Here is a 72,089-nt window from a genome sequence, read left to right as displayed (position 1 = left end):
GCGAAAAAAATAACAAAAGAGGGAATTCTACCTTTACTGAAAATATTTGAGAAACAAACCGTCGCGAAAACACCACACGCTGATAAATTCAGGGATGGCGAGGTAGAAAGAATAAAAACAATAGAGAATTTTGATGTTCTTGCTAACTTTGCATATATATCATTTGTCCAGCGAAGAAACATACTGAAACCTGAATACGCTAATATATCGCTCCGAGTCGTGATAAATGGTACAAAATACTGTATTATGTTTATCGTAATATCAACAGGATTGATAATGAATATGTTAATTACTTTAATAAGGTAAAGAGAATTGAATCGGCTGCTCCAAAACCTCAACCTCCAAAATCTCAACCTGTGACACCTCAACCTATGGCGCTTCAACCTGTGCAACCACGTGTACCCGAACCACATGAGATATTTACCGAAGAAACTATTCAAGATATCAAAGACCCAAACAAATTAATCGATATAGCTAGGGATTTCGATAATCGAGAAAAATACATAAAACCTGAATTTGCCGAAATTAAATTCACAAAAGTGACATGGCAATCACAATTGTATGCTGCATCCAAGAGAATTACATCAATAAAACAAAACGATCCGGATTACATAAAATTCATTGATGCAGTATCTCAACCTGTACAACAACAAATTGATATTCCAGTTGATCAATCAACATTGCAGGGGATAAATCCCAAAGGATTTTTCTACGCTGCTGTCTTGAAGGAAATTGCCGATGTGAACAAATTACGTCGTATTGCTGCATTTGGATATGACGAAAAAGATAGATACTTACAAAAAAAATTTCAAGATAAAGTTACTGAGGTTGATTGGATTCCTGTTGTATTTTTCGCTGGAAAAGATGCCAAAATCGATCTATCCAATAAAGAATATATCAAATTCAGAGAAGGTGTATACACATACAGACAACCCTCATCGGCACAACCTGCACGACCACAATCACCCGAAGAGGAATTCCAGGATGTACCTGAGGAGGCTGATGTGCTAGGATCACTTCTCGGTGCTCCGAAGACAGGTAAAGGATATACCATCTGTCCCGATAGCGTTGTTAATGATGTATCTCGACTGGAGGTTCTTGTTGGTGGAAAACGGGCCGGGAATAACTCACGCGAAATAATAAACGAGGCATCAGATATCTGTCGAAGGTTATTTCAAGGAAAAATCATTGATGTATCTATCTATCGCGATCTCGTTGATGAACTCGTGGATGATTATCGCAGTGATTAAATAATCAGATTATAAAATAAAGATGATCGTTCATAAGAGTCATCAGAGAGCGACACAGGTTCGTATTATGAATTCAAGGTTACCCGTGTACAAACTCAAGTACGGATCGGGGATAGGTGATTCAATAATTAAATTTTTCACTCGAATAGCTCCTAAGGTCGGTCCACTGGCCAAGCAGCTATCGTCGAAAGCAATAGGTGTTGTTCGCGACAAAGTCATAGGTACCGTTGGTGATGCTACCAGCAGAGCATATGACGCCATTAAAGATAGAATCTTGCGATTGGTAAAGGGAAAACCGAAACCCAAAGATAGATTACCTATCACGACTGAGATGCCTGGCGACGTCAGCAAGATTATAAACGACGCAGCTAATAAAAAACTAACATCGTTGGTGCTAGAACAACCACAACAAGCGCTAGAACAAATGCACCAAATACAACAAATACAACAACCACAACAAGAAATCGGTACAAGTGCATTTGGAGGACGTCTTCGTTTTAGACGATAAAGATATTTTATAAAAGCATGTTCTCGCGCGCATCTAATGAAGCATTCAAGTTAGATGAACCAATAGAGAGAGACGACTCAGTGCGAGATTATCAATATTACTCATACGACGCGATAACACCAAATAGCCCTAGTAGAATAGAATTACAAGTGCAAGATACGACGAGATATTTTCTCCCGTGTGAGGCATATATCGAGGTTGTTGGCAAGATTGTGAAAAATGATAATACTAATTACGCCGCTGATATCAAGGTTGGATTAGTCAACAATGGTATTATGGCGCTATTCAAGAGTGCAGCGTACATGATCGATGGTAGAGAAATCGAATCAATTAACGACAACGTCGATGTGGCAACCACGATCATAGGGTTAGCGAGATATTCAGATGATTTCACTAGATCAGCCGGTCCTAGTATGATGTTTACTAAAGATAATACAGACGCCGCCGAAAATAAACAATTCAGTTTAGTGCAATTGCTGGCGCATGATAATGTTGTTGCCGATGCTGTACCCGGAGTAACGATAGATAAACCAACCGCTGCTTTTCCTGTTATTCATGATTCTATTGAGAATTACAATCTTGGATTTTTGGCTTGCACATCTATGTTGAAGGGTGATGATAACAAATTTTCATGTGCTATCCCGCTGTCACATATCTTTGTTTTTTGTAGAGACTTTAGAAAGGTCATATTCGGAGCTAAGCACACGGTTGTTTTCTATCGAAAAGGTGACAGCAAGGACGCTATCTGGAGGACTGGAGCTGACAACGGCAAGGTTGTATTAACCAAACTAACACTATGGATGCCCTCAATGACACCATCGATAGACGAGGAGAGAAATTTGTTATCGTTCATGGATCGAGGTGGGAAATTTGTCATGTCGTGGCTGACGACACTCACAGATAGCATTCAGAGCAATATTAGTGGCAATTTCATCTGGCACATAGCATCTCACCAAGGTGTATCCGCACCAAGACATATTTTCATAGCTCTTCAACAAGCTGGTCGAGTAGGTGATCAAACTCGAACTCATATGATCTTTGATCATTTTAATGCCAGCGATGTATCATTGAGGGTAAATGGACATCAAGAGCCGGTTGAAGAGATTCAACTAAATTACGGAGAAGGATCAGTGGCACGTGGTTATCATCGCCTCTGGAGTTACATGGGTCAAGATCAAAATATAGATACCGGATTACAAATATCTCAGTTAGATTTCATAAAATACTATCCAATCTATTATTTTTCGCTGGAACACATGGACTTGATAAAACAATCCGTCGTTGATATTCACTTCAAAATCAGAATAGCTAATCCGGGTCCTGTTGCATTTAGAGCCGTCGCTGTTATACTCAGCGATAGAACCATGATTCTCGAGGGTATTGAGGGCAAAATGAGAATCATAGATGCCCCTGTGGAAAAAATGTAATTTAGATTCAACACAGATTTATAAATGCCGTATGATCATGTTAGCGTGACTCTGACTCAGAGTCAGATAAAGAAACTACAATCAGATTTAGCGAGAAAATGCGGGACTAAATTGATATTGAAACACGATCAGATTCAGGGTGGCCCAAATAAACTATCCCTGACAAGAAGACAGCAACAACATTTCAATAAGGCCAAATTATCCAATACTGGAACGCAGGTTACTTTATCCCCGGCTGCGTTAAAGGATATGGTCAAAGTGGGTGGATTTTTCCCACTGTTAGCTGCAATAACGGCGTTGATAGCTGCTGCTGCACCAGCTATGGCGAAGGCAGCTGCGTTAGGTGCGGTCGGATATGCAGGCCATAAAATAGCACAAAAAGTCACCGGCGGGAGATACAGAAAAAAAAAGGACGAGGACTCCGATTACCGGGGACTCCTCCGTGGTATTACGGGCGGGGACCAATTCTACCAGGGACCCCAGCGGCGTGGAGAAGATAACACCGATGTCAAATTACGATCTAATTAATGCTGCAAAAAAACAAAAAATAAAATTTTTCAGAGGTGTGTTCATGCGAGATCAATTACCACCGCGCCCAAATAAACACGAGACAGGAATCATAAATCTCGATAACAACGCCGGACCAGGTACTCATTGGGTAGCATATGCTATTAATCCGCGTGAGGCTATTTACGCCGACTCATACGGATTAGCCCCGCCTGCAGAGTTCTTGAAATACGTGAATCAAATAAACATCCCAGCGTGGTATTCTACGCTACCGATAGAAACACTAGACGATCCTCCGATATGCGGTGATGAAGCAATAAATATCCTATCGGCGATATCTAGATAAAAAAAAACCGTATCATAAGGCCGTTCATGAATACACATCAAATAAATTGAATCAACGACAACAATATAATGGTTGACATTTACGGTAGATCTCTGCTAGCGAGAACAATGAAAAAGATACTAGAGCGAGAGAAATTTGATGTAGGAGATTTATCAAGATACGCAACAAAGGACGACGTTAACAATATTCTGTCATTGGCTGAGGCTGATCCTGGTGAGGTCGCTGTTTTTCAGGATGGTTATGGAAAAATAAAGACCAGTAACGTGAAGATAGGCGATATAATCAAACGAGACGAATACAACACTCACATAGTTGAGTTTAATGCCGTCAAAGAAGATACAAGAAAAAATACCAGTGCCGTCGAGAGAGATCGTGGAGATATCGAGTATATTGTCACTCGAGTTCTTCGAATGGCCAGCGTAGATGATATTGACAAAATAAATAAAAAACTCGCTGTTGTTAATACCTCAATCGAGGGTAAAATTGATTGTAACAAGATTCCACCAGCAATGAAAGATTCATTCATCAATCTAACTCCCACTGTTGCATCGGGAGTATTAAAATGGACAAGCACATCAAATACAATAAAATACACAGCACCTGTCACTGGCGCGTATAGAATAAATCATTTTTCCTCGGATAGATTTAGAATCACCTGTGAAAAATACAAATGGCGACATCACTCAGATAGATTCCTCGGTGCATTAAATGTTTTATTGGATAAAAATATCGAGGAGGTAATCAAATTTGAGTTCGCCGACGTTAACAAACCAATATCTATATGGTGGTTTATAGAATTTCTCGCTGAGATTCCTTCTTCATTTAGTTTTTGAATTACGACCATAGAGAGCAATCTGCAACGTGATAGAATTGTTAGTTGAAATACCTTAATTATAATATGGAATATAGATACAATCAGGCCCGTGCATGGCAGATGTCGCTGAAGAGTATCATCGACGTCTATCAGATAAAAATAAAAAAATACCAGCGCAGGCTGGTCATTATTGATGTTGCTGTTTATTCTGTCTCTGCGGTTGTTACCGGCACCGGAATAATCCTATCCGCGTTAACTGCAACAGCACCGGTTGTCATCACGATAATTGTTTCAACAACAACCGCACTGGCTGGTGTATTCGGTATTATAACAAAAAAAAATATCTTTGTGTACTAACACAAAATTAATTTCGTACAAAGACAAACTAAATATAGCAACAGCGGCGTATTCTAGATTATCTTTATTATTGTCAGAGAGTCTCAACGATGGCGCTATATCCGACGCAGAATTCGCGCTGATATCTGGGATTTACAATCAGACGATTAAACATATCAATATAAATAATGATGGAGTTGCTGCAACAGATCGCGACGAACACAACGGTGACAAAAACAACGATGATATCGGCTAGTTCAACCAAACCCGAATTCAGCATCGTTTTTCCTACTCCCATCTCCATCGACGAGATAGCATTAGCTCAGTTACGTGTTTATTATAGCTGGCCAAATATCAGATCAAGATCATTCGGTGGATTACAGTCAAACAATTCCTTCATTTTTTCTTATAAAAACAAACCCGATGGTACTCCCGATTGGACCGTGGTTGGATTGCAAGCGGGTAGATACCAGATCGATTAGATCAATGATTAGCTCGTGCATAGAATAAAAAATATAACAGGAGCTGATCCAGGAATAAAAATAATCGTGCACGAACCAACATCAACATCAATTATTGAGATTAACTCGAATTACTAGGTAGATATCTACGCGAGTTCGATAAGAACCGTATTAGGTTGGCCCGAGATCAAACCACCAGAACAACCAGCACCACCAGAGCCTAGGAGGGAAAATTTTGTCACGGACATGAAACTTCGTCATGGTGGTTACAAGGATCCGGCGGCTGATCTCAGGAGCGCAACATTGAGAAGCGAATTCATATTCAGAAAAAGAGATGACATGGGATTCACATTTGATATCAGAGACTGGTTCGATCACAACAGGGGGGCGACGATGACACAACGATTGTATTATCCACCTGGCGAATCCACCCGTGGTTTTGATTTATTAACTAGCCATTTAAAGGGGCTTTAGATCTCATAAAAGACTTTTTCATGAGTGTATCTCCGATATATCGGGTTCATGTGATTCGATTATTATTAGTATGGAAGTAATCAATCAGATAATATCGGATATGGAGTATATCCACTCATGATTGATTCAGGCAATAATCGACGATAAGACAGGCAATAAAGAAAAATTCATGAAGGTACATCGGATATACGAGGCTGATATACCAAATTACAAATTTCCGGGATGCAACGTAGATGAACTGAGAAAATCCCTCAATGATACTACTGATGAAGGATTTTCCCAATTGCACGCCGCATGGAGAAAAAAACTACCACCACCGTCTATTCTCAAACGAGATAACGCCGAGGATGGTACTGGACGACATCTCTCACCGGAGATAGTAACCACAACCATCGCGGTCAATCTCAATTGTGATATCGTCGAGAACAGCTACATCGCTGATGCATCCGCCTCTCATCAGGCGAAACAAGGATTTGTTTTGTATTCATTCTCACCTAAAGATCCACCTGGATTCTTGTTAGTACAAGAGCCGATTAACCCCGTTTATCTTAAATGTCCTAATAGATTATTACAGCGAGTAAATTTCTCTCTGACCGATCAATCGGGTCATTTGTTAAATACACGCGGAGAAACGCTTGGCATCAATCTGTTAATAAAATCATAATAAATAAAAAAACATTTTATTTTCTGTAGATATTTTATTTTCTGTAGATATTTCTATTTTTTCAGTGAAATCTGACTGTTTTGGGTGTTTTTTTGACTGTTTTGGTCTTTTTTTGACTGTTTTGGTCGTTTTTTTGATTATTTTACCTCGGATGAATTACCCAACTCGGTCGATTCTCTAAATGGTTTCAATTAGAAGATGATACAAGAACCGTCAAAATCAGGTAAAATCGACCAAAAACAACAAAAAGCCAACAAAAACCGAACAAAAAACGAGCAAAATAATCGAAAATTAATGGTTTTTCCCAATTCTTGTATTTCTTCTAATTGAAACCATTTAGAGAATCAGGCATCTTGCCCAACCAAACTGATGGCCAAATCACCCAAAATGGTCAAAAAAACACCCAAAATGGTCGATTTTTCATCCAAAACGGCCAAAATTCACTAAAAAATAACAGAAAAAAATATTCTACAGAAAATAAAATAATTCTACAGAAAATAAAATATTTCAAAGAGTATAATTAACGTTGACATGGATCGGGCCGGCTACAGAATAAATACTCATAATCATCGCTCCGGGTCACTTTATCACGAATCGGTTCATCCGGAATCACTTTATCACAAATTGATTCGTCCGGAATCGGTTTATCCGGAATTACTTTATCAAGAATAGGTATCTCGGGGTTACTTTCCATCAGTTTTCGCAATTGTCTCGCGCGTGTATCTATCATTTTTTTTGATTCGTATTCATCAGATAACGATGATCGAATCCGCTCAACAACACGCGCTAACGGAGCAAAATCTGCTAAATTAGCCCCGTCAATGTTGATGAGCGATTTGTACATAGCAGATTGTGTTTTTTTGATGAGTCGATATTCAGACGATAGTGTGTATCTACCCTCGTGTTTGTTTTGTAATATTGTATCAAAATCGGCGATGATTCTATCAGAATCCAAATCATCTGATAATTGTATTTTTTTATTTTTAACTCCTCAATCAATTTTATTATCTCGTTGATATTTTCCTGATTCATATTCATTAATGATTTTATTTATCTAATAAGAGTGGGAAGTAACTGAATTTAAGCCACACGCCAATCTTATAAGAAAATGTTGAGTTGATTATTCCCTCCGCAACATTTCGTACCGAAACAGTATTAATGCCGAAATATTTCGCAGCCAAATTCATGGATTGAAAATGAATTTCCTCGTTAGTTTCCATGTTGATTGATTTAACGGCTCTGGAAATTTTTCTTCCACAACCAGTATTTCCCTTCGTGGTGTTTTCACTCTGTGTTATTGCTTGTAGATTTTCTATGGAATTATTCAACATGTTTCCGTCAATATGATCTATCACCATACCATGTTCGATGAGTCCGTTGAAGCATTCGTACACGAATCGATGATTACCGCTAGCCTTAAACTGAAGATAACCAGAATTAATAATATTGCCGAGTGATTTTTTCGTTCTGACGTGTCTAACTGTACCATCAGCAGATGCTTCGTAGCTATCAATGATTGGATGCTTCATGAATATATCGCTCATTATATAGTATATATTTGTCTAATAGATAATTTGTCTGAGAACCTACTCAAATAATCTTCTTCACACTTGATAGCGATATTACTGTTGGGTGACTTTTTATCGTAATGTCGTTTTAACTCTCTGTATCTTTTTCCGTCGCATTCCAAACAAATTCTTGTCTTTCCCCGAATTCCGATGTTGCATTTGATGCATCTCGTAGGACCAACTCCACCGCGTTTCATGTAAGATAAATGTATCCCACAGTATTCTTTTCTACACAATCTATTACAACAAATAAACGAACCAACCATGAGCCATTTGCAATTATTCATCATTATTATTATTTAGATACTTGTTTAAAATATAACAAATGGTATTTGATCTTGACGAAATAGAGTATGGTATTCCTGAGTTAGATCAAGCTAAGAAAGAATTTTACGATGACGGCGCTGTACATGTATGGTCAACGTGGAAAGATGCTGATATCGATAACACGATGAACGATGCACGAGCTTAAAAAATAATTAGTTTACTCAGCGATAAATACATATTCAGAATAAAATTCATAGTGAATAACGAAAATGATATATGGATTACTCGTGATAAGCGTGATCCTGTAATTAACGGAAAAAAATCATTCACGGTTAGCAATAATTCTAAACCAGGATGACTCACAGGAATAGATAAACCATACTATGTACGAGCATATCCTGTAACGGCTGTTGCTTATGGTATTTACAAGCTAAATAAACCCGCCGTTGAGAATCTCAGTAAAATGAAAATGTCGGTGAAAATCAATTGTGTAGCCGAGCGTGTTATAGAACACTTCACAAACACAAAACGCGGTAACGGATTAACTGACCTAAGAAAACAAAAAATAAGTGACTGGGCGGAATCTGTTTCTGATGGTGCATCAATAAACGACGTTGCTGCGTTATCGGCGAAATTAAAATTCCCTATCACGGTGAAAACGATATCAGGAGAAATATTGTACTCGTCCGCGTATAGATCCAAGGGTGTTCCTATCGAAATAATTGATCATAATTCACATGCTTGGAGTAACGCAGTAACTATATTTCCTCGGAATCGTGTTATTACATTTTATTCTGAAAATGTATTTGATATTATTCACGAGATAAGCAAATCAGATCCTGTATCTGTTTGGTTATTTTCCAGTGATGATAGATACGATCAGTTTGTCAGGCCTAACGTGGATATGTATCGAAGTGAAAAATTACATGATTCTATGACCGAAATAGCAAAAAACTACTCGGTGAATGAAGAATTATTGGTTAATTGCTTTACAGTTCCATCTGTTGTTGCTCATGCAGCTCGAGAGAAAAATTCATGGAAGCCAACTAGAAAAAAATTCCTCGAAGATATTCAAAATAGCTGCGTTGAATACGGCCATGGTGGGTTATGGAAGACCGATTATAGTTTCATCGACATGATCTCATTTGACATGATAGCATGCTATCCTGGTAGTTTCCTCGGAATGGGGCGATGTAACAATTATTTCACTCAGTTTGGCCATCCCTGTGATGAGATGACTCGAGTATCGATTAATGGTCCATTACCTGATTTTCCCCTAACAGGATTCGCTAAAGTCACATCATTCGGATTCGCAGCGGGATTACACAAAATATGCTATGTTTGGTTTGGACGGCATTTATCAAAACAAAGATGGGTCCCGATAGTGTTATTGAGGTATATGCTGGATTCTGCTATGTTGACGTCATTGATAGTTAGTGAAGCGATTATTTCGTATCGAAAACAATTTAACGTCTGGCTACCCACCGAACACGATGACGCGAAGGATTTGGGTAGGAAGATTATTGGGAAATTTACTCAGTGTGGCGCATATGATCATCAGCGAGCTAATTGTAGATTAATCATGGACGAAGCCGAGTTGGATTTCATAATTGCTGATACAGCTGATAGAGGGATATGTTGCACTCGAGAGGATGTTTATATCGCTAATGGAACTAAATTGGGTACCGTCGTTAATTATCTCGATGGAGAATCACCCCAGTATGTTCATTTAAGATCATCGATGTTGGCGTATGCGAGTATAAATCTTTTGTCGATGATAAATAAATTTCCCGATGCCGCGGTTAGAGTAGCTACAGATTCATTCTATATTGATAAAAAATACCTGCCAGAGTTAGAAAAACTGACCGGAGATGGATCATGGGGTACATGGCGAGTGAAAGACGAGCATATTTTGTGGTATTGTGAAGACGCTGATGTAATTGATAAGGAAAAATATCACTCAGATAGTTTGTCAGAAACATCTATAGCACCATCTGTGTATGATCCTGCTGCAAGACACAAAATGATATACATAAATGGACCAGGCGGATCAGGAAAAACAACAAGAATGATTGAATTATTCAAGAATTCAGATATGATCGTGTTGACACCGACGCATCGATTAGCGCGGGGGATGAAGCAGCGAGGAGTAAATTCATGTACATATCACAGTTATTTCAAGTATAACGGCGGTACGTGGAGTCCGTCCAGGATGGGAGAAAAATACATAAATAAAAAATCATATGGGATGAAATTTGCACAGTATTCGCTGGTACATTGAAAATGTTTTTAGAGTGGTTATCGACGAAAAATGCCACAGTGATTATGTGCGGAGATCACGGACAACCTAATCCTATTGATGGGGAATCACCTCATGAATGGCTGAAAGATTTTGTTGATTATTACGAAGAGGTCGATACCGATTACAGATCTCTCGATGGCAGATTAAGTGAATTTAAGTAATTAATTCGATTAAAATCAAATAAAATTCAGTGTGATGTAATGAGAGAAGTAATTCAAGAAACATCCATGACAGATTTCCTATCGACGTGGACACCGAGTGATTTGATAGTTGCCAGTAGAAAGATAATCAGAGATATCCTTCAGCAAAAACTATTTAAGATACACCAAGAAAAATTCCCTCTGATGCCTGTTCCGCTATGTTACAGACCAATAGACACAAGATTACAGAATATTGATGTTGATATACCAGGACAGGGCAAAAAGAATTTGGTGTTAAATGATATTGTCGCTGTTGATATTGATTTTGTCAATGATATGATGAATTCAGAAAAATCACTGTGGAATTTAGGGTATGCCATGACGATACATTCTTGGCAGGGATTAACTATAACCGATACTCGTGTTTGGATTGTAGACGATAATATCGGATGGTCAAATTTGACATATTTAGCTGTATCTAGGGTGAGAAAAATACCTCAGCTGGGTAGAATAATCCTAGATAGATCGATTATTAATGAAGAAACGAACGAGTACGTGATTAAAAAAAAATTGTTTGGTTATAAACAAACTGATAAGAAGAATAATCATGAATTCGATCTGGATGTGGAATTTATTTTATCGCTGAAAGAAAAACAAAATAACCATTGTTGCGGTTGTAATTGTATTATGGCCTGGACGTATCAAAAGAACGATTCGAGACAGTTCACCGTGGACAGAATAAACAACAATTTAGGACATAACATAAAAAATGTCACTCTAGTTTGTTTAGAATGCAATAGACGCGGCGTCGATTATTTAAGTGACTGAGGCGGTAATTGAATATCATCAGGAATTACCTGTAATTCTTCTCGTGTGAAGCCTCGCTGAGGGGCGAAAACGTCTAGTTTGTAAATCGCTGGTCTACCTGATCATCTCGTCACAGATGCTATTTTGTGTGTTGTTACACTCCAAATAGGATCTGTTGCTCTTTTTCTGCCACCCTCAGCCTCACCGTGTTTATATAGATACCTAACTAAAACATCACCTAACACCGGTCGAATCGAAAAATCTTTCCTGATTATCGGTATAATTTTTTTTTTTTGTATAGCTACTGCTGGTTTCATCTTTATTGTTCTTGTTATTTCGTTATTTATCGCTGAGATAACACTCGGTAGCCTGATGACCCAGTCGCTAGATCGTTTATCCTGAATGAATTCTCTCGCGTATTGATATCCAAATAGCTTTTCAGCTAGTGTTTTGTTAAATCGTTCAGCAATAGCCTGATCGTTGTGGATATTTACTTTTCCACGTCGTATCGCTACATTTTTCTTGTTCATCAGCTGAGTAACAGCACCGAGGAATTCTCGTCCGGGATCAACTTGAAGTAATCTCGGCCACGCTAATGGGCCTCGTTGATATATTTTCTCGAATGCACTAGCTACCTCACTCGCTGTTTTCGTTGATAATGGTTCAGCTTCTTTGTATCTGCTAGCGATATCCACAACGGTTAGTACGTATTTGTACGTTTTATCGTTAACGGTATCGTGCGGTAGAAACATGATATCGGCCTGATGAACCTCGTTTGGAATACTGACATCAAAGTGAGCGTACTCGATTCGTTTGGGCGGCGGTAGATAAATCTGCCAGATAGCCTGTTTAGATAACCACGCAGCAGCTACTGATGGTTTTACTCTTGCAGCTTTTGCTAGTTTCTTGATCGCAGATTTACCTCGCCAAAATCCAACAGGAGAATAATAAATATCTTCCATATAATACTAACCAGCACCTAGCATTAATTTACTTTTCATAGCAGCCTTTATCGCCCAGCTAGCTAATCTTTCCTTGATGGTTTTATCTTTTATTGAGTCTATCGCATGAATTAGGTTTACGTCAGCTAGATGCCGTTGTTGTAGATCCTTACTTCGATATGCGAGATCGTGAATATAACACGCTTGATCAATTGCATTTACAGGATCCTCGCCGGGATTAGGTTGATCTTGATTATTTAATCTGAGATCGAGTCGTGTTCCTGGCCCACAGTAGCTGTATCCTGGTAAATGCTTCTCTCCTGGATACTTGGACCAGAAGAATCCGGGTAACGATGATAATCCTGATGTGATAATCACCCCCGATTCTTCTTCTTTTTTTTTAGTTAATTTCATTTTGATTGGTTTTTCACCGGATGATGTGAATCTAAATTTCTTTGTGTTACATATCTCGCATTTACCGGTAACGGCTGATCTATTATTCTTTGTAACGACAGAAACCACATCCACGGTTGGAGTTCGTGTTCTGCATCGCACACAATATAAATCCATAGTATAACTATATCATGAATGTAATTGATTTTTCAGCTACAAAAAAATCTACCCCTATGAAACACGATGCCGCGTTACCTAATTCGATCAGAATAATAATAATAGGACCATCAGGGTCAGGTAAAACGCAGCTATTGTTGAATCTGATTATGAGATGGTTGAAATGGGACAAATTATATTTAGTTGCACCATCTGTGGTTGATCAACGATGCTATCAGGTACTCAAGGAATTTAATGAAAATGCGGCGTTGTTGAATAACGGCGAGAATATAATTGATTTTATCACTGATATCGAGGAAGCACCATCAATAGATGTTCTTGATGGTTCGATAAATAATCTTGTCGTTTATGACGATGTCATGCTGGATAAGCAAACTAATCCCGCTAGAATCTTTTCTCGTGGACGACATAAAAACACAGATGTTGTTTATGTGACTCAGAGATATACTCAAATACCTAAAGTGATCAGAGATAACTGTAACATGCTAGCGATTTTCAACGGCGTGGATACACATACGCTGAGAAATATTCATCAGACATGGTGCAGCGGCGACATGGATATAAACAAATTCAAGAATTTCTTTGGACGAGCTCAGTCCACACCGTATGGATTTGTCACTGTGAATTTATGTGACCCAAGAACGAGATATCGAGTCGGACTAGATAGAATCTTTTGACAGAATAATCCTATAAAATTCATTTAAAGACGACAGCAGCAGGGAGGGCGGATCAGTATAGTTTGTCGACGAGAATATAACCAAAAAACAAAAAAATTCATGAACATGATCAATACGCAGCAAATCTTCCGGGCAGATGTTGTTCACTAGATTGCGAATCAATAACGATGTAACTATCACAGGAAGCGTCTATTTGATGAATAAAATCTTTCTCCCGGTGATGTTTCCAAGTATCGTTTTTAGTCCGTCGATTTCTCTTGGTCTGCCCGCCCTCCCTGCTGCTGTCGTGTACTTCCAGAAAAGACAGCCCGTACTTATTTAAAATCTAGTCCAGTTATTATATTTGACAATACAAAAATACCAATAACGTGTTAGTCACCTGTGCAATTAGATCAAATCCAACAAGTCTACAAAAATGTCCTACTTCTTAACAAATCTTCATAATCCGATTTAACTAATTTGTCTAATATGCCTAAACGGTATATGAAAAGTTTGATCACTATTATGTCGCAAAAGTTTTAAGTTTTGATATGGCGGTCCAAAGGATCAAGTTTGTATAAATAATAGTTTGATCCAAATGGGATACAAAACCAAAATGGTTCCCTCGATAGGAGGCAATATTGGAACCTTCAGGAGGGCTTGTTAAGCAAATGTTCCACGTTTGTCTTCTGCTTCTTTACATATCTTCGCAGGAATTCTTTCCTCTGAGAATAATGGGGAAGTGGTAACTGTGTAGCGAAGAGGCTGCTCCCACAAGCTGCTGGACTGGGTAGGTTGTATAGGCCTCTTGGTAGAATTGGGAGAGATATGTGTCCCCATAGTACCATTGGGGTCTGAATGTATCCTGAGAACCCCAGGCGAGATATTAAATGAAGGACGCTTGATTTCATATTTGTTAAGCATGGACGTGAAAGAAAATATCAATTACACTCACTTTACATATATTCTACTATCCACACAAACGTACGTAACTCATATAAACCTCAAAATCTACTATCCGTACACGGGAAAAAAGAAAAAACTATTATATATTACCCACAAACCCCAAAAGCTACTATCCACACAAGGGAAGGAGAAAAAAAAACCCAAAATCAACTATCCACACACTGGAAAAAGAAGAAACAAGTATTATATACTATCCACGAACCCAAAAATATATAACCCACACAACACACGAGAACAAAAAAAAAACAAACCCAAAACCATCTAAATCTACTATCCGCACACATGAAAAAGAAGAAAAAACTATTATATACTATCAAAAAAACCCAAAATCTATTATCCACAGAGCGGAAGAGAAAAATGCAGACATAAATATACAATCCACAGACTGGAAGAGGGGAAAACACAATACATACTATCCACACAAACGTACGCAAACTCATACAAACCCCAAAATTTACTAAGCACACACGGGAAGAGGAAACATCACAATATCTACTATTCACACAAACGTACCCTAGCTAATACAAACACACATACGTACAAAAACGTACGCGAACACATACACACACGTCAGGAAAGGAGTGGGTGTCTATAATCACACTACTCCACATACACACGAATCGGCATCTTTAATAATCTCTTTTCTAGAGATTTTGTTAACCCTGAAAAGAGCTGGTTTTGAACTTCAGATGCACCTCTTAATGTGTGCAGCTTCCAGGTCCGGCCCCACTCACACATACATTTCCTATTCCAGTCCTTCTCCCAGTTCAGTCTTGCTCTTGGGAGCGCAAAGGCTGCTTGATTGCTTTCAACACCCCAATCTTCCGTTTGTGGGATTCTGAAGACTTCTTCTTGCCTCCTTCTCCTATTCCACACCCCTGGATAATGTGGTATATTTACCTCCTCCTGAGGCAACTCCTTCTCACAGTTTTCCGTCTTGGGGACAACGGGTATCTGTGCAGGTGGTAATGGTTGTGGATGAGGTAGTGGCTGTGTTGTTGGTACTTGTAGTGTTACCAGAGGTTTCACCTCACACACTGACCTAATCATCAGGCGAGAAAAGAACCTTTCTTCCTTCTCTCCCTTTTCATCCTCTCCTCTTCCTCAAGCCTGGCTTCCTCCTGTATTGCCTTCATGTCCCGCTCATGCAGAAGGCGCCTGGCATACTCCAGGTACATCTGAAGTTCTATCAATTTTGCAATTATGTTCAAAGAATGAACGATGGGTAGCCAGAACACTTACATGCTTAGCTTAAATTATAGTGGTGTTCGCACATCTATACATGCACCACTGTTTTATGCCTGCACAATAGGCTATTTCATTACTCCTGGGGAAAGGAATTGGAACCACTACCCCCGTGCATTTATGTGCCCAAAGAGTAACCTTTAATTGAAGCCGTCAGGATATATGACTAAATGTAATTCACTGACTACCTGAATGGAAGACTTAGAACGAGAGGGAATAGACCCAACACAAACTCATTTTTCATGTCTGTATCCACTAAGCAGGATAAAGTGTATATAATTGGGAATAGACACAACAAAAATTCATATTTATGATGTAATTTTACTGAATTATCAGTAGTGATAAGGGCGTGCACTGCACGCTAATTGATTTTGATGTCCGACTGTGGAATGGGAGGCTAGGGTGGGAAGGTTGGATTCCAGTTCACAGGTCAGTGCTCCTAGACTCCATGGTATACGGCATAAAATTTGACGTCTTGTACAATTTGGAATATAACTCTGTGCTGTTTTGTATCTGAGATTTTTAGGATTAGGTTGGAGAAGGGTTCCTGAGATGACAGCATTGTTGACGACTAAGGTTTGCCACCTTGTGTGGGGCTGGTCCTGCTGATCCTGGACTTTAAACCACTTTATATGTTGTAGAAAGTTTGGGGTCGTTCCTGTATCCAAATAAGATATTTATAGTTTGCGTCCTTGTGCAGCGGAGCCTGATGGTCGTTGGTGTTTTGACTACTTTATATAAGCTCATTTTGGGTCTTACTTTCCTAACATGATTTTTTGATTACCACCTTGTGCAGCGGGGTCTGTTGGTCTTGGGTGTTGGACCATTTATGAGTTCTACTTTTGGATCTGTTCGGTGTTTAATTAGTTGTTACCTTGCTAAAATAATAGTGTCATCTTCAGGCTAGAGTGTGTTTGAAGCTGGAATGTTATACTATTAGTCCATACAGATTATTTCATTGGAGGTTGGTAGGGTTTAAAAGGTACGAAATAGTAGAAGGAACTGGAAAAAGGTGAACAATAATAATAAAAATGTAGATTAACGTAAGCCCCCTCCCCTTTTGAGTGTGTTGGGGGTGGAGTAAGAGATGATGTTAAGGCTCTAATAATTGAATAATAACTTTTAATTCTACTTATTATGTTTGTTAGTATTGTTTGTTTGATGTTTGATTTATTTAAGTCCGTCTCAACACAGATATTTGATAAGACAGGTATCTTTGCGAGTGTTCGAGTCACCTAGGACATTCAAAGACATCGAGTCTTATTTGGTTTCCTATTTGGTTTATTTGATGAGGGAATTCAGTTTATTTAAGTCCATATCATTAATTATATTTGATAAAATAGATGTCTTTGCGAGTGTTCGAGTCACCTAGGACATTCAAAGACATCTAGTCTTATTAGGTTCCGTATTTTATTTATTTTCAGGGAATTCAGTTTATTTATGTCACTATCATTAAGTATTAGTTTATCTTATGTTTTGTTTGATAGTCCTGTCTCAAGGATAACGTTAATTATGTTTACATATGTGGTGTTTGGGTTTTGATTTGCAATCGGTATGAAAACTGGATGAGTAAAAGGGGATCTAATTATTTTTTGCTCCTTTTTGAATTTAGATCTTTCTATTTTGAGCTTTTGGCACTTGTTGAATATGTGCGTTAAATCTTCTGGAATCTGGCAATTTATTTGAAGGTTTAGGTACTATGTGCTTTCCACAACTGCTGGCCAATTTTGTTTTCCCTGTTAGGATACTAGTAACGATCTATTGATCGGAGTTGTTAACTTTAGATGGTTTCCTAGTTATGTCAATGTCTTACTGTATGAAGAAGAGTTTCCGACCTTTGGTGTTTTGGTTCCAGTATTCCCGTCATTTGCTGCTAGTATAGGTTTATGCTATACTGATTATTTCACTGACACTTTACTTAATGTTAATAGGTTTTGGGTCGTTTTTTGTGTTTTGCTGTTGGGTCACCGACATCGTTCCCCTTCATATCAATGTTAGATGGGATCCACATGAATTCTACTTTTTATTGGTTGTTATTTAGTTCTTTAAGTGTTAGGTAGTTTTGGCTAAGAAAGTTTTCACTTGATTTAGGATTATTTTCTAGTATAGATGTAATAACGCTGAGCGAGTCACTTATTAGTACTGCCTTGTTAATATTGCTTTCTATAATCCACTTGAGAGCTTCCAAGATGGCCAAGAATTATGTTGTATAGATAGAGCAGTGGTCAGTTAGTCTATTTCCTATTTGAATCATAGATTCAGGGATTACTACTGCTGCTCTTTTTTTTTGGCGGGGGGGGGGGTCTCTGATGTTTTGGATCCATCAGTATAAAGTTTCACCAAATTTAGATATTTGGCCATAATTTCTATTGTTATAACTGATTTTATCTTTAGGTCTTGATCACTTTTGTTACCAAGTTTCGTGATTTGAGTGTTGATTGATTGTTTGGTGTTAATTAAAGGGGTTGTGTCAAGGTGTTGAGTTATTTCTAACTTGAAATTTGCTATTGGGATTTGTTCAGTTAGTTGGTGTATTAGTTTTCCTGCATGGGTGTTTGGAACTAATTTGCTACTGAATGTTTTATTGCATTTATTAATGGCTGTTCGGGTGGGGGGTGTATTTAGGTGGGTTGATATTCGTGCTGCATATCATAGGATTAACTCCTGTCTTCTCAGGTGTCTTCTCCGTTGTTTGTGAGGGAGATGGATCTGTAAGAATTAATATCATTGGGATCTTTACATTGTTTTGGGATTGGGATTACTATAGCATGTTTCCATTTATCAGGCAGTTTACCTACGGTCCAAACAGTCTTAAATAGTTTTAATCTTAAGTTCGTAATGTTTTCAGGTAAGATTTTATACATGATATATCCTATCTGGTCTTCCGCTGGAGATGTTTCTTGTCTGCATCTGAACGCTGTTTCCCACTCGAGTGGAGTTATTTCGTTATTTAAGTTGGATGTTTTTAGAGCTAGGTTTCTAATTATATGTTTGTGAGTTTTTTTTACTTTTTATCCGTGTTGTTGCATCAGTTTTATTTTGCAATTTGAAATGCATCCAAATTTCTAAATACAAAACATAAAACGACAAAATTGAATCCAGTATGTATGAAATAAAATCTCAGTCTGCTAACCTTTTGTTTAGTACTTCCTTGTTGGTTTGGTGCATGCTTGAGGGTCTCCGAAATGACTTAATTACCCTTGGAATTGCTATTCTTTGAAAGCAGGTTATTGTAATATCAGCACAGTGTCTTTAATACAAGCTAAAGAAATATGATATATTGAATTTTTCTAACCATCTTGAATAATCAAAGGAAGATTTATAAAACTCTTTCTGTGAATTGTTGTCTCAAATGCCAATAGTGATCATCTTTTCAAACGTTCAAAATCAGTCTTTACAAATCTTAATCTGTTACAGTTTAAGTCTTCGATTCTAAGAATATATGATGTGTGTGGCTCCGTGGATATTACATCCATATTCTGTAGCAAGACACATTTTTATTTCTTATCAAAATATGCATAATAAATTACACGTGTGACGTAGTTATCCTTGTCTGAAAATAATAAAGAAAGTCAGTTATTGACAATTAGGAATGCGTCAAAGTAACGGTGCATGTGTCATGTACCATACTTTTGTTTCAATTAATATGATTAAAAACAGAAAATTATTTATTTCACATTTGAATGTGTATGCATCCGCCAATCATGCTCCTCGACCCACAACCCCCACCAATAAATTATTCCAGACCTTGCATATCTATGATATTATTTCGTAAATATACTGTATAGTTGATAACAGATGTTATTCATGCGTGCTGTGTTTATTACTCAAAGAAAGCATAATATACATAATTATCACTGAAAAATGTCATGATTTAATTCTTGACCACAAATGTCATAATATTAAATGTAATATCAAAATATATGGTTTATTCTTGACTGTAATTGCCAAAGTTAATTACCTTTAAAAGTGCATCTCCAATTGTAGAACTATGCATATCAGATTGTATATATTTGTCTAAAAATACCTTTCTTTAAATTTAGGTGAAACGTTATTCCATTTCAGTAAACCTGAATTTTAAATCTATTTTGATCAAGAAGAATAAATCTTACGTTCATGATCTAAGAGCATGCTTAATTCAAAAAGCGGTTAGCTAGAAGCATTACGTAAACCCATTCTCATTCTCAATACTTTTCTTTACACCTCCCATTAGTTTATCAACATAATTTACTGGATACAGTCAGATAAAGGTCACAGAAATACCCCAAAAATTTACATTATGTCATGAACAGATTGAATATGCTGGCCAAGGACCACATTTTGGTTGCTTGGAAATGGTAACGCATAGTGTCATTGTGTTTACATGTGCACGAAGTCGTCCATAGACATAAATAAATATCTGTATCACAATAGAAACGTTACAACTGCAACTAAAAATGCGAATTATTCAATAATAAATGAATGTGTATATCTAGACTAGTGAAAAGAGCATATAGCTCATCGAATCATGTTGTTCTGCCGGTAAAGGAAGATCGACAAGCTACGTCTCGTAGAAATTGACAATGCAATGTTCAAATTTTCATGACAGTAATCATAAAAGCCAACAAAGAAAATTTTTACCGAAAAATAGCAACATTCATTCAGTTCTTTTGAAAGTAAAATGAAAAAAAATAACGACGAAACAGTGATTGTTTCCTCACGAGGACCCATTTTTAATTTCAAAATATTTCGCGTACCTCTTCATGCTGAAAGCTGTAAATATGAGAGAGATGCTATTTATTATGTCTGTCTTCGGGGGATCAGGTTTTGGAACAACTGGCGTCAAGTTAAACACAACCTCGCTACAACGTTGTGGAAACGTTGTATATTGTCTTTGTAAAAATAACTTTCTTGTACATGCTGTTATAATCAATGCACAAACGTGCCATTTGTAATTTTATTCATTTTTTAAATCAGGGGACTATTAAAATCATGTTCATATCTAATGTTTTATCAATATTGCTTGAATGTTATTTTTCCTCGTAAAGGAATTACAACCTTGTAGAAACGTTGTGAAAAACAATTGTGTCCTACCTGGGTTGTAATGCAGACAGATCGCATCACATTGATACTATCCTGGGGGATGAATCATAAGAAATACTCCAGGAATATTAAGCGAGAACCGAGATAATAGTCTGCATGTGGAACAGTTTAGGCAGCAGTAGTATATTTTTGAAAATTATTTGTTCCTCACTCCAGGCATTCATCTCTTAAATTAACAACTGTGATAGTGGACCAAGTTCCCCGAGTAGTCTTAGGGTCCTGTCTTTATAGATCATTGACATTTATCTTCTGTCCGCGTGAGTTAGAGTCTGGGCCTCGGCCTCGGCTAAGATTTTCAAGTGAGGTTTCCAATTGCTCTACCTCCATTGTGACGCTAATCTATTTTGTATTATGAAAATGGCGTTATGCCTACAACAAGAATCGGATGCAATGAACATAATCTCAAATAAGTGCAGGTTTTACGAGATGATCAATTTTAAATGTTAAAGCCAGAAATTATTAATAATATTATATAATATTTCGTATCAAGTACCTCTAACACAGGATAATAATCAAACAGGTTTTATAGTAAGCTTTAGACCAAATCAAGCTACTGCGACCTATTTGTGATTTTTCCTTCCTGTTGCTACCTGTGATAACTGCTATCAATAGGAAACATGTAAGGTTACAACAACGCAAGTCTGTGTAACAGAGTGTCAACAATAAATAAAAGTTGTATCTTATATAAAATATACATATATTGTGAACAAGATTTCTCCCCTGACCTAACTTGTATTTGTTAGCAAAGATGGCCTTTATATAATTTGAACATTATGCTTATAAACGTGAAACTCGTTTCGAAACAACTCAGCGAGAGGTAGCAATATGAGTTGTTTAATTTTTTATAATATTTTTGATAAATATTTTATCGTAAAACCCTGCATAAGTTTGAAAAGAAGTATCTTAGTTTTAATTTAAATGCAAATTTGTAAATAAATTATGTTGTTTTGTAATGTTTTATACATTGATAAAGATGAATTCGTTCAACCTCTAATTGCGCTTTAAAAACTCCAAGATTTTTTTCACATAGGAATGCACAAAATAAAATAGAATGTAAAGAATTCCGAACTTTCCTTTGAGGGGACGTGTAATCTATAAGAGAGTTACAATATATTGCATGTATTGTGATTGATATACGATATATATATATATATATATATATATATATATATATATATATATATATATATATATATATATATATATATATATATATATATAATTTCAATTATTTATGCAGATAATACATCGACGGTTAGCAGAATGATTCGACTACTTTTGTATCAAGTGTGCATGGAACACTGTTGTGATTATGATGTCTGTGAAACTATTTTAATTGATATATATAGAGGTGATTTGGCCTTTTTTACACGTTGTACAACACAGAGGCAATGGTTAAGTCTGACATAGTCGCTTTAAAGACATCGCAATATTCTTGTCGTACTGACGACTTTTATCTGAGCCAGGAGGCAAACCCTTTGTCTAATATAATTTCGCGATGATTATACACTGAAACGATAGCTGTTTAGTACATTTGTTTTATTTTGATACCTTTAGCTTTTGTATATGTACCAGGCACTAAAAGACAGAGGTAAGAATCTCGAGTTGATTAGTTCCTCAGAAACCAGGAAAATGTATCTTTGGTAACATGCAAATTCCTTTTTACCTATCCGTTGACAGATACACTCTGGGATTCTTTTTACTTTTCGTCATCTACAATAAATTTAAAATATACAAAATGCATTTATAAATGTATCTAAACGCGTATTTAGATCAGGCAAATATGTCACTTCAGATAGATAAACTTCCAAATGAGTCATACCAGGAAATTATGACATCATATATTCTTATGCAGTACTGCGTGACAGCTGATAAATTTCCATATAATGGAATCTCGAACATTAGAACTAATAATCTAAACCTGCACAAAGCAATTTAAAAAAAAAATATAAGTTCGTTACCAGTCAATGTACACAGGAAAGGCCTAGCGATAGCAAGACCTCAAATTGATGCTAAATATTTGTTGTAATAATAAATATTGAACAATCTTCAGTGCATCTCCTTTTAATTGCTTGAAACATTGTAATCTAAGTTTTCACAAAGCAGGATCGTAGATTTACAACATTCACCTATCTTATACGCGTTTTTAAAAGAAAATTATGTTGATTCTAATGCACGTTTTTATCACACAGTCAATGCAAGTTCGGTCTTGTATGCTCTAGCACTGCAATTTCTTTTTACTACTTTAAACAGTCTATGTTGCAATGCTATTACAATTAACCTGAACTGGATCTTGTGTTTTGAAGCGTAGTACCAAGCTAATGACTTAGATTTCCATGTAACAAACGCAACATTTCTCAGTTGAACACTTTAATGCTTTTACAATACTATAAGCTTGATATATATATATATATATAAATATATATATATATATATATATATATATATATATATATATATATATATATATATATATATATATATGTGTGTGTGTGTGTGTGTGTGTGTGTGTCATAAGCTCGACTGCAAAATCAGCTTAAGGATAATATATTATTGTTAAACATCTGATAGGGCAGACTTAATATCTATGAAACTTTGTTTTAGAAATGTTAGATCTAATATCTTAATATAGTTTCAGATCTGAAATTACTAACACCAAACCATGTACATCTCCACAATCGCCTCTTCGTTTTCGTCTTTTTCTTCTACTACTTCTTCTTCGTTTTCTTCCTCTTTTATTATTATTATTATTATTATTATTATTATTATTATTATTATTAAATCAGACCTCTACATAGAGATCCCTTGTCTAAATTATATAAGGAAATCAATGATAAAGGTTTCAAAATACTTCGTCGGTATCTTTCATCGTGGCAATCGATTATTTAATATAAATTCATGAAATTATATAAGCAAGCTGTACAAGGCTTTAACTTTAATCCTGCTTACCATGTTTGTTATATCGATAAATGAGTTTTCTTTTCTTCTAAATATAATGGCTTCAATAGATTGTGTCTCCACGTGTATTAGTTACTTGAGCGGTATTCTCAATAAACTTATTTTTGAGGTCATTGGATTCTTCCAAACATTATTATCACCTATTTACCAATGTCATACTTTGTAATGTTATTCTCGAATGCACATTGATGATATTGATAGGTTCAATGTATGTGTCTCTCGCTAATAATCTAGAATAAATTGATTTGGGGGATCATCATCTATTCTAATAGAAACACCTATGGAATTTCCGTGATGTTCATTCAAAGAAATATATCTTCTCTACAGAAGGTTGTGTACTAACATTTCATTAAAACCAGAGTACGTTTCAGAAGGGGAATTTTATACTTATCCCGAAAATCTGTACTGTCACAAATATGTATCAATAATGCATGCATATGGCTAATTTTTACGAGATATAATTTCTGGAAACTATTTTTCGCCACGCTTTGTCTCCTCATTTGTTCATAACTAAGAATTAGGTCAAAACATCCTGTCTGGTTCGTTATATGATAGATACAAGGACCCGCCCATCTATTATTTCTGCCCAACTTTATGTTCTTATATCTCTAATGATTCCAATATGTAAGGATTCCAGACTTGACTATATACTACGTCTTAGGTATGTCTTTTTAAAGTATTATCTCCATTGACGAAGCGTTTGGTTAGCCGGAAACGTTGTGAATACGTTTTGATATATATATTTCTCTTTTTAGGGCTAATTAAGATCGATGGCAGTCTTGAATGATTAATATTCGCCACACAGTGGAATGTACTGAAAAGACAACACACACTTCTAAACACATGGATCTGATAAAGAACTACTTTCAAGATTATGCACAAGCCGGACGAATCATGTAGGATATTTTGAGGTTCCTCTTCGGGCATAAACAATTGGACTAAGAACATACAAATATCCAATCAACCTCTTATTAAAACTAAGTAGAACGTTAAAGCTAGAACATTAATCATAATATTTCCAACATTATAATGGCAATAATGCCTCGTTAATATCCCAATGTGAGTAGTGTAAAACCAAAGAAGGAATCATTTTATGCTGTTTTATACTTTTGTAAATAAAGATGGGTCTTTAGCCATTTCCAATTTTTGAGCTCTTAATTAGGTGTCATTTAATTAGTCTACCCCATGATATTTTGCGTCTTTGCAACTGTAAATTTTCAATTCTACTTGTTTCCTTTCCTTTACAGTTGATTGCTGTCTGCCGGAAAATAACGTTATATTATTCGATGTTTTTTCTTCATCGCCAGTTTCATCGTAATACATTTGCGTGAAACGATCTCTGACTTAGTTGATGCGTTTATGACTCAAAAATACTAATGATGTGACTTAAAGAGGATGCAATTATTATTCAAATATTTTAAGATTTGAAAATATCAATTGCAAGATGTTGTTTGCAAAGTAAAAAATACTGGTTCAAGTCGAAATGATGATGGGTTGCAAAACTGTTGAAACCGTAATAGAGATAAATAATATTGGATGTTGTAACAAGCTGTATCCTTGTACAAGGAAAACAAATCATACAGTGCATCAAAGTTTTATTATACTTCTTCCAGTTTACATACCTTTTGATCAGGTTGATTAAAACTTCACGTGTGTAAATTATATTAGGCTAATGTAAGCTGGGACCCCGAGTGGCCGAGTGGTCTAAAGCGTTCTCCGTTACGGACCACTGCCATCTCACCTCTGTCTGCGTGGGTTCGAGTCCAAGGCTCGGCTAGCGTGGATACGTGGGAAAGCCTGCCAGTAGCTTCTCGTGGGTCGGTGGTTCTTTCCGGGTTTTTCCCGGGTTCTTCATCCACCATTAATACTGGCCGCCATGTATAGCCTATCGTGTGCTGAAAAATGGCGTTAAACCCTACAACAACAACAACAACAACAACATAATGTAAGCTAATTTCGTGTTTGGGTCTCTAAGAAATCTGGTGTTTATGGGATAAATGAACTTCTTTAATTTCTTTAATTTGAATGTGCATGAGTGTCTGACCGACCTCAGTCAAATATGCCGATTGTTTGATTTTAGTATCGTTACATAAAAAAACCACCTTTCATTAGGACTCTTGCGACGGTAGGCGTCTTAGAACAAACGATCACTGCGACAAATTCTATTCACCCAAAACGGAAATTACTAAAATATACCACGAGGTACCAAATCAATGATACAATTATACATTTCGTTATTGTATACTTTACTTACCTGCATGGATGATTCAGGACAAATTTAAAAACAGTGTCAGACTGTGCGCTAAACAATTGGAGCAACCCGTAGCGCAGGCGGCCCGTATTGATCCTCCCATTACAATATTACCTAATAAGCCACAGTAAACTTGCCCTTGGACAGAATGCAAGTTAGATGAATCTCATGCTGTTCTAAATGTAATTTAACAAAACGTTGTATTGATTTTTAAATTAAGACGCTTTCTTTACTTTTACCTGTTAAATTCTGCTTACAGAAACGGTAAATAAAGCATTGACATACATCAATTTTTAGTTTATGTTGCATACATGCTCGATCTATGTTACACCCTCTAAACTTTTTCAAAGTTCTCTTCAATCAGGTAGTGAACTTAAGTGTAAAGTACACTCCAATACTATATATGTGTAATCAAAAAATTATATAGCTGACAAAAGGTAATTTATGTTGTCCATTCTATTCATCTTTTATAATCATGAACAATAAAATGTATCATTTAATTCATTTAGTTGTAAACCCATATGAAGGAAAATGCATTATTAGAAGGAAACCTTCCAAGGTTTGCAAGTAAATCCTAGGCCCGAGAAGGCCAAGGATGTTAGAGGGGTAATGCAGAGGAAACCTGAATAAGAAAGATATAGTATATGTGTGAAAAGCATAAGATGCATCAGGAATACATTTATTTTAGAATTTAATATACCTCAATTCTTTCTGCAACGGTTTTGTGTATGAAGGAAATGCTGCCATATTTTCAACAGTTCCCCTCGATACCCTCTTATACCTGGCATAACGTTATTTCCATAAGTATCAGGTTACCTCGGCCAATTTGTATGCTTAGATCGCCTGTATGTTAACAATCACTATTCACATGCAAACGTATATAACCATCAACAGGAAACTCTAAAAACACACTTGAGTGCTATGTTACACGGAATATCTATAAGACATACAGTGTATATTTTAGCATCATTATTTAGTGTAGAAAGAAGTCTAGATTTTACACTTACATGATCAGATCGTATGTTTTCCGTCTATGCTTGGAATGTGCAAGTATATACTTCTGCTTGACAATATTTGAGTTAATAACTACTCATAGACGGGCAATGAAGGCACGGAAACAGTCGAACCTATTTCAAAGGCACAATAATTTGAACCAACAAGTGCATACCATTATACGATTGTTGCAGTGCAGCCTTTAATACAAAATAAGCTGGCAGTCTATGAACTTTGTTAGTTCATCCATGATTCATTCCGAGAGACACGTATTACCTTTACCGCGTGTTCACTACCTGATTGAAGTTAAAACTTTGAAAATGTTTAGACTGTATAAAATAGATCGAGCATGTATGCAACAGAAACTAAAAATTGGTGTATGTCAATGCTTTATTTACCGTTTCTGTAAGCAGAATTTAACAGGTAAAAGTAAAGAAAGCGTTCATCTTATTACATTTCGATGTGCTTGAAACGATCATTTAGAACAGCATGAGATTCATTTAATTTGCATTCTGTCCAAGGGCAAGTTTACTGTGGCTTATTAGGTAATATTGTAATGGGAGGATCAATACGGGCCGCCTGCTCTAAGCGTTGCTCCAATTATTTAGCGCACAGTCTGACACTGTTTTTAAATTTGTCCTGAATCATCCATGGAGGTAAGTAAAGTATACAATAACGAAATGTATAATTGTATCATTGATTTGGTACCTCGTGGTATATTTTGGTAATTTCTGTTTTGAGTGCATAGAATTTGTCGCATTGATCATTTGTTCCTAACTGCCTACCGTCGCAAGAGTTCTAACGAAAGGAGTTTTTATAATGTTGCGATACTAAAATCAAACAATAGACACATTTGACTGAGGTCGGTCAGACACTCATGCACATTCATATAATTGCCTTTCACTAAACCACTCACAGACTTAAAAAAAAATGCTACCAAATTGCTATCATACTCCACTTCGATCAATCGTTTTAAATGTTTTCAGTGACTAATTTCACATTTTCCTTTTTATTACAGAGGACATGAAATGCAACTTATGGAGTCCGATTCGCCTGTGATTTTACAGAATGAATGAATTAATTTGGTTAATGAAGAGAGTAAAGATCGGATACATTGATACACCATTTTTATCTTATTTTTTTGCATTGAGTATCTTTAGTTGAAGTTCTGTCGAAAAATGCGATTTTCTTCGAAGTACAAAAGGAAATTTAGTGGATAATGTGCAGACAATTTCTATGGATACATGTTTAGAAGGATATATTTATTCTGTCTTAAAGGTAAGTTTCATTGGATTGTATTTATTACAACATGTTAGCAGGATGAATAAATAAGCCAGCAACTTTCAAATTAAAGGTGTCCATTTATCCATAAACACCAGTTTTCGTGGAGACCCAAACAAGCAACTCTCTTACGTATTAACATGTTAAATATCAATTGCTTTCTTTGGTAAGAAACAAATAACACTGAAAAATAATTGAATATATATATATATATATATATATATATATATATATATATATATATATATATATATATATATATATATATATATATTCTTAGCTTAATATAATTTACACACGTGAACCTTTAGTCAACCTGATCAATAGGTATATAAACTGGAAGAAGTGTAATGAAACTTCGATGCAATGTATGATTTGTTTTCTTTGTACAAGGATGCAGCTTGTTATGACAACATCCAATATTATTTATCTCTATTACGGTTTCAAAAGTTTTGCAATAAATCATTAATGCGACTTTAACTCATATGTCTTACTCTACAAACAACATCTTGCAATTTATGTTTTCAAATCTCAAATATGTGAATTAAAATTGCATACTCTTTAAGTCACATCATTAGTATTTTTGAATCATAAACGCATCAACAAAGTCAGAGATCGTTTCAAGCACATCGAAATGTAATAAGATGAAACTGGCGATGAAGAAAAGAACATCGAATAGTATAACGTTATTTTCCGGCAGACAGTAATCAACTGCAAAAGAAAGGAAACAAGTAGAATTGAAAATTCATAGTTGCAAAGACGCAAAATATCATAGGGTAGACTTCTTAAATGACACCTAATTAAGAGCTCAAATATGTGAAATGCGTAAAGACCCATCTCTATTTACAAACGTATAAAACACCATAAAATGTTTCCTTCTTTGGTTTTAAACTACTCGCATTGGGATATAAATTAACGAGGCATACTTGCCATTATAATGTTTGAAATATTATGATTAATATTATATTTTTAACGTTCTATTCAGTTTTAATAAGAGATTGATTTAATATTTGTATGTTCTTAATTCAATTGTTTATGTCCTAAGATGAGCCTCAAAATATCCTACATGATTCGTCCGGCTTGTGCATAATCTTGACGGTAGTTCTTTATCAGATCCATGAATGCTGAGATATAGAAGGGTATGTTTAGAAGTGTGTTTTACCTTTTCAAGTACATTTCATTGTGTGGCGAATATTAATCATTCCAGAATGGCATCGATGTTAATTAGCCCTAAAAAGTGAATTGTTTTTTTCTCAGAACTATAGCATAGTAATGGATACAACTTAAAGTGTGTAAAATCTGGACACAGAAGGAATCGGAGATATTAATAATGAAACCATCTTGAAATTATACCATGTTGGAATTGTCCTGAAACGAACATGGTTATTCAAAATAAATAAAGTGCAAAGAAAAACACCGGAGAGGTCCGGCAGATGTTTTATAGTGTGTATGAACAACATCGTATATATATATATATATATATATATATATATATATATATATATATATATATATATATATATATATATATATATATATCAAAACGTATTCACAACGTTTCCGGCTAACCAAACTCTTCGTCAATGGAGACAAAACGTTAAAAAGACATACCTAACACGTAGTATATAGAAACGTCTGGACTCCTTACATATTAGAATCACTAGAGATATAAGAACATAAACTTGGGCAGAAATAATAGACGAGCGGGTTCTTGTATCTATCATATAACGAACCAGACAGGATGCTTTGACCTAATTCTGAGTTATGAGTAAATGACGAGACAAGGCGTGGCGAGAAATAGTTGCCAGAAATTATATCCCGTAGAGTAATGCAAGAAGGTTTTTGAAGTAAATATTTTCAAGCGCAAGTATATTCTTGTTTGTTATAAGCATACACTGAAAATAAATGACCTGATCGTGTCAGAGTAAAATGGAAACTGATTTCCTCACAAAATAATAATACTAAAATATATCCTGTATATCTGATAGATGATGCGTGTAATTTTGCGTTAACGAGTATTTTCAGCATCTCCCTTTCATTGTTACATACGTATGCACATGAATATTGATTCTTGACATACAAGTGATCTCAGCATACAAATTAGTCTAGACAACCTAATACGTCTGGGTATAATTGTGCCATCTATGGGAGGGTATTCATGGAAAACCCTAGAAAATCTTCCAACATTTCCGTCATGCACAGAACTGTTGCAGAATAGTGTTTGTGTACGACCTAAACATAAAAGGACAGATATATTCAATGCTAAAATAAATGTATTCCTGACGCGTCTTATGCTTTTCATACATATGCTGCATCTTTTTTTATTATTCAGGTTTCCTTTGAATGACCCCTATAACATCCTAGGATTTTTATTACCTAAGTTGGACTTGCAAAACGTTTCTAGACATCTCTTCTACCACATCCATGAAATCACGACTGCCTGCTTTTATATTACACAGGCAATATTGCCGCGGTTGATCAGCTATTCAACACAGTTCTAAAAATTAATATACAATATTGCTTTCTAGGCAAGTAGTCGCAGAGATGGATTTCAACTGGTTGATATATTTAATACCCCGGCCTGTATATCATAATAGATTGTATGCGTTTCATTTATATCATATCTGGAACTCTTAATATATAACACCATTAGAGCAATAATTAAGGTGTGTTTAAAAGCGTATGACGACCTTTTAAGTACATTTCACTGTGTGGCGAAAATAATTAATTCAAGACTGACATTGATCTTAATTTGCCCTGATAAGGTCAGTGTGGTTGTGGGATCTATAGCATGGTAATTTCAACTATTTAAAGTCAGTAAAATGTGCACGCAGGACGAACCGGAGAAATTGAGCATGCAATTATGACGGATTCTGCTATAGTGGAATTGTCCTGGATCTGACATAGTTGTTCAAAATAAATAAATTAAACTAACAAACGGGGCATTCGCTTAGCTGTTTAATAGTGTGTATGACAAAAGCCACAAGTATCTTCATGACATATTTATATGTAACTGGATAAACGTTTTATTGAAATATATATATATCCTCAGAAAACAAAATCTCTGGCAATGGAAAGCCATATATATGTTCGATGGAAAACTTTTACCTTGTTAATAATTAGTTTTCAATCATCTGCACTTTTATTTTATTTTATTGTAGCATTGCACCTCTTAATATTAATTATAATATGATCTTCGCAGATCTAATATACTGAGATGGAGAATTAGAAGGTATTTCAGACTTTTCACCTTTAGCATTTGACATCCTTTAATGAATGCAGTGTCCTTCAAACTTTTGACAGCAAGTACTCTTTGTTGTTTTTTTTTCCCGTGTGCAATAAATATCCAATTTATTTATCATAGCAATACGTTTTCTATGCTCAGCGTCTTATATTGCACCAGATATGCACTGCCTCATTAAGCATATTTTGAACTGAATACTAAACAATTTCGAACAATCCAAGACGAATTTAAAACAAGTGCCTTTGCTACTATAAAAAGGAATCATCACACTCAGCAGGTTATGATAATAGAGTTAGGTATTGATCTATATAATTTGATTATTTCAGACTGATTAGTTCTATCTTCCAGCCAAGTCTACTTCTTAATATCTAAGGGAAAGATAATAAAACATAGCCTAGGAAAATTGATTTAATTTTTACATACCATTACAAGTTGATTTGTCGATAACCATACCCAAATAATTTAATCGGATCATGCGTTTGGTGTCTATCTAAAAAGCCTATGAAGAAAATGTTGCAACCTAGCAAACTATATTTCCTTTTACCTTGTTATTACATAAGAATGAGATATTTAATGGCTCTTCTGCGTCAAGTTTGGTCGCCCATGATATGTGGACCTAATATATCTGATTTTCATGAGAGTTCATGCATATCTATTGAAAATAAGGTTCGAAATATTCGTCTGAATTAATCGAAACAAGCTTATTTCATTGTTTATACAATCGACTCAACTATCGACACTCTATGTGTTATTTTGTGCACATTATACTGAACCTCCCGCAATGACTGAAGAACTTCATTTGATTCTGACTAATCCCCAGCAATATGATTTAAACTGGTTCATGCCTGCGATGATTATATGAACCAAGCCCAAATAGAAGCTGTAACAGTGCTTTTTAAACCCATGTATTGTTTCAGGTTATGACTGGTGTCGTAACGATTTATCAACAGTCCATGTTAAATCTACCTTTGCAATGTATACATGTGGTCCTGATCACATACCAACTTAGTTTCTACCTTAAATTCTCCCCGCAGGAATATATTACTTAACATATTCATACTAAATTCCTAACAGCTCGGATTAATTTAAGAAACTTAGTTGACTGAGTGACATATAAGAAGAGGGTTTAAGTCTACAGTACATGCATAAGAAAATAGTCATAATTGAAAAAATCAGAAATGTGTCCCAAGCATTCCATTCCTGTCCTACAAAACTATATATTTCACTGCATTTATTTGTTTTGATTAGAAGAATATCCATTGGTATAAGCCCTGATTTCAGCAAATGAGTATGAAATTATTAAATGAAACTCGCTTTCACAAAGTTTTAGTAGACGTTACAATGACATAGTAAGCTACAAACCGAATTTTTCAACTGTCACTGATATTCTTTTCAAACAGCTTTTCAAAGTTTTTGACCTTTATTGTAAATATTATACAAAGAATGGAGTGTAAATTCTCTGAATCTAATAACTCTTAGTGAAAGGAATAGTAAAAATTTTGTCCCAAAACATTCTCAATAAGCGCCATATCTCTTCAGATTATAATAAAAAGTATGAAAGGACACATAACAAATGTCTATTAAATCGGTGAATATATATATATATATATATATATATATATATATATATATATATATATATATATATATATATATATATATACATACATACATGCATGCATACATACATACATACTGTTTTGCATATATCATTATTGGTTCATTACCTCATCAGTAAGAATGTCAACTCTAATTCCAAAGAGAGCATCTGTATATTTTAATTGCAAATTAATTTAGGGACAGCACTTACTCTAAATCCATTCTAAAGTATTAGTCAACAAATCTCTGCTTGTTATCGAGTTTGACAAATTTGAGACTTTATATGGTAGTAGGTAAGAAACATGACTGCAAATCTTTGTCTTATAAATCAATTAATTCAGAATTATCTTTCTTGTTGAAGTTCATAGGTTTTAGTTACGAATTTAATTTTAATATTCTCTTCTATATCCTTGTCATTTTTAACAGCAATAATGATACAAGTTTGTGTAAATAAGAGTTATAATTGATCCTTGATTTAATTATTGAATTTGATTTTATAGCTGCAAATATGCGATAAAGATGCATATATATATATATATATATATATATATATATATATATATATATATATATATATATATATATATAGATATATATATATATATATATATATGTGTGTGTGTGTGTGTGTGTGTGTGTAGGTAGATAGAGAGAATTGCAAATATACAAGTATTATTCCTTCATTCTGTAGGATAATACATGACAATACTTGACTTAATATTTTAATGCAGATAATACTATCATACAAGTTAGAGAAATTTTAATTCGTACTCAACCGAGATTCGAAACCAGGTCCGCGGGCAAACGACACCCATCGCTTTGGTAGCATAATGTGAATGGAAAATTAATTTTCAAATTATCCAAATTTAACCAGGATCCGTCCTCATTAAAAATGACAATGTTGACAGATCTAATGATTTTCTGAATTCATGGTTTATAATATAGGCTGTTCCACCTATTGTAATAAGATTGTTTGCCTTTGACCATTCAGAATGATTTAGTCAGTTCTAACAAATTTTCGAAAACCTTTATCCTGACAGGCAAAAATAATTTGGAACCCGATTATCCAGAAAACATGTACAGGATCGTCCTATTTATGCATTATTTTATACACGAGCCGAATTTATTAGAAATGAAAGAAATAAAAAGTGCACTTGTTTACTACAACATTTTGTTTATTGATTGCATGAAACAATTTAAAAGATAACATTTTTCTTTTATTGAAATATTGCACACTCCTTAATTGCATCGACTGTTCAATCCAGTGATAAATCTAACAAAGGACGATAACAATGTTCAAGGTATTTTGTGACCTGGTGTTTATCATTAAGTGAAATCTGAGCTTCGTAGCCGCACTGGGAGCAATATTTATAGCATTTTGGCAATGAAAACTCTTCATGTATTGTCCCGTGTTTTGTTTTCGGCAGCTGACAGGATATTACAAAGCATTTTTTTCATAAAAGCCTGCAGTTCCGTAGTCCTGTTCTAATGACAAGTATGTAATTGTGTCTTAAAACATGCGGTGCCGCTCCGGTGGTCTCAGTGGTTAGAGACTCCGACTCAGATGTAGAAGGTCTCGGGTTCATTTAGTGTTATGACTGATCGCCCTGGTATGTCGGGACATACCTGCGGCATGATGACCAAGTAGTATACATCATTATAAACTGCCACATTGCAGATATCTTAGCGATGTGACTCGAATTATTAAAGCTACCTTAAAATCCGAAACACACACACATTCTCACACATGCACACATACATACAAACACTTTAGCACACATACACACACAAACACACAAACAAGGCAACCTGCTGATGAGTAAGGTGCCTAAAACATTTGTTGGATGCATTGGCACGCATGTGTACGGGAGATTGAACTTCGAAAATAACCAAAACCTAGTTTATTGAATTTATTATGAGGGTGGTGATACTTTGCATTATCTCTAACAGCGGTTATAGATAACAAAGATGTTGACAAAAAGTTATAATTTACTATAATCCTGGGAATAATAACACGTCCGTAGACACATACCTAGCAAACATCAGGCAGCATATGCGTTACATCATTAATTTATATAAAAAGCTGAAAATATTTAACACTCTAGGTACGTTTTCTAAAAAATCTTTGTTTTGAAATACGTTTTGAAGTTATTAATATAATTGTATTGATGCTGATGAAACAGCTAATATAGTTTGCTAATTACATAAACGGTAGGGTAGCATATTTTTTAAAACGTAGATACGTACATATATAAATAACCATATGCATATGTAAAGAGTAAGAGATAATGTATATTAACCATCTCTTCCCAATCAAGGAGCATTCTTGTGGCCTATCTGATAGTTGGCACACTTTTCGTATTGATTTCTTTGATTTCACATTCTCTAAAAGCTGTCCCCAAAACCTTAGAAGATGCTATCTTTAAAGTCTGTTTGCTACTGCGTAGTTGAACTCCTGTGTATTGTTTTTGGTGGGTGCGGTGGGGTGATTCGAATAACGGGCTCGGCCAATATGGGTATGTGAGAAAGCCTGCTAGAAGCTTCCTGTAGGTCGGTGGTTCTTCTCGGGGATTTCCAGGATTCTTCTTCCACCAGATATGCCGTCAGCGTCATGTCCCTTGCACTGAAAAATGGCTTGAAGCAAGAACTAGCTGTGATGAGTACATATTTAAATACGTACTGATTAAATACTAAGTTTGCTAAATTTAGGGGCAATTTATAACAACACAAAGTTTGTGCAGAAATAAAAGATGAGCGGGTTCTTGTATTTATCACATAACGAGCCATGCAGTATGTTTCGACCTAATTCTAAATTGTGTAAAAAGGACGAGACAAAGCGTGGCGAAAAATTGACGATATAAAGTATATCCAAGTTGAGCAATGCAAGAAGATTTTTAAGGAATGGTGTTAAAATAATTGTGAATCGTGATAATTGACAATAATAATAATAATGATAATAATAATAATAATAATAATAATAATAACAATAATAACAAAGACAATAAAAATATTAAAAGTGTAATTATTTGGGTAGATATTTGCTCCAATTTTGCATTTACTGCATAAATAATAATTAGCTGTAATTTTCACGAGGCCGCAATGGGAAGGTTAGATATTTTAAATCTTTAGATATTTCATTTAGGCCAAATTCCTCATAAGTTTTCAATTGTTGAATTAAGTAACGTTTCGATATATATCTATATCTATATATATATATATATATATATATATATATATATATATATATATATATATATATATATACATAATTACAGCTGTTCTTTCAGAATATCACACGCATGTACCTAATCCATCTAGTCAATGAGTTCTGCGGATGATGCAGCCTACATTATTTTTACAGGGAAGAATCATATACAAGGATATCATATTTATTATATGTATTATATTGGATGTTATCTTCAAATTACACTAGGTATGCTAGTGGCATGGGTTACAAATTTAGACTTGAGTCTACGTCCTGTGTTAAGTAAATGTAGTAATGTAAATATGATAATCATTCGCATAAAGTAGCTCTAACACTGACGAAAACAATTTCAAGTTTTCGGGACGCTTTTGACTTACATGTTATTGCGATCCATGTGTCATTTCCACCTGCAATAACTGTTATTATTAGGAAACGGGTAAGGTTACAACTAAGCAAGTTCGTATACAAGACCGTCAACAGTAAATAACATAATAAGTATGAGGATTTCAGGTAAGAATACACAACATAAGTTATAACGTAAATAAGTTGTATATGGGGGAACACGTATATGTATAATATATTGCATGTTTTGCGACTGTACATACGATATAATGGTTATACTGATATTGGATGTTTCAAATAACTTTGCATAAAACATAATAGAAGTACTCAAACATATACACTTAAGACAAGATAAACATATTGTACAATGGAAATTTACCATCAGTATTATTTTCGCATAATAAATGAAACTATAGAGTGATAACTGAGACTTGTTAACAAGTTGCAAAGCATGCTGTTATTGTTAAGTCTCAAAGAGGGTCTTTTCTCCTTTCCTGGCATAAAGACATCACAATATTCTTATCTTAATGATGATTTCTCCTTGAGCCAGAAAACAAGAAATACCGATAGCATAATTTTCGCCATGCTTGCACAGAGAAAATGTAAACTGACAATATTTTGTACGCTTGTGATATTTTCATTTCTATAACGTCTGTATATGAATCAGTAATTACAAGATGAGGTAAAACTCTGAAGTTGATTGGTACCTCAGAAAACTTACAAGCGTCAGTCAACCTCCCTATGTATACATGATGCATCTATCGATCTATGTATATACGGAATACATTCATTCGTATTGTTAGTTGATGTTTCATGGTTTGATTTTTTTTCGGGGACAGCAATAACGCTTAAGTATGCGAGAGTATCGTATGAGAAAATTATTTAATTTTGATTTTCATGTATCAAAATACAACCGAATACTTACTTCAGTAATACAGAGAAATGATAACTAGAACCAAGGTTAATCCTACCGTTTTCAGGTGTGATTGTATGTTTGTGACTAAATCTGCACTTTTACCCTTTCAGGGAGTAATATTATATACGTCTATGTATTAGTACCCCTATTGCTGTATGTGATAGTGTATAGCTGTTTGTGGGTATAGTGTTTGCAAATACCTACTTTTTTGTTGTTCCGTATGTGTTGGTACGTGTCAGTAGATGAATGTGTATTGGTCAGTCAAAACTGAGTGCTGGTTAGGATCTTTAGTTTTTAACTATAACGTGTTTAATTGTCGCCATTGTGCCTTAAAATGATAACCCTATATACATTTTTCATTAATTTAATGAAAAAGATTAAATTTAATGTCTTATATATATATATATATATATATATATATATATATATATATATATATATATATATATATATATATATATATATCTATGTGTGTGTGTGTGTGTGTGTGTGTGTTGTGTGTGTGTGTGTGTGTGCAGTTAAGTCGCCAAATTAAGTTCACTGTTCAGAATGGAAAAAAATGATGTTGATTGGAGACTGGTAGCGTTGTTCTTTTAATTAGTAAATCGGACAAGATTCCCGGTATATGTAGTTGCATTGGTTACATTATTGCAGAGAAACTTCAAGTAGTGTGATAGTAGCGAATTTAGTTCTTGGTTACTGACATTGGTCATGGCCTTCTATCCTAATTGGTTTGTGCTTATCCTCCAATAAACGACACGTATATGCATTTAAAATTGTAATCAGTTAAACTGATCAATATTACCATGCATATGAACAATGTCGTGGATTAAAGAATGCACTGAACAATATCAGTAATAGAGAAAACCGCTCTTATAACATTACGCATGGTTCAGGTCTTTGAGATTGTGACGTGACAAACATAATGTTTGTGTTTGGAATTTATAAACAATATTTATATAGGACATTGATGTCCACCGTTTACATTACAAGTTCATGGAATTTAAATGTTAGCTTCATTGTAATTCTAAATTGAAAGCCGGATTTTGCAAATAGATTTTGCAACCGATCCGGTGGCCTAGTGGTTAGAGCGTCCGCCTCGGATGACGGGTGTCGTGGGTTCGGTCGACGGCCGAGTCATACCAAACAAAAACAAAAATGGTACTAACAAGTGCCTCGCTTGGCGCTCAGCTTTAAGAGGTTAGCGTTAGGACTGGTCGGCCTGGTATCAGGATAATGTGACTGGCTGGGACATCAATCTACATGTCTGCCGCATGATGTCCCAGTGCTAGACATCACTATAAACTGCAACATTGCAAACATCCTAGCGATATGACTGAAAAATTGTTAGAAGCTACGTTAAAGATCCAAATCACAACCATATCACTAAATTGGAAATCTGCATTTTGTAAATAGATGGGAATAAATTCCCTTTGGCATCCTAAAATTCCTTTGGAGAACTGAATAAAATATTGTCCAAGATCGTGTCAGCCCAAATGAGTTTAAATTGAGAACATTAAGTATTGCACCAACTCGGACATGACCCGACTTTGTTTTATAAAATTATGAAATAAGTATGCATTCTTCCTATTGAAAACACATTGTTCTCAAAACCTAAATTATTGTGGGAAAACACTCATGTGTATAACACATTTATAGACACAATTCATTTACAGCATTCACATTAGATAACGTTATTGTGGCAAATCCTCTTTTTAATTGGCATTATGGGAAACATGCATTTCGCGAATTTACAAGGAATGTTAAGGGGTCAAAGGGTCATGTCTTTCTATGGTTTGATTTTATGATTAGAAGAATCTCCATTAAAAGGTCGCTGCCAATATTTACCGTGACAGAAAGGATATATTTAGTTAACGTTTAATGTATAAATGAAGGAAATGTATATACCAGTCGTGCTAAAGATTACGTACACAAACATTAGGAATTTTTTCAATGAAAAGAAAATATGGGGTGAAAAAATGTGTATGGGTATAGGTAATGTTGTTCTAACACAACATTATTATCAGTATATTATTTACTGTTAGAGGCCTAATTTAGGAATGAGTGTCTTTTAAGATATCCGAATCAGAAGGTGTTTCCTCCTTCCACGTTAATGCATTAGCGCTGCAACATTCCTCTTTATATATTTCATAAATATTTCTGCCATCTAGAATTTAACATCGTTTCTGCTTCTGTTTGTCGTACCGATTTACACTAAGCAGGAGGCCAGCAGAAATCATAACATTTTGTGTGAATCTATTATTTTAAAAGTAATTACAAGATTGTACTGATCTCTAAAAACCGAAATGTATTTATTAAATTCGCTGTTCAAAATCGTGGCTACATAAATAAGAATTTTCTCATATGAGAAGAAGAGGCTCACCCCTTATATCTGTATTTATCTTTTGCGTTATAGAAAAAGTTTAATTGTGAATAAATGGATATATTTATTAATTATACATGGGACTTTAGATCATGTTTGTATATTTAACATTAAAAGTTCAACATGGCCATACGTCAGAAATACTTCTTGATATTAATCATATGTGATTGAGTGAACCATAGAGTTCGGTGTGTACCGTCTTTATACATGTTGATGACAATAGCAATGTTTTTGCTTATGAAGGCGTTCGTGATGAGGAGAAGATGCTAGGAATTTATGTTAATATTAAACATTGCGACAAAAACATGATCACAGACCCCCTATTGGCATTTACGCTGAATCCTTTTGTATTAGAGAAAAATATATGAAACCTAACATTATATGCCAATGGAGTTGACAAATAACTATATTACTCATTCTTCCGATTTGTGCCTTTTACTGAAGCTACTGACCTCATAAACCTAGTTCTTTAAAAAAATCAAACATTACCGTGAATGGTGCGTGAATATACGCGATCTGTTAAATCTGTTTATCTCAGATTACGTTATTCGGGTAAACAGTCAGTACGCGATTTTACAGCTATTAACGGTGAAGGCTTTCTCGTGGCTAGCACACATGATTTCAAGAAACTCCAATACAAGGTTGCTAGCCACGATGTAATAAACAAACTAAGGCTTTTGAAACCTTTGTGATTGGCGTGGAAATATAATTTATCTATCTGGATTGAACTGTAACATTAGTAAATGTAAATTAAAGTCCTTTGGTTCGAGCTATAGTTTAAAGACGGAGAGGATTATTATAAAAAAAAAAAAGAATTAGTTTGTCATCAATACACATATCTGATAAATAAACTCGAGTCAAGCAAACAAGATTTATTTTACCCTGAGACAAAGTTTGATTTAAAGTGGATAAATGATGCTAAAGACCTCCCTTTGAATTTAAAATGTTTATCATCTTTTCTATTAGTTAAAAACAGGAGGTCATATACAATATTCTGATTTATAGGAAGATTACGGACACTAGATAAAGGATTCTCTAAGTTTGGCAATGAATTATTTTTTATTAAACTTACCGTTGTTATCGTACATAAACACATATATACGTGTATGAATACATAGATTTAAATACTGCATGATTGCCAACATACAATGGTATCATTTAATTGGAATTTGTATATGTACCTAACAGTCACATTATCCATCAAGTCATATTTTTAACAGCACGAGAAATAAATATATCAATAAACGCGTGCTCTTACTTAGAGGATCTATTTTAAACGTTATGTAGAAGTCACTTCTTCTAAGCATACAAAATAAAGCAGAAAAATACGTGCAAAACTATGAAAAATATTATTTCTCTGTTTTATAGTTACACGTCAATATGCAGTACCATTAATATAGGACAAATCATTTCAAACATACCTCAGTTGAATTACATTTAGAATCGAGATTAATAGGGAGGAAAAGGCAATAAATCAGTCAATCCAAACAACACATCAATTAAAAAACATGAACTTCACTGTTTTGAATATATTAAATCAAATTTTGAAACTATCGACATCCTTAGTTTAACTCTTTTGCATTGGATACCAATATTGACGATAAAGAAAGATATTCGTATTTAAATATTGATCGAAAGTCAATATTTTCATTTAAATAAAAGGAGTACCATTTCAGAGGAAAGCCCCATCATAAACGCAGAGGATTTGCTATAATTACCTATTGACCCCATAAGGTTAACTGTTAGTAGTCAGTATTTCGTAAACATTACCTACCTTTGCAAAAACATTTTTATGTTTTTGGGTCAAACCAAATGCAAAGTAGCCATTCCCTGCAGGGGTTTACATTTTCTTCCTGTTTCGCCATCTGTATTGTTTTTCCTGTCAGTTAGATAAACAAGGGACATTGCGCATCTCGTATACACTTTTAGCAAATTAAGCGCTCATGTGCATATAAATATATAGACAAGCGAATTAAAATACTTATATATGGATACATGTTTAAAAGGCTATATTTAGTCTCTCTGCTTTTCATATATAATGTAGTGGTTCATTACATCATCAATCTGAGTGTCGTCTTTAATTCCAAAGACTATATGTTTTAATTCCAAATTAGGTTTGTGACAACACTTACTTTTTACCCATTCGAAAGTGTCATTCAAGAAATCTTTGTTACCTGACAATTCCTATTTGACATTTTGAGGTTATATATGGTAGTAAGAAGCATAAATGCAAATCTTTATCTTCTAAATCAATTAATAAAATATTCTCTTCCTTCCTGACGTTGAATGTTCATCGTCGCGAATCTATTTTTTATATCCAACTCTACATTCTTTTTATTTGTAATAACAGGATCCACAGCAATGATAATAGTAGATTGTGTAAATTAGATTTGTTTCTGAATTTGTACTTGTATGACATAATAGCTGGAAATATGCACGGAAGACACATACACACACTTGGAATCCTAATAATCGTGTATATATATATATATATATATATATATATATATATATATATATATATATATATATATATATATATATATATATATATCCATAACGATGCTGAATTAAGTGTCAGTAAATCTGAATATGTATTTTTCTTCAATAATTTATAATATCTGACTGAGTGTTTTTACCTTTATTCTGTGTTGAGTTTTGGGGCTAAATAATATTGGTCAACTGGTACGTAAGTTTATAAACAAACAGTACTAGAAATAGTTGCAACTATTCGAGGAATGTAGTGATTATTTTGTTTAGAAGTTTTTAATATGCAAATTAGAACTTACTGAATTGAGCTTTGAAATATCATTCAATGCTTTTTTACAACACTTGTTTCCATTCCGTATTTAAAATTATATGCATATATGAATTATACACATGCACGTACAAGTTTGAAATTACCTGCATTACAAAAAAAAAAAAGAAAGTAAAATTTCTCATCTTAATATCTAGAATCAGAGGAATCAACTATTCCTACAAATGTTATCAGTAATGTGTTGTAACTCTGACAGAAAACATTGTGCTCTTACAAAACCATCTGCATATCTCGTGTATCGCGCTGTAAGAGAATATTTCGAATATTATTTTGAAGTATTTAACTAATGACAAAGATTTCTTTTTGAGGTTGTATCTACCTCTCTTACTATGTACATCTTGTGTAGACTCCTTCTTTATCTTGATGTTTGTATAGCAGTGCAAACAATGAAAAACAAACTTCTGATGACAATTATGAACATGGTCATACGTCAAGAAAGGTTTCTCATATTATCAATAGTTTTGCGTGAAAAACAAACCTTCACACAAGCATTCATTATACATATTGGTGATAATACTAATATTCATTCTAAGGTGATGAGGTGAAAATGCCGCATTTTCAAAATCGAGAATAAGTAGGTGATACTTTATTTCTTATTGTATCGGAAACAAAAAATACTTTAAAACTTCATGCCTATAATGTGGAATCCTGAATTAGTACCTGGATACCTATTCCTTATTTGAATCGGAAATTAGGAATAAGTAAATAACTTGATCTAATTAATGTCTTGTGGAGTTCTATAGGAAACAAAATGGTATGTAATGCAAATTATGGGTATGTGTATGAAAGAAAATACAGAATTGGTTAGATGCAAAACATAAGAATGTTTGAATGTGAACACTTTCTAAAGAAAAACAAAAACCAAAAAAGGCAAAATAAATATAGTCAGTGAATTCACTCTTGCATTCCAATACACATAAAGTATTCTTACATTAAATTTTATTTCATTCATGCAGTTATTGAAAATTACCAAGATGTTAAAATCATTAATATTATTTTGTGTCTCTGGTGAAATGTGAAAAACGCAAGTGAATACATCTAGTGAAACAAATAGTGCGAACAGAACTTGTTGGTCTTTTCTTTTATATGTTGCTTGGTTTAAGACCATAGAATCATAATGACAGTTAAACTCAGCAAGTTAAAATGGCTTTTTAAATGTCTTTTAATGTCTTTTAAACGTATGCGAGTTAAGGTACTGAAGCAATACATTGAGAGCAAGACATCAAGTCAGCGGTTGAAATATGTGGTCTAATCAAGACAGTGACGAAATTAGACGCAGACTACAGATACCAAAAATCCACTTTATTATTAAAACAGACACGCATTTTTGCAGTTTGTAGCGGTAAATACTACAAATGTACTTTAATCAAGTTCAAAGTATCATAATGTAATAAATATGGAGTATGCGCATTTAGTTATAGCGCCCCGTTTTAAGGAATTCTTAGAGTTGTGTGATTACTTGTGTGATTATTGGAATTCGGCGCAATGGAAATATTCCTAGCTCGAAATAATTAGCCAGTTTGTAGGAACAATCGTCACGGAGTGAAGTGTTAGTGAGTTTCCATGATGCCATGGTTCACTAGTAGTGAATTTAGGCCAAAACCGCATGAATATTCCTGAAGTAAGATAGTCCATATTAAAATCTAGTGGTGTACATTGATGGTGTGACTGCAGTGCCAGTATTTACGGTAGGAAACCGGAAAATTACACAAAGGAATAAATAAGAAGGGACTAAGCAGATACCGTTTATGTCGCCATGGCGGCAAATGGGGTGCAGTTATATTGGCTAAATGTGTCTGGAAAGCATACATTGACTGGACTAAGGTGGCGGAGTTAAAATAGTTCCATGTGTTAGAGGTTACTAGTATAGTTTCTAAGGCGTGAACGGCTGGCGGTACGGAACCTGATGAAGAGAAACCATGCAGAGGTGCGGCTGATAGATATTTGGCAGGTTGTTTTATCTGTGGTCTTGCATTAATTAGAGTAAAATTTAGGTATAGAATGGAGACGTCGGGCTTTCTAATTTACAACTGAAGTTGTATGGAAGTCTTTGGAAAGTTTGGGTAAACGTATGACCTCTAACGAGAATCGCGCCAGGGTTTTGAGAACCTCCGGTCAAGTAAATAACCCTGTGCGTGTAACAATAACATGAAAACGGAAAACATAACTTAAAGAATTAATAAAACTTGAGTAAACGTTAGACTCATAACGATGTGGACACTGAATGTTCGATAATTATTATTATTATTATTGCCTTTGCTATTGTTATGTTATTTCTTTAATCGTTCTTGTGACACCAGTTATAAACAAAAACAACATGCTATTTTAACAGATACAGTCGTTTACTTGGCAAGTTTCTAATGAATATTGAAGAAAACGGACATTTTGAAAACTAAAATCAATAAGGTATAAGTATCGAAATGATTGTAAAATTCATAATTCATAACGAAAATACGTGAAGAATTAATACTATATTGATATGATGAAAACAATTTCTTGCAGATATTAAACATTTCTCCGCAAATACTTAATAAACACGATGTTCATCAATATATTGATAAAACGATTCCTCAATTATTTTAGAATCCAAGAAAATAAAATCATTACAAACGTTAAAGTGTTAAGGTAGAGAACACAAAACATTAAAAATATAAATACTTTTAATATAAATTTAATTTATCATGCATAATTGACTGTGGCTTCGAATATGTTATACAAATATATTGAGACGACTCAAGCCAGAACGTACTTATTCAATCATACCGAAGTCATCGTCATCGAGATGTACATTAGTGAACTGAGAAAACATCAAAAGCAAATTTATTCTGGGTTTTGTATGTTTCTTATGGCAATTCATGAATGTTGCAGCCTAGTCATTTTGTAGGATAGCGATTACATTTTTGGTGTCTTACAACTGCCCAGTAAATAATGCGAGCATTAATTTTTGCGAGTTCAAACGAAAATATTCCCTGGTGCTCACAGATGACATTTTAACAAGACAATTTGTTTCATGTTTGCGATATAATTTAAGGCTTCGAAGTTATGGATTATGATAATTTAACTGGTGTGTTAACACGTGAGTCGAGCGCAATTTAAATTTAATATCTCTTAAATTTGTTTTAAGTTTCATTCAGAACTTGTCCGTCGAAACTAGTCGACATTTCGAAAATATGGAGGCAAGATATTTAATAAATAATGTCAAACGGAGTAGTACATAAATAACAGTAATGGTTTTAACTGACCTACTTCATTACCTTTAGATAAATACTACTTATCGCAGTTTCACAACATCACATATAATTATGACTAAAATGTGTACAGAAAATCATGGTTAACTTTACAATGCAAATATTTGCTGGTTTCCAAGAATACTATGTTACAAATAAGCGTTTATGTTTGTTATGCTTTCAGATAGTTCAAAAACGTCTATCAGTAGTACCACCTTATGGATCCGATCACATATATACTGCAAGAGGGTTATCGCTATTGTTTAGAAACTTTGTGTTTTCTTCTCGTTTTGAGGATTCTCTGACAAATTAAGAAATTAATAGCGTACTTGGTTTGAAGAGGAGTACAATGCGGTGATCTTAAAATGTGTTTGAAAAGTTTTTATCTCATCTGTTTTAATTCTGAAATGCACTTTAGAAATTGTTAACAATATGCAATTAGCTAGTTCTACAACTAGACACGTGACAAAGTTTTGTAAAAATTAATTATGAAACTTGGTTTCTCAAATCAAATTTTACCATGATAATCATCGTGCTTTATTACTAAGTCAACCGATTGTATGTACTGCCCAAATATCTTGGGAACTCCATTGTATTCTTCCTAGAATGCTTGTATCTTTCCTTGCACTCAAATGATTCGGTGCCATTTTGATTTCCCGTCTTTAAAATGAAACGGATCCTCTCTTTAACTTCCATGTTTAGAAAAAAACAGGAAAGTATATAATATTGGTTTTCAAGCAAACACAATCTATCAATGAAACAGAAGAACTCTTGTGGCAAACCATCAAATCTCTATTTAGTTATCTCTGAGTCCACCAGTCAGAAGCATCCCGTATCTTGTAGATACATACCAGGAAGGCTAGGTTCCGTAATTGGGATACCCATCTAGGCCCGAAACGTTCACTCTGGCTACGTTTCAATGTTGCTGGTTTTGATTATTATTGTAGCGTTTACATTTCATACATGAAAATAAAATATATTAGTATGTTGACAGAGTATCCGGTTAAAGGGCCTCATCTCTTGAAAGAAAGAAATCCGGTAATGCTACTATCACAACAGGTCAATACATATCAAAGGATAATGAAGGTACTGAAGATAGATTTAAATGAGGTCAGCTCTGATTATTGTTTTAGCTTTTAAATTGTATGTAAGGAAATGTTTAAATTGGTAGCAAAAATATATAATGTCTGATGACAAATTATTAGGTGAATGGGCTCAGCTCCTGAAATAAAGAAATATGATAATACTGATTTCGCACCAAGATCAGGATTATCATCATCATTATCATCATCAATAACACAACCTAATAGGTCGTTGGGGTACCACATATGACTTCACTACCAATTCTCCCCATTTATTTTGTTTTCTATTGCCCTTTGGAAATCTAGAACCACCATGCCTATCCAATCTTTAATGTTGTCTTCCGACCTTTTTTCTGTCTGCCTCTTCTTATGCACCCTCGCACTGTGCCTTGCCAGATTGTTTTTGCCAGTCCAGATGATCCTCGGACATGACCGTAGCATTTTGCAGTAAGTGAGTGATATCTGGTGATTTACATCGGTCATTGTCGTAACTTGTACAACGGATATGTATGTAAAGTAAGCTTTACCTGAAATTTAAATTTGTATACATTTTTATGCAAGCACTGGAATAGGTTGATTATTTTTCTGCACTCATCTTTTTTTCAAGCTTACCTCTGTCAAATTGGGCCAGTCCAAATGAAACAGCTGGTGCAGGTTTTCAATGGCTATAGACTGTGCGGTTTCTTCTGAGTGGGCGGGGTGGATGGAGTAGGGGGAGTGGCCAACTCCAGTATTCAAGACAAGGATTTTGTAGCTAGCATACGTAAATAAACTCTATTTTGTACAACCGACAGTAAACTCTTAGAAGAGAGTTGTATTTACAATGGAAAACATTGCAATGTGCTGGGTGTCACAGTCACTACGATGATACTACGATTACTACAATTAAATTCAAGTTAACACTCAACATAATAGGCAATTAATATGCATAACATAGAGATACAAATAAAGGTATAAACATTAAGAACTATAATATTTATATACACGTGTGATTACATCTGCAATTGCATTATCTTTTCTTTTGTCTAATGAATTGCTCTTGCTTCATTAAACCATAACTCAACAAACACAGATTTGTGAATTTTGCATTTTGTTACAGAAAAGTGTGGGTTGGTATCAATACATTCAACAATCAGAGAAAGAGCTGAACTCATAGCAACTTTAAAATGTCCATCTGTTACAGTAACTTGCCAGAATACGTTCAAAAATTCAGACTTTGGGAGATATCTTGCATTTCTAATTCTATTGATACAGTCACCTATTCATGACATTGAACAGGTGCCCATTTTGTTAACACTGCTGACCTTTTTTATACATTTGATACATTTGTAAAGTAGTATCTAGTTTAGACACAACAATACATGGAGAACTCCAATTACTTGTACTTGGTTCTATAAAATCAATCTCAAGTAAATATTGCATGTACTTTTCAAACATTCCTGCTTTAGATGATGATTTTACAGCATATAATCTAGAATGTGAACTTCATGCTGACTCCTGAATGAGCACCCAAGGGAATTTCATATTTTATACTAAGGATTTACTGTCGATATTAGCTCAGAATGATAATTTGATAGACACTGACCACTTATCACCAATGAGCACCTCAAGTGGTCTCCATTTTCTCATAAGAACCCGAGTTGTCACTAAGGATCAAGTTGGTACTTGTGTGGCTTTCTTTTTACTAATAGCGATCTGAAACAAATTAGAGATCTAAGTATCTTGTTCCTGTTGGACAAAAAGTGATTTGTCTTTTGTCACCTGATTATAATAGGTACAGTGGATCGTAAGTAGGAGATCATTGTAATCAGTACTTCTTGAATTATATTTTATACAATTGTAAACTCTGATCACACAAGCTGATCGAAAACAGTAATGAATTATACATGTGACATTCCTATTAATACGCATATTTACTTGACCTATGATGAGAAACAATTCAGTGGAAAGCCGAGTCGAATTGTCAGTAAGGCTGGCCTTGTTTACAACCCACGCTCATGGACAAATATTAAACATGCGACATAAATTAAATATACATTGCAACATACATATATATTGTTATTGATTAGCAAAGATTATGCCAATATAAGAATAGTTGGCCAAAAAACATAAGGGTCCCATACGTACAAATACCTTTAAAAATTAGGAATAAGAACGCATTGAGGAATTTATATACCGTAGCAACTTATCTTAAAATAAAGCCCTCGTCAATACCTGGCAATACCTGTTTCAATACCTGTTTCGTTAGTATAGGTATGCATTGTATTCAACTTTTACCACATAAAAATATCATAGGCAAACATATCAGACTAATAAGTACATTCCACAATTTCTTTAGTTTCATCACTTACAGGCTGGATAATTTACAAGTACTATTACTACTAGTAAAGCTGACAACATTTTTTGTTGTTGTTGTTATAGGGTTTAACGCCATTTTTCAGCACAAGATAGGCTATACATGGCGGCCAGTATTAATGGTGGAGGAAGAACCCGGGAAAACCCCCGGAAAGAACCACCGACCCACAAGAAGCTACCGGCAAGCTTTCTCACATATCCACATTGGCCGAGCCGGAGACTCGAACCCACGCAGACAGAGGTGAGATGGCAGTGATCCGTGACGGAGAGCGCTTTAGACCACTGGGCCACTCGGGGCCCCGGAAATTATTATAGTGTTTGCAGTAGTCGTTCTAGTAGTAGTAGTATTGGCAGTAGTTAGGAGCATCAACAGTAGTACTTGTAGTAGTAGTAACCCAAGCAAACGGTATTAATGGTTTTATAGTGGAGATAATAATTGGAGCAATACATCAATATATTTATAAACAGTTGCAGCAGTAGTACACCTGGTAACCAAAGTAATAATTTATATAAGGTGTAAAAGAGTAGTAAACATGTTTATAGTAGCAGTGTAGTAGTAGTAGTTATTGTCTGCTAAAAAGTGACATCTCTTATTTGGTGAATCAGTATATCTGCAATGAATTTGTACATTATTTTAATGCAAACGTTTGCCAAAAGTTATATATCTGTTTAGTTTAATATATTACAGTTTTATGAAAACGTCTCTTTAAACAAGTGACCATTTACGTTTATCAATTATAGTAGAGGTAAATTAAGGATGTTAAATTGTTACTTACTCACTCCGAATAAACGAAACTTACCCAGTAATAAGGGTTATAACCCATACTCCATCCCACAGTATGCTGGAATGCTGGAGACACCAACACTGATCCACTCTCAACAACCAAAGCCTCAGACTACCAAACATGATTGTGTAAGATTCTCTATGTAAATATATACGTATTAAAAGATAACACTGCACGCATATATGATGTATCAAGGCAAAACTTAAGGAACATGAAAATATAGAATTTTGATATCTGGTTTATGATAATAGTATGTTCATTAATGACATCAACATTGGATATTGCTTACTACCTCTACCAACAGGTTATTCCACAAGAACCAAATGATGCTGCAAAGTGTGTCGAGGAATAGGAAGATGATAGGTTTATGGACTGGCGCAAAGAAAAGAGTCTTAAAGTGCAAGTTTGTTTAGTTGTTCAAAGAACATAGATACTTATAAACATTCATCTTGAACCTTTTGCAATTGTTATAAACATTTGCGAGCTGTCACTAAAGAAGTTTAAGGTTACATTGGTACCGAAACCTAATTTTCGTAATGGGCTTATCTACATGAATTATTTGCGTAATATTTTCCAAAGATGTATACTGATTTCTAGTAATCAGTTATCGGGCGTACACAATGTAACCCAAGTAAATATTCCGTAGCACCTTACTATTGTCATCATCATCGTTATTAATATTATTATTATTATTATTATTATTGTAACTTTTGCCCATTATCCAGCTACACCAGAGTCATGACATATATCCCTAGTACCTCCATGCATAACTTTATATTATAAATATTGTAGCTGGCGTTGATTATTCGCCACTCATTATGTCCGTCCATTATTCCAAGTCTGGAAGTAGCTCACAACATTTTTTTTATACACACAACAAAGACAATACATGTGTCTCTGTTTTGTGCGGTCCTATGGTGTCTTTAATTTGTTTGGACAATGTTGGGCTAAAAGTTTCAGTTTCGGAAGATAGAATAAATCTCATTTGATGTTTGTCTAACTTAACTTAATATAACCGTTTATCATATATATAATTAGTTCAAAGCATCGCCTAGCATATCCAAACCATGCTTGTAAAACGAAGCCTGATGGACCATCACTGGATCTTTAAAGTGAGAGCTTGTGTTGGCTGTAATTTACTTTGATGAGTTTTCGCATGTTTAAATGGACTATGTAAGCTCTATGTCTCATGAGTACGTAATAAGCTGATGTAGGTACGTTCATACTATGCGAACTCCACGTATGCTATTGTCTTTATTACATCAAGAAAGGGACACAAACTTTAACATCAACGAGTGTTTAAAAATTGTTGCCACCATTTACGTTCCTAATATGCCAAGTTCTAATTGAACACTTATCTTATCAATATGTGCATCTTATTTATGTGGCATCTCTATTCAATTGATGATATTATAAGGGATTTTTATGTCATAAATTACGTATGAAAAAATTAGAAGGAAACTATTTTGAATGCCTGAAACATTTAAGGAGAGTGAGATATAATAATGCATTGTCGGAAGTATCTATTTTTACAACTTGTGCTCGTGAATAAGATTCCTTGACATCGTTTATAGTTTACATGTTTATCAACGACGTTCAAAAGAAATTTATTAGCAGTGGTGTTCGGGTACTGATATAAGCATGCCATAATGTTTTATTATTTTTTTCACCGATGTTCCAGTTATATTTTCTGAGTCAAAAGAGGGTCTGCAAGCGGGCCTAAGTGTTTTGTGTATATATTGTAACAAGTGGCACTTTAAATTTAATACAAAACAAAAGGGTTTTCTGTAAAGTTCGTCTAACATCCATTACCTAATTCTTCTGAAATGTTAAATGTTGCCGATAAATATGTGCTTCTTCTAATTGCATTTATAACAGGCGTCTTTTCGCACTTAATTAGGAAAATCATATGTGTACTAGCTTCAAAGACATTATTTTCAATGCATAAATATTTATGCAAGTTTGGAAATGTGCAGCTAAATGAAAAAGATGCAATTTTGGCACACTGGTTTTACCAGTTATTAATTAAAGATCAGAAAAATGGGTATCTATTAAATACAATTCTGTTGAACATCTTCACCTAAATTTGTGTAAACAAATCATGATTGAATAAACTCAAGAGACATATCTATTGATAGGTATTTGCATTATTGAATACACCGTCACGGTATTTATAAAATCTCAGATTATATTTGGTCATTCATTTATTTTCAGTAATCGGAGGTTTGAAACTGTCATAATATATCATGCTTGATGTTCCTTTAGCATATTTATACATCGGTCATGTTTAAATCTCCTGTACTGTAGATCCATTGTAAATATGATTAGTTAATTTGTTATTTAATGTTCAGGCTAACTAAAGCCGAAACCTTATTCATTGGCAATCCATTTGCAAATGAAAAGTCTCTTTGACGTTTTATTATCGTTTTAATTTGACGAAATTTTATTTATGCATTCGCGGAGACTTTCGGTTTGTTTATCGAGTACTCGGCTATTTGTCAATGCACATAAGTGAGCTTTTTATCCGAAATCATGTCCTGACTTTGTCTTTGAGCTGTACTGATATTAATGCAGGGTTATGTCACTGATGTTAAGCAAAATAAATCCTTTCTGCAAGGGAGATTCGCATTTGGTACAGTTTTTTTTTCCAGGCTCCAATAGCTTTTAAAATGATCATGAAAGTGTTAAGAAATCAAACTGCACCTAATGTGTGGAGTTAGTATTACTGTCATCTGGAATGTCTGACAACTCCACTTCCTCATGTGAGCTTTATTCAGAGGCTTACATTGTGACAGTGTTTATCGTATTTGTTGTTATCGTCTAGGTACTTAAGGACTTATTTTGTCTTAAGGTGATCGACTTATTCGTTATGTAAATTGTATTATCATTCGATAACAGGCTTGTTTGCTTTACTTGCTTGTTTGCTCTTAGCATACATTTTTCTTCCTGGAATATTCAATTATTATGTACCCACAAGCATCGAGAGAGATATGGAATTTGTTGCGAGCCTACGCTGTTAAAATAAGCATCAGAAAAGAGTGAGAGAAAAAGAAAATAAGCTTGTAAAATCCAACAAATAATTTATTTCCATAGAATACAAAGAAAAAATGAAGAAACGATCTTACAGTATTGCGAACTAAATCCCAATAATAATCCAAGAATTAAAGGCAAACGTCCCAATAAAAAAGGTCCTGAATTAACGTAAGTGGAAATTCAAATTAAATTCAATGCTGAAGGTGTTGATATGCCTTAAGCGATCTCTATCTTTTAAGCACAGTAATATAATGCAAGGTCTGAATTCACAATAAACACCAGTTAATGTTTCTGTCCAAGAATATTCTTTTGTCTGAGTACTCTCTATTTACAGAGAATAAATTCACTGAATTAAATAATTTGAAGAAATAAATTCTATTCGAAACGAACTACTGGATGCAACAATAAAATAAAATTGCCTTAAAGCACGAGTGAATACTTTTTCCAGTAGCAAGATTAAATAGTCCTCTAATTGACTTCAGATCACAATTATTATTATCTGTAAAAAAAAAACCTATTATCTAATGCAAAATAACATTCTAGAAACTTCTTAATATTTACAAAAGTAAATGTTAGCTATAATTAGAAAGTATGTTACTAAAATTATAATATATAACGTGGACTATGTCAGGTGCGCTAGGGGAATCAAAACAAAAACTAGATCCAGCCCCATATTAACATATTTACTTATATTAATAATGATAACAATATCGAACCCATGCACATAGAGAATATATTTGCTATGTATTAGTTGTTTACAGAATTAAGAATTCAATAACGCAGGTCAAGTAGAAACAAGATTAAGTGCAAAATGCAATGTTACATTACTATAAATAAATAATGATATCTAAAAAACAATTGAAGACTAACAAATCAAGTATATATATATATATATATATATATATATATATATATATATATATATATATATATATATATATATATATATAGAAGAAATGTAACGATGGATGATACAGGCAAGCATCCTAACGAATTAGATGTGATTGAAGGAACGAAAAAGCAAAATAAGATAAAACACATGACTTAGAGTTTCGAAATATAAGTAATGACACTTTACTGAAAATTGTTTGAAAAATAAACCGGAAAGAATTCTGTGTACATTCAAAGAAGTTACAAGAATTTTACAGAATATTAGATGTATTAAAATAAATAACTGATTGATAAGGTAGAATTCATCAAGTACGAGTAGTGTATTTTTGTTCGTGGTGAGGAGATAAGCAATTTAAACATAAACTGTTATCATGAAAACTTAAGGAAACGATTTAAATAACAGTCATATTCTTTTATTTCCGCATGGCATATTTTTAGTATTACCTTGCCTTCAAGGGTATAGTATCAATGGATAAATCTAAAATAGAAGAACCCAATGTTTAACCTGTTATGTATATTTATATCTTATAAACTCCTGGTACATGATTTTATATCCAGTTTATAAGCTTTATTCATGGATGCAATGTGTAACAAATATCTTTAGCTAAATTTGGCCTGCGAGACTTGAATCTGTGAGGAGACTAATATTACATAGGATCAAAGATTATATGTTTACTTATGTGTTTGACAGTTATAAATACTAATTTTTCGATTTTTGGAGTCATTCATGCTGATTGTGTTCCTGTTGTAAGTTTGCATACGTGTTTTATGTAGTATTTAGATATTCTAGAGAGAAAACACGTTTGGACTGGTCCGTGGAAGCAGAAGTGCTTATTATTTGGACTATCACAATATTATGGAACTAATAAATTATTCGAAGGAATTCTGGACTACGCCATCGTGACAAAGTCACAGTTCTTTGAGGACCAGTACATTTGCTGTATTGAAATTTATAAAGAACTTTTGATTCGTTTAGGACCGTCACAGACCTTAATTAGGACTAGTTTGATTTTGATTCATAATACTGAATGTTTCTGTGATATTTTTCATCTATAACTTTGATAATTAAATTTTTAAGTTTTATAAAACTTGTTCTTTTGCTCCTCTTCTGTTACTGAAGCTTGTGACCATAAAGTCGTAACGGATTATCGGGGGCTTCCCTGTGATCCGAATTTCAGAGAAATTTAAATTGTTTTGAAATTTGAAGTCATTTTATTTCGGACTTATCTTAATCCCATTTCATTTCGTAAGCTGTTATTTTTCTATAACCCGCTATCGATGTAGGAAATACGTTTTAAATACTGATCAGCAAATTCCTTTTTCAACTGTTTTTACAGCTTATGTTCTTTTTTTGATTTTAAGTCTTTACATGTACGTCCATTCTTATACAAATATCTATATCGATATATATATATATATATATATATATATATATATATATATATATATATATATATATATATATATATATATATATATGTATATATATATATATATATATATATATATATATATATATATATATATATATATATATATATATATAATTTCTATCAATTTTTCAATCCCAGGAAAGCAGTTAACAGCATGACCAGGGAAGAGATTGTCTACTACACTAGCATGAAAAGAAGGGTTAGATAAGGGCGACGAGTTCGTCACTTCTATAATACAAGCACTAATATGTATGCATGTATAAATGCATTAAAATAAGTCTTCTCATATCGCATTAGATCATATAAAAGGTCAACCGTGCAAGTTTGGTGGGGATAAACAGCCCACGAGATTTCGTGACTAATGGATACCTTTAACCAGGTTATCGGAACAAAATATATCTCAACAATCTTTGATATTTGTGTTTCTCGTTGTTAATAAGAGTAATAGGTTTGTGATCAGTAAATATAATAAATGGTGGCTGAACTCATATATAACTCAAAATATTGCAACCAAATGTTCGTAATTTCTCAGATGCTTCTTTATTTGTTTAGAAAATATCACACCGAATGATCCCCACCATATTATTCTCCTTGAATTAATTTTTCACCAACCAATAAATCGCTTGCATCAACAGACAATTTTAAACTGGAATTTCAAGCTAAAAATAACTGGTGTGCGCTCAAGTTTGGCCTTTAATTTGTTTTAAGATTCATAACTTTTTTCACACCAATGATACTTGGATTTCTTACACATCAACTTTGCCCGGATCAATAGTTATGGAGGAATTTGAAACAAAATTTCCGATAATACCTATCCATGTGCAAATTTCGCACGAGTCTCTCTTTACTAGCACTGTAAATTTGATTGTATACTCCAGAGGTTTAATTTGACTTCTTCGCACAATGTATCCTAAAAACGTAACAAAAGCAAGGCCAAACTAACTTCTAATTAAATTAATTTTGTGATTCGCATCGTAGAGTTGATCAAAAGATTTTCTGAATGGTTTCCAAGTGACTTTTAGAGGTATCGTTGTAGATGATGTCATCGTTGTATGCGTCACAATTACCTCAACTAGATGTTTTAATGTCAATTAAACGCTAAATTTTGACGGAGAATTATTATATATCAAACTTATAACTGAAATCGGGTACAGAGTCAAGAAGATTATTTTTGAAATTTCCATGTTAAAGAAGCTTTTATTCTAATAATTGCAATGGTTTACAGACAGTAAACCCAACAACTAATTCTAATGACTAAAACTAATGATTCTTGAACTAATTCCCTAACAGCAAACAACAGCAGCAAATAAAGATCCCAATCCCAATCTTTTCATGTACAAATGAATATGAATGAATCATATGCTTCAAACGTTTGATGTAACCTCTTAAACACCCTTGAATTTCACCGTGATAGGGAGACGATTTCAAATACTGGATGTATAATTCATATACAACTTGTAGGAAAAGTCCAGAAAAGAAACGTTGGCCCTTTATCAGATTGGAGAGAATTGGGAGGCCAAAATTAAGCTGCTTCAATTAAGTTTTTACAAAGGATTTGGTTTCAATATTTCTCTAAGTAATCGCCTTTGGTACCCTTGAGGACGTATACATTTTGATCGACAAGGATTATTTGCCTGACATGGTCTTAGGTAAGAGACGGACACAGGTTAACATTATTCTGATAAATGGTTCGTAAAATGGAGAGTTTGTTTGAATCTCAACCTTAGATACTTTCTGATTGGGTTTTTCTACAATTTGACAAGTTTGACATGATCTACAGTATTTACAGATATAAATATTACTTTTCGTTCAATAAAAATGATTCAAGGTCTTGTGGTAATTGTGATAAGTTTTATTGATTCCTTCATGATCAGCCAAGGGAGCTTTGTGGCTTAGACCAATAATGTCCTGTCGATATTACTTATTAATGACAAATTGATAGCTCACTGACTACTCATCACCAGCGGGTACCTCAGGCCGGTCTCCTTAATTACCCAATTTGCAGCAAACTAATAAGCTGAGACTTGTGTGGGTTCCGTTTAACCAATAGCCCTCTGAAACAAAGATGAGATCTCAGGAACCTGTAGCTGTTGGACAAGAGCTTCTCTTTTGTCACCCAAATTAGAATAGAGATATAGAGTAGAAAGGAAGGATCACTGTCATCAGTACTTTAGAATGACAAATTCGGGACAGAACCTAACCTTATCAAAAGACTAGGCAATCTATATTTCAGCTAAAAGAATCATATCCTGATTAATATTATTCTGAAGAGAGTTCTCTCTCTCTCTCTCTCTCTCTCTCTCTCTCTCTCTCTCTCTCTCTGCCATATTTCTGATAACTGCACAAGCAGGATACAAATCAGGAATTTTAATCATGATGCGATTAACCTTTCGGCCCAAACAAGTCTTGTCAGTTACAAGTGGATTACCCATAATCGTATCCCCAGCTAGGTCATTTCCCTATAATAAGTGAATATCATCTATAGGTTTTTGATTAAGGTCCTGCTCTAACAGTCAGAGGTTCGGAAAGTAATTATGATGCTCAATTGATACAAATGACAAAAACATAACAAAGCCGCACTCTACTCCCCAAATAAGATATCTTTCCCTGTCTCAGATAAAGAAAAAGTACCATTTAACAAAAGACTGTTAGAAGCTCCTTTCATCAATCATGAATCTCCAAAATAGAATCAAACTGGGGATTATTTGATTGCAAAATTTATTGCATTCAATAAAAGACCATGACCTTGATCTCTTCAAACTAATAGCATTTGTAATAGCTCTTTCTTTATCCTGTAGCAATTATTAACGACGTTCCCTTTCTTCTTACAATAAGTGCACATAGGAAAAATAACGATTTCTTATTGGTCTTATCAGATGTTTCATTTAGATCCGTTGTGCCAGACTGAGATTTGGATGTAATTATATGAGACTAAGATGATTTGTTTAAACATAAACTCTGAGAGAAAGCCTTTTTGACAAATGAAACGTTCTTAATGAAGGAATAATCATCAGTTGTAAAAGCAGCATTTTCCACCGTTTGCTAATGAAGATATGCGTTGACATTATTATAGACGTTATTGTTGTCCTCCTCAATTAATATTCTTTGTCTGCGGTTATCGGAATCTTGATTAACCTTCCTGGCTGAGCACTACCTATCAAGCAGTTGTTATTTCTTCCTTCCAAATCAAGATCGGTGTGTCCATATTCTTCTTTACATTTCCAAACTTTCTCTCGATGTGCCTCAGGTAACAAATCATAATCCTTCAAGATGGATTCTTTAACCACGTCATAATGAGAACTTTATTGTATCCACAGTGATGTGCAGACTTCACTAGATTTGTCATAAAGCATACTTTATAATAATTCCAATGCCGTCATGGCTATATTAAAGTGTTCAGCATTTTTAACAAAGTGAACTATGTATTTATTAACTTCCTTTTCCTGAAAAGGGAATATTAGCCAACATCAAAGCCTAAACTTGTGTAAAGGGGGGAATATGCTACGTCTGACAGTTCCAACTATTTCAATTTCAAATGCATATCCTTTTCATCTCTCTTTCTCTCGATCTGTTCGTGCCTCTCTTATTTCTCTCCTGAATCTGCATTCCTTCTCTGTCTACATTTCTCTTCTCGTTTCTTCTTTCTGAATTTGCATTTCCAGCACGTTCCATTTTCCATGTCCATCTGAAGCTTAATCTTTCTTAAATCTATGATCATCTGTTTTGTTTTAACTGTAATTATTTTTCTTTTGTTTCATTGCCTACCAAGACCAAATACAGACCTCCAAAACCGACAGCCCTTTTCATCTATAAATCCTGAATCCACAGAGATTATAATGTCTGGCAAGCTCAAACAACTTACCATTTTTCATAGACTTTAACCCTACCTGAGAAGGATTTAAAACTAAACTCTCGATTTGAGATGACATATCACAATAAGTTGGACGAATTTGAAACATCTTGATTTAATAACTTAGAGAATTAAATTACTTGTTAAATAATACAAAACTTGCTCGTTTCGCTTCTTTCTGTTGCTTAATTTATTATCTTAATTATATATATATATATATATATATATATATATATATATATATCCTATTGATTTATAGGCTCCTAAATTCTTCTACTCATTCCTGGAGCATGATAGTCATATTACAGACCGCAAAGATAAGGCCAACTTTACACTTGCCTTGGAGGATATAGTAACAAGGTAAATCAAATATTCAACGGAGATCATGTTCTAGTGAATGAATGGATACACCTTTAATTTACCAAAATGTAGACGTCATAGAATATTATTTTGACTTTTTATCATTCTCCTGATAAAGCCAGTAAAATCGTATACACACAGATGTTTGACGAAACCAATTATTTCACAAAGTTATAACTTGATAATTTGACATTAATTTATACATAGATGATTTTCGATAACATTTAATGAAAGTTTTTCATGTTAGGTAACGAACTAAGTAGAGATTGATGCTTGTTCCAGCGTTTGGTTTGAGACTCCATGCATATCGCATATATGTACCAAGTCCTTGAAAACTAATCAGTTCATATTCACATGCATGGTCTTAAAAGCTTTCTTGTCTTTGGCGTATTTGCCATTTAGTAAGAATAACGATATTGCAAATAACGTCATGTAATTAAATGGATGCGCATTTAATATATTATTGAAAACGTCCTGCTCATGGACCATATGAGGACCAAATTCATTAACGGGTATTGCTTATCTCTGTAACTATTACTGTTGTCATCTTGTTTGTTGTCAACACATGCCTACGTTGAAAACTTTGCTTAGTTTACGTGCATTGACAGCATTCTAGAGAACTGAATATGAACTATGTTGGTTGTCACGGAATAAGATATAAAATAGCTTGAATAATTTGGCTATGCTTTAGGACACTTTTGTACATTTGATTTAGTAGATGCGTACAGAGTTCCCCAGGATAGTTTAATTTTGTTTTTCTTCTAATGGTGCCTGAGTAATACATGAGTATTTTCGTAGGTCGCTTACAGAGACACACCCATATATCGTGATGTGCAAGGTTACTTTACCCCTCGTTCTTGAACGATTATTTTAGTATTTATAGGAGGCATTTTGTCATATACAGGCACAATTATCTCTTGTATCTCGTCAGGTAGAGTCTATAGTACACGACGTACTACAGCCATAGGGATGAGTAGTAGTTTATGCTGAAGTTAAATTTGAATCTGCATTTCAAATGCCTCATACCTATACACCGTTTTTCTTTCATTCCTTTTGATTAAAACTCTAGAAAATTGTGTAGTGTTTGGGTAAAGAAAAATATCAGTTTTGGTGCAATTCGTCTATGAAGGCTTTATATTTATTTAGAAAATAGAAAGTAGCATGTATTTCATAGATGTTTTTTTCTGCAATGTTTGGTGTGCTTCTATATGTTGGTCATGATTTAGGAGATATTCATATTTTAGCATCGTTAACGTTTATTCCATGCAATACGTTGACCGGTTGTGTATATTTATAGCTGAATGGTCTGGAGGGGCTAGAAAAACTTCAAAAGGCTAGTAAAGGCTGGAAGAGCTGGCAGCGTAGCAGCATATAGCTCATGGCCTAAGCTGTTAGAGCGTTCGTCTCAGATGTGGGAGGTCGTGGGTTTGAACCCTGCCGGAGTAGAACCAAAGACTTACAAAAATGGTAGTAGCAGCTGATTCGCTTGTCCCTTAGCATTAAAACGTTAGTGTTAGGGCTGGTTGATCTGGTGTCAGGATAATGTGACTGAGTGGGTCATGATGCTACATGTCCTCGACAGTGTAATTTGTATCAGAAAGCCGTTGAAGGACTTTCATTTCATAAAATCACATTAATGAGCAAAGATAGTGCTCGCTCTTTTTACTCGATCCAAAATTTATTTGGTTTAAATCGTGTTGCCGTGGGCTTTATTACTTTATTTTCCATTGCATCGACTGGTTTCCACATAGATTGTCTAACGCTTATGGCACGCAATCGTACGTAATATATCGATTCGGCATATAATCGAAACTAAGCTCGGATTTCTTTGGCGCGCCCAACTTTACGAGAGGCTTTTATTTTCAACCCTATCTTTTCAAAATATTTAGTTCGGTTCACATGGTGCTGCACGCTCAGTGCCTGCAGTAAGAAACCCGTTGACATCGAGATCACTAACCTTGGATTTGGTCATAACCGGGGTACCTTAAAGTGTATCCTTTCTTGTTATCCAGTTATGCGATATTATTTATTTATTGAGTCAGACCTATGTCACAAAAAAACATGCTATTGTAAACAGACTGCTTCAAGTTAGTCATGTTATAGATGAACAGACAAGCTGAATTCAGTTGCATGTTGCATGAATTAAAGATGCATTATTTTCGATAGCTCACAATCCAGTTCATTTATTCCTGTCGGAGGCAGATTTATGTGAAACGTTGTTATTACACACGTATAACGCAGTCTGTTCATGTGCTGGCTTGCTTAATATATATCACTGTATTCGCTCTTTACCGCATCACATGTACAACACGTTTGAGTTATTTGTGTCGATGCTGTTGTCTGGAAAAACATAACTGCTTTACTCGCAAAGAGTGACCAATGGTTTGAAACGAACGGATTGTAAGGGAATGAGGTTTCACGATGGATCCTTCGGCAAACTGGAAGGAGCGGACCAAGCTTAGTCTCTCTTTGGCCGTCAGACGAACGCTTTGGAACCGGAATCGTTGTGATCGTCGACTAGACGATACGATATATATATATTGTGAATATTATTCAACATGGTTATATGAGCGAAAATAAACTATACACGCACCATATATGTCAATGAGCCATGTATAGTTCATATGCGTCTAAATGATATGATTTGATCGTCCCTAGTGATATTCATATATCACATTAGTTTCTAATTTCAATGAATTGATCTTTCCTAGTGATAGGTCGATATATCAGCTCTATTTGTCTGCGTTCCATCCATATATTGTCATTTGATTATTCCTGTAGTTACATGCTCTGATTAGTTGCACTGAGGAACTGTTCGTTTTCTTGTATCGCTGGTTGAACTCTGCCCATCATTTTCTTGTAATAATAAGTTATCTTTGAATCCCATTTTAAATAAACGAAAATGTGTTAAGAGTCTCCGGTAGATCTAATCAAATTCGGGCTTCATCCTGTTACACCTTTTTCGGACTGTCACATGCTCGACGGTAAACGGACATATGCATTTGATGTAATTTTGATGGACGGTCGTGTATTTAGCTCACATACAAATTTGAGTTCTATTTGTTAGAGTTTGTTGATGAACTCGTGTGAAATGTTTATTTACATCAAGTTATTTCGCTTCATATTGTTGTTCGAATATATTCAGGTGATGTAACTTCGTTGTGTTTTCGATCTGCTGCTACGCACTTTTCATAAAATCATGCTTTTAAATTTGTTGTTTGTACCTTTCCTCCATTACCTCACTTTGTTTTATTCCTTAAGGACTTGTTTCAAAGGTCTTTTGTGCAGTATAATGTTGGTAGGTAGCAACAATTAATTAAGTATAGCAATTAAAATAGTCATCTTTTCTATCTCTTCTCCAAACCTGGTGGCAGCATTGATATGGAAGAGTTAACAACCAGCAGCAAACAAGCAAACAAACCAGAATCTGAAAACGCTATGCACGTATTTTATTGACAAATCATCCGTCATTCAGTTATATTCCATCTTTGACGCATGCGTTTCACGCGTATATCAAGACAAAACCCATTTCCCATTTTGTGGTGACAAAATTGTCGTTTTAATCTTCCGGTGAACGTTAATTTATAGTCATGTATGCTATTTTGTGCAAGTGGAAATCCAGTGCCTTGGACGATGTCGAGAAATTTGTTATACTGTGCATTAAAACATACGGACAGTTATGGTCATATGTTAGATTTTACAAACAATTTTTTTCATATCACTCTGTTTTGACACTGACAATATAATGTAAAAACAGACGAGTGGTTCTTTTTTGTGGGGTTGGTGGTTTTAAAGCACCAACGTTAGTTATAAGCGTGTAAACGGCAATTGGTGCTAGATCTCTTATTCTTCTTGCCGGTGTTTTAACTTTTCCAATAGGCACTCAAAATATTATCAAAGAGTTTTTCCTTTAGTTATAATTGCCCACGGTATGTAGTTTAAGTGCACGCAAGTCTGCAGCATTTGTCTCATTGTAGGCTCGGTTTATTTGGGTTTACTTGAACTTGTCCTTTCTGGGCAGTATCTATGACCTTGATCTTTTGATGCTAAATAATTCAACGCTTTAGTGATATGATATGTTTGGACAGATTAGCAGTATTAGGAATTTGAATATGTTACTAGTTTGTTGGAGTTAAGCTGTCTTTCTTTTAGTTCAGTTTAGTAGGAACGTTCGTGCTCAGTCCAAGTTGCATACACAGTAATATGTCATATTGTTTTTTGGTTTGGCGTTACACAATTTAAACATAAAAAATGTTAGCGGTTTCGGAAGAGTAAATTAAAGTCAAAATCTCATTTGCAAGGGCTAATATCAGTGTTGACTTGTACAGTGTTTTGAATTGCTATTTTTGTTAATAAACCAGTGTATTACGATTATAATGAAATCATTACATTCAAAACTGAAAATCGTACGTACATGTGAAAACAGAAGTTTAAAGTTGTTTCTGGAGACGAGTACACACTCAAAGAGCAGGTTTGTTTTGCAATGTGGACTGATGAAGTTAAGAAATTTTTTGTTTAATGTACACACTGTACCCCGTTTTATACACAAAAGCACAAGAGTCGATAGCAAGCAGAGTACCAATTTCAATAATAGAATATGCTTAGAGGAAATATTGTTTTAAAATCATAAGGTTTTATTTTTAAAAAATGTTTACTAAGTTGAATCAATTATGCAGATGTTTTACACAGAAAGCAAAACCTGCGAAACCATTGCTTAATGGACCTCCTGCAAAAGCCAGTTTGAAATTTGTTAAGAATTCATATCACAATAATATGCTGAAGAATATGGTTTGGACTTGATTATATCGTGAATGCTAAAATTTGTATCAGGCACAAACACGACTCAATTAAACAATTTGATTTATTGCTCAGCTAGAGCGAACGAAAGATCTAATATTATCAATTTATAATCGAGTTGCCGAAATATTTTAACGAAAAGAATGGAAGCTACGAGTATTTTATATCCTTTCCCTTGCTATGCGTATTTATTTATTGCTTCTTTCAATACAAATGCAGCATCAATTATGTGTGTATGATTTGAATTTTGAATGTACCTTAAACACATTTGTCAGTCATATCGTTACGATATCTGCAGTGTGGCAATTGTTAGTGATGTTTTGCTCTGGGGCATAATGCCGATGACATGTAGCATGATGTTCCACCTTGTCACTTTATCCTGACACCAGGCCGACCAGTCCTAACACTAACCTCTTAATGCTGCAAGCCAAGCGAGGCAGCTGCTAGTACAATTTTTATACGTCTTTGGTATGACCCGACCAGGGTTTGAACCTGCAACCTCTCGCGTCCGAGGCGGATGTTCTAATTACTAGGCCACCGCAGAGGTCTTCATCCATTACGAATAATGTATTGTATGAGAATCCGACAAAAGAATCTACTCTTGCGTGTATATGTCATGCTTTTTTTCTAGCCGTATGATTCAAGTCCTCAATACCTTATTTTTTTTCTTCTCGTAACGTCGTGACCGCATTCAACAGTTTCTGGGACGAACCGTATTATAGACCAGGGGCAACTTGCAGGATCGCATTTCTACAAGTTCTCAGTAGCTTAGCTATCGGAGTGGTAATGTCACTCTCAGCATGTAGTGTATTTCTAAAAATGTTTGTGACTTGATTTTCAAACGGTCTCAATAGATCACTACTCATTCTTTCTATCCGCAAAAAATATATATGATTCGTTCTTGCTTAAGTTGGAAAAGTACCTTTACTAGCCTCCAAACACCCAAAATTCTTTATGACACCATTGTTCTCAAACTTCCAGGTGACATATTAATAGAATCCACTCTGAACAAAAATCAGTGTAACCTACTAGAGGAATCTAATGTTGGATTAGGGTATAGCTGAAAGGGATTACAGATCAGTCTGGGTAGGGGCATTTCCTTATGTTGTTAGTGTTGAACAAGAACATTTCGTTTTTGGCAAAATAAATACTTTTTTATTTATGGTTAAATTTGTAGCTATATATCTATCTAGAGAGCTACATTTTACAATGTTCGTTGAGAACAATTGCCATAAGATAATTTGCTCTTGTATGAGCTTTTATATCTTAAATTACACACAGAAATGCATTAATTTATAAACTAATTTCAACTTTCTCTCTTTTGGCAGAGACATTAAGAGCCAGCAAGAGGACGAGAAAATGAAATATCTAAGAGATGATAACAGAAGAGTTTCTTTGGAGGATGTTTTTGGAAAAATTGCTGTCTTACTGAGCATAATTGGTGCTTTAGCACGGAACTATCGTCTCAGAAGATATTCATGGAATATTATCAACAAGCTGTATTTAATATCTAAAAGAAATATTACATTATAGCAAAGAACTAGCACAGACAAATAAACCATTAAACAACACATATATTAATACATGAAAACGAGAACGTTTCGATTTTACTTATTCATAATACAATTTGTCGGCAATACATTAGTGGATACACGAACACATGAAACGAGATTTTAGTTTATATTCTACAGTGCCTACGTTGTTGGACTGATTCTATCATGGTTTCTGTTTCAAAGGTGAATAAGCAGTCGCATTTATGTAATATATTTAGTGAAATTTTAACTTGGAAATTTGCGAGATATGTTAATATTTTTCCTTTGTTCTACTAATTGTCTCCATAAGGAAAGCTCTCCTGTTTTATTTGTTTTCACTGTCTTTGATACTATCGTGTCCGGAAGACAATCACAGCATATCTTGAGAAACATGCTTAATTTTAGACTATGCAGTTCTGTATTAAAAGTACTCTATATATAAGGATTTGACCACTATTTCATTTCCAATAGAACTTTATATTAATAAAATAAAACTAAAGGAACGTCTGCATAATGCTGACATACAAACATTCATGAGAACATTGATTTCCAGCTTGCAATAAACATTTACTGTGCTCATACATTATGTATATTGATAACTAAATAAATGCAATCATTTTGATAATTTGTCTTTTTATTAATTTCCTATGTGTCAGTCATACGCATTTGCAAGCATGAAACATGCATATATAGGTATTGTCAGACAATATGCATCAGATTACACAATGTCTGGTGAAAATATATTTTCGATGAAAAGGTTTCTTGATTGGCGCTTCGCTTTCCAGAACCATATATTAGGAAGTCTTCATTGCAGGTGAGAGGTTTACTTTACTTTTCATTATTTGTCAAACGACAAATGATGACAGTTGGTGTCTACATGCAATGACCAAAGCAGATCTGGCAAGACCACAAGGTGATGTAATTTTCCTTGATGTGTATATATGATGTAAGCAGTCTAATAGCGCAAGCCTAATATTGCAGTCAGATTTTGAAATTCGTATTATAACTACAGTCATAGTACAGTGTCAAAAAATTACAAAATAAAAGAGACAGACAAAGACATCCTTTATTTGAAACCGGGAAATATTTATCATAACGTCGTTGTAACAGGCGAGAAAATGTAGATTAATTGAAGAGGGCAAGTATAATATTGTTGAAACAAAAAAATAAAAACAAAGCTTACAGGTTCAGACTTTCTTCACAACATGGCACTGGAAAAAGGTCGATTTGGTGCAATATAAGTTTATCGGCAGGTTAATACCAAACAAACTCCGAACAATGGAGATAAATATACATTCATCATTATTCAATGCTCTAAAAAAGCATTAGTAATCAACGTGTTTCTTATTTTGCATTTACTCAAACAATCCTCTTTTCTAAGAGAGAAGACTCGTGGCACATTTCCTAATTGTAATATTAGAAATGCGAATTGCGTGTGCCCTTTTAGTTTCAAATGTTCAGGTCTAAGAGATGCAACATATGCTTTGGAACCAATACATTGCCATACACATGAAAATTAGAATCGTAATTAAGCCACTTAAAACCATTGTGGACGAATACATGTAACTTAGATTCTATCTTACTAAAAAGATAACGCCTTCAAAAATTTTATACCAGGTACAACGAACCCACATGAAAGATATAGCAAGCATGTAAGATGACATAGGTAAAGTGATTTTGTTGTGAGTCGATACCGAAAACAGTATTGACATTCATTGTGATGATATTTACAATATAGCAAAAGATTTTAGGAGTTGTGAAAATGCTATTCCAATTTTGCGATTCACAGCTGTTACATTCAGGTAGAAAATGTAATCAAAATTAATAATGCGATTGAGGTAGTGATGAAACAAACTGAACCACTAAGATGAAATTCGTATACGCGCAAATAGTGTTTATTGCTAGAGAACTATAGTAGTCTAGTCAGAAAGTAATTTTTGCTGCCGTAGCTATTTTGGTTTGTTTCTCTTTCAAATTCAAAATCGCTGTATTCAGCGACAACCATTAGCAATACATGCAATATCTTAAATTTTAGGACGTAAGTATTGCGATATACAATGCTATTGTATGTGCATACACCACGAGCAGTTGGGATTTTGTGTGCTTATGATATGTATTAAATAAACACATGTTGATTAAACCATATGGATTTGAAAAGTATTAAAATACATCAGATGTCTTTTTTTATGAAGAAGTTGTTTTGATATGTAGCTTGTTATATCGCAACTTTATATACTTATCGGTAAATCGATTCATATACCTATAATGGGACGATCGATATAGTTTGGCATTGTTGACTGCAAAGACTGGGATACGATATTGGTTCCGGTTAGTAGACGGACAAGGTCGTGATCAATATACAAATTTATATGAATGAATGAACAAGAGAATGCAATAAAGTGCACAGGAACCTTTGTTTCCGTTTAACTTTCAAGAACATTACAGAAATGTGTGAAAGTTCTTGCGAAACGCATATAAATCATGGTTTTCGCTGCTCTAAAACAGTTTATGACATTTAGTAAGAAGTGGGGATATCAACGTTACCTCATGGTATACTCTTAAACTTTGTAGTAACCAAGTGTTCATTTGAAGGGATGATATTTTTTTATGATATTCCAAACATGTATATACAAAACCATTGCAAAAGAATACCGAGCAAGGTTTCTAACATTCGTTTTTGTGGCTGCGTCTATCTGGTGTATAATTTAGTGACAATGTTGTATTAGGACGTGAAGCCAAGATGAACTTTGAAGATTTCGGCTGCAATATATTGACCAACAGTTGCGTGAAGAATACAGAGTCCAAATTTACTCTTACCTTTCTCGGGTGGGACTTATTTCTAGTAATGTTACTTTGGTATGATGGCTTATATTTATAAAGTGTACTATAGATATAGTTATTTAGAATTGAGAGTCATTTTGGATGGCTTGGACTTTGGATACTAAATACAAAAGTATAGATTCTTGATTTGAAGGTTAGCGGTTGCAATCATGGTAAGTATCATAAGAAAATAATGATGTATGTACAGTATGTATAGTTTGAGACATCATACCTTGACCAAATGTCCAGGTCACTGAGACTCGTGGCAAATGTTATACATATTTATTAATACCATAAAAGGAAGTACACATGGAAGTATTAAACATCGTGAGTTTTATAATGTGCCGTTAGTATATGGTTGTAATGATTTCGAAATGTTGAATATCAGCGCCTTCTGGTTGAGATTTGTTTTATAATGCTTATCCTATTCAGCTGAATCCAGTCAGCATCGGACAAGTCGAAATGCTTGTTTATAACATTTATTACACGTTATGCATTAGACTGTGTTCGCTATTTTCCTGGGAATTTTCAAAAACTTATACAGGCAAATTGTGTGCTTTTGTAAAGTAACGACTGTATATGTCAGATTTGAGTTGAATTTTGCAATACGCACTGGACGTAAAGACTCTTCTTGTATACTTAAGATATTTCTAAAAATGTCAGTTAAGTCTTAACAAGACTGCACTCGCTGAACGTAAATACTCTTCTTGTACACTTATGATAATTCTAAAACTTTCAGTTTTGTCTTGACAATGTAGCTCCCAGTAGACTAAAGACTCCTCTTGTACACTTCAGATAACTGAAGGATCATACTGCACATCCTAGATGTGAGTTACATCTTGAGTATACACAAGTCACTGTTCAATTTAAATAACGCTAATATCATTATATTTAACAGATGGCGTTTACCACATTAAACATCATACCGGCAATCATCAAAACAAAGTTCTATTATTGTTTAAGTATATTATTTAGAAAACAAAATTGGAATTCATTTTGCTTTACAATTGTATCAAATGCCATTTCAGCTGCACGACGCTAAGAATCTAATGCCATAATGCCACATACAGATGAAGATATTTATTTTTTAAATTGCATGAATATTATTTATAGTAAGTACAAATTGATAAATTGGGGATTTGAACGGAAGCCAAAAGCTTATTCATTTTTTTCTCATTTGAAGATGCAAATAAATATGACTTTGATAAAAATCAGACATATACCCGATTTAGAATTATGTGTTAGATAACCTCTACAGATTTTGCAAGAGTTATTTGTATAAATTGATTTATAGATATTACGATTTTCAAAAATCGATACCTTATCAGTGTGTTATGATATCAGCTCTCAATCACCGAATAGTAGCATTAAACATTTATACCAATTATCATTCCATACAATCTATATATTTTGGTTTCAATTTTGAAGCACACAATGTCTTCCTTTTGTCTCTTTTTGAAAATCTCTTGAAATAATGAATACGAATATATAGTATGATCACAATGATGCATTAAACAGAACAGCAAAATGTAAGAATTGGTTTTACTTTACTTGTTGTTACTTGAATATTGCTTTAACGATCATCATATTTTCGACATCACCTAACAGTGTTTGCTACTACTACCAATGGTGACAATATCTATGATAATGATGATAACAATGGTAACGGTAACGACGATGATAAAATTAGCGTGTAATTAAGACGAGAGGAGTTATCAATTTTACTTTTGAGCGGAGTAAAACAATGTACAATAGATGGATTCGTGGTGTATCATTATATCAAAATTAAGAGACGAATTAATGAATAGCACAGTGATATGTTGATATACTTCGATGAGAAATATATTTATCGACCCAATTTGTACACACTGGAAAAGCTCTCTAGTGACCAACACACTATGTGAAATAATGCAATATGCATTTTTGTGTAAATGACATATTCCAACCCAGTATGATTTAAACGATTTATTGCTAAATATTATACATAAAAGAAAAACAAAATAAATGAACTCTAATACAAATAACCTCACGACATTGTATCAAGGAGTCAATTTACATAATTTTGTATCTTCTAATCCACACTTATTCTGCTAATAAAATATCGATTTTCTTATAATGAAACAAAACACAGAATAAAACCATGATCTAGCCATCAAAACACTTCTAAAAATATCAGAATTTACTGAGCTAGCACGAACATGATAATACAAAATTCAGTCATCTAATACTGTCAGACATAAAATAAAATTATGCTGACATTGTTTAGATTTTTCGAAATGTTTCAAATTTTGTTGAAAGTATGAGGTTTTGCATTTTTTCACCAGGAATAATCAATCTGTATCGAATGAGGATCGGCCCATAATCTCCTGCAAGAGTTTGAAAGTACTGGGCATAATAATATTGTATCCCTAACCATTAAAGTGATTAGCTGACATTATTAACATCTACACTCTTGCTGTTACAGAAGACTGATAATAAAGAAATTATGATGCAACGATTTTAAAAATTTACATATAAAAAATAACACTAAGTGAATCAACATGTATAACATATTGCCTGTATTAATTGAGTATTTATTCTGTTCAATAAATTTCAATTTTCTA

The 72,089-nt window shown here is 34.3% G+C and overlaps 1 protein-coding gene across 6 annotated transcripts; it reads left to right on the top strand.

Annotated features, from left to right (window-relative positions):
* Positions 1–27,474: 27,474 nt before the first annotated feature.
* Positions 27,475–67,291, top strand: LOC149769999 (uncharacterized). 6 transcript variants are annotated; one of them, XM_089949547.1, is made up of 4 exons: positions 27,475–28,189; positions 28,552–28,811; positions 60,237–60,337; positions 66,463–67,291. In XM_089949547.1, exons 2-4 carry the CDS (start codon positions 28,770–28,772, stop codon positions 66,665–66,667), a joined length of 348 nt encoding a protein of 115 aa, XP_089805673.1. In that variant the 5' UTR covers positions 27,475–28,189; positions 28,552–28,769; the 3' UTR covers positions 66,668–67,291. The 6 variants fall into 6 exon arrangements, 3 of the variants coding, with proteins under 3 accessions (XP_089805673.1, XP_089805674.1, XP_089805672.1); XM_089949548.1 differs by having other exon boundaries at positions 27,476–27,956; XR_016418990.1 differs by lacking the exons at positions 60,237–60,337; positions 66,463–67,291 and adding an exon at positions 59,897–60,156 and having other exon boundaries at positions 27,484–28,189.
* Positions 67,292–72,089: the final 4,798 nt, after the last annotated feature.

The sequence above is a fragment of the Sinohyriopsis cumingii genome, unplaced genomic scaffold, assembly GCF_028554795.1.
Source record: "Sinohyriopsis cumingii isolate HCF-2022 unplaced genomic scaffold, ASM2855479v2 utg002885l, whole genome shotgun sequence".
Taxonomy (NCBI): Eukaryota; Metazoa; Mollusca; class Bivalvia; order Unionida; family Unionidae; genus Sinohyriopsis; species Sinohyriopsis cumingii.
The sequence above is the reverse complement of the archived record's forward strand: the minus strand, read 5'-3'. Positions and strand labels throughout refer to the sequence as shown.

What these genes read in the sequence shown, in the direction of transcription:
- LOC149769999 (XM_089949546.1), top strand. Translation starts at nt 56,282, where the DNA reads ATGACCAGGGAAGAGATTGTCTACTACACTAGCATGAAAAGAAGG. An exon ending in ACACTAGCATGAAAAGAAGG is followed by an intron (nt 56,327 to 60,236) that starts GTTAGATAAGGG and finishes ATTGATTTATAG; the next exon opens with GCTCCTAAATTCTTCTACTC. An exon ending in TTGGAGGATATAGTAACAAG is followed by an intron (nt 60,338 to 66,462) that starts GTAAATCAAATA and finishes CTCTTTTGGCAG; the next exon opens with AGACATTAAGAGCCAGCAAG.